The sequence below is a fragment of the Hippocampus guttulatus genome, chromosome 6, assembly GCF_054856545.1.
Source record: "Hippocampus guttulatus isolate MCC_2025c chromosome 6, RoL_Hgut_1.0, whole genome shotgun sequence".
In the NCBI taxonomy this organism is placed as follows: domain Eukaryota; kingdom Metazoa; phylum Chordata; class Actinopteri; order Syngnathiformes; family Syngnathidae; genus Hippocampus; species Hippocampus guttulatus.
In genome coordinates this window covers 3237160-3309248 of record NC_141266.1, presented here as the reverse complement: position 1 = coordinate 3309248, position 72089 = coordinate 3237160, and the positions used below count along the sequence as shown (strand labels likewise).

At 44.3% G+C, this 72089-nt stretch overlaps 1 protein-coding gene and 1 non-coding gene across 3 annotated transcripts; one reads left to right on the top strand and one right to left on the bottom strand.

Annotated features, from left to right (window-relative positions):
• Nucleotides 1–36803: 36803 nt before the first annotated feature.
• Nucleotides 36804–70558, top strand: LOC147203320 (uncharacterized). 2 transcript variants are annotated; one of them, XM_086114341.1, is made up of 7 exons: nt 36804–37024; nt 50945–51387; nt 51458–51936; nt 55930–56033; nt 62251–62529; nt 62610–66113; nt 69649–70558. In XM_086114341.1, exon 6 carries the CDS (start codon nt 64812–64814, stop codon nt 66072–66074), a length of 1263 nt encoding a protein of 420 aa, XP_085970467.1. In that variant the 5' UTR covers nt 36804–37024; nt 50945–51387; nt 51458–51936; nt 55930–56033; nt 62251–62529; nt 62610–64811; the 3' UTR covers nt 66075–66113; nt 69649–70558. The 2 variants fall into 2 exon arrangements, with proteins under 2 accessions (XP_085970467.1, XP_085970468.1); XM_086114342.1 differs by lacking the exon at nt 55930–56033.
• A 780-nt stretch (nt 70559–71338) lies between these two features.
• LOC147203319 (Nuclear RNase P) lies at nt 71339–71660 on the bottom strand. Its single transcript, XR_015101297.1, has one exon.
• Between the last annotated feature and the right edge of the window lie 429 nt (nt 71661–72089).

Genomic DNA, 72089 nt, shown 5'->3' with positions numbered 1-72089 from the left:
ACTCCTTCTTCAGCTTGACGGCATCCCTTACTGCTGGTGTCCACCAGCGAGTACAGGGGTTACCGCCACGACAGGCACCAACCACCTTACGGACACAATTCAGATTGGCCGCCTCAACAACAGAGGCACGGAACATGGTCCATTCGGACGCAATGTCCCACGGATCCACCGGGACACGGGAAAATCTCTGCCGGAGGTGGGAGTTGAAACTCTTTCTGACAGGGGATTCCGCCAGAAGCTCCCAACAAACCCTCACAATACGTTTGGGTCTGCCAGGACAGACCGGCATCTTCCCCCACCATCGGAGCCTACGCACCACCAGGTGGTGATCAGTTGACAGCTCTGCCCCTCTCTTCACCGGAGTGTCCAAAACATGCGGCCGCAAATCCGATGATACAACCACAAAGTCAATCATCGAACTGCGGCCTCGGGTGTCCTGGTGCCAAGTGCACATATGGGTGTCCCCTTATGTTTGAACAAGGTGTTCGTTATGGACAATCCGTGACGAGCGCAGAAGTCCAATAACAAAACACCACTCGAGTTCTGAGCGGGGGGGGGGGGGGGGGGGGGGGGTCTTTCCTCCCAATCACGCCCTTCCAGGTCTCACTGTCATTGCCCACGTGAGCATTGAAGTCCCTCAGCAGAACAAGGGAGTCCCCAGCAGGAATACTCTCCAGCACACCCTCCAAAGACTCCAAAAAGGGTGGGTATGCTGAGCTGCTGTTTGGTGCATATGCACAAACAACCATCAGGACCCTTCCTCCCACTCGGAGGCGGAGGGAGGCAACCCTTTCGTCTACCGGTGTGAACCCCGATGTACAGGCACTGAGCCGGGGGGCAATGAATATGCTCACACATGCTCTGCGCCTCTCACCGTGAGCAACTCCAAAGTGGAAGAGAGTCCAACCCCTCTCGAAAGAACTGGTACCAGAACCCCGGCAAATCCGACTATGTCCAGTTGGAACTTCTCTGCCTCGCACACCAGCTCGTGCTCCTTCCCTGCAGAGAGGTGACATTCCACGCCTCGAGAGCTAGCTTCTGCAGCCGAGGATCGGACCGCCAGGGTCCCGGCCTTTGGCTGCCGCCCAGCTCACATTGCACCCGACCCCTTTGGCCCCTCCCATGGGTGGTGAGCACATGAGAAGAGGGACCCATGTTGCCTCTTCAGGCTGAGCCCGGCCGGGCCCCATGGGTGTAGGCCCGGCCACCAGGCGCTCGCCAACGAGCCCCGCATCCAGGCCTGGCTCCAGAGGGGGGCCCCGGTGACCCGCGTCCGGGCAAGGGAAACTGAGGGCAAGTGGAAGCATGTTGATGCTAAACAATCAAGAGACCTTTGCACTGAAAAAAATAAATAAATACAATATGTGTTTTTTTTGTTGTTGTTGTTGTTTGCTTCAAATCCTTTGTTGAGTTTGACGCAGTTCGGGAACAGACTGAAATGCGATCGGATCCCGCAAACATAGACTCAAACAAAAGTCCATCGAAAAGTATTTTATACAAACACAAAACGACAAAGTGTGAACAGAAATCGCTGGTCAAAAGAACCAGGAAAATTATCCATGAACAAAAAGTGCTTACAAAAGCAAGGAAAAAGAAACTCTGAGATATAAACGAAATGACAAAAGTCCAATTTCATGAAAACAAAGACATGAGCAAATTCAAAGACAAAAAACATCAACACTTACAAAGCAAGACTTGAGCGCAAAAATGACTATGATGAGATCGAGACTTCTAGAAAAACAACACTTAAGTAAGAGCAGCAACAAGATCAATAATCCGACAGAGACATGGGATCTTGGCGGTCCTTTAATACATGGTTTGTCATGATCATCAAATTGGAAGCTGGTGTGCACGCTGTCGGGGAGGGCCTCCACTGCCACTTGCTGGAGACACACAAGAAAAGCATCATGACAGGGTTAGGATTGTGGAGTGGATCTTTTATACATGCTCAAAAATGAAATATATTAAGAGCAAGTACTTTGGACATATGTATATATTTTGTCCATATTTACAATTGCATTTTTGTCATACATCTGTTTTTGAAGTGTGTGGTCCTTTGTGGGCCCCCAGTCGCACTGATGAAAAATTGTTGCCCATTCCAGCATTGACTGTAAGATGCTCATCCCTGAACTTTAGAAGTCATGTGTCTTTGCTGGGCACAGTAACCAAATACTTCCCCTTCAGAAGCTTAATTCAACTATGGATGGATGTGAAACATTTGTGCATCTGCATATCCTATGTTTGAGAAATGCATCTTTCATTGGTAGCCTGAAATGTGCACAGCAGCATTGTTTTAAATCACTTCAAGAGACATTTTAATTGGAAAAACAACCCAGCAGTGTTCCACAAATTACATGAGATTCAGCACAACATTCATGATTGTAATTAATTGTGTTGCTCTAAAATGCATAAATTATTTACATTTTTCATCTAACCAACAATCTAATTTTTGATACCAATGGAGTGTTTCTCAGTTGACTTTGGGGGAAACGCATGGAACACTTTGGACTGGTCGCCAATCAGTTGCAAAGGACATATCACCAATCTTCCATTCACACAATTGATCCATACATTTTGTTACGCTTATTTGCGGTCACGTCGCAAGGTCAGAAACCTAAGCAGAGAAACCCCGAAACGCAGATCCAGGCTACCCGAGAGACATAGGCTCTGGAACGTGCCCTGGCACTGAACACCTCACAGGCAGGAGAGGAGGCGTCCTAAACAGATCCCCAAGCCGCCTCATCTGGCCCTTCGAGGAGCAGTGACTCTATTCAGGGCCCCTCCCGCATGACCAAGCTTTTCACCCTATCTCTAAGGGAGAGCACAGATACCATGCAGAGGAAAACCATTTTGGACACTTGTATCTGCAATCTTGTTCTTTCACTCATGACAATGTAGAGTTGTCAATTAACCTGAGAAGACTATTTTGGAGACATGAGAGAAAACAGCAGCACCTATAGAAATCCCGGTTTAACATAATGACAACATGCACACAGATATGTTCCAATCCGCGTTGTCTCAATCACACATATCCTTTATACTTTGTACATTAAATTATACAAATTATTCAAACAAATAAGTAGCCCTGCTCATATATGTGCTTCTTGTCCACTAGTTTATACTCTCAAAAATAACTTTTGCTTGATGCATTCAAATAATAAGAATACAAATTAAGTGGCATGCTTGATGTCTGTGCTCCCTTCTTGGATGTCAAGTTAGTGGGTGGAAGTTTGCGCACTACACTACACTACTATTTACATGTGAATTTAAAAAACAGCTCAACATGGAGCTGCAAAATGTTTTGTAGGTGGGAACAATAAGCTTGCCAAATGCCATGTTTTCTTCTTTTTATTTATTTTTATATTAACTGAGTGCAGATAATGAAACCTTCCCATGACAATAAATTGACAGTGTAGTGAAGGCAGCAATGCCGGCCAACAAATCCTTCACACAAAAGTCAATATTCCACTGCGTGCAAAATAAATAAATAAATAAATAAAATAGTTTGAACACAATGTTAACCTGGAGCTCTGAGATTAAGTGTGACAGCTCCTTTAAAGCAAAATATGCAAATATATTCTCGTGGCATGGGGTGAGTAGATGGTGGGAACATGCCCAGTGCTGCTGGTGTCTTATGGTGATCAAAGTGTTACACAGAGAGAGATCATCATTCCCCTGCAGGCCAAGAAAATCCACCATTACTGATCATGTCCATGCAATTATTCCAAGGCAGTTCCACTTAGAGCTTTTTATCAAGTATTTTAAGGAACAAACATCTGGATGGATGGAACGAGCATTAAGAGGCAAACTGATCTTACACACGGCAGAGAAACGTACCTACAGGTTTTTATAGATGAGGGTGTTTTTGGTAATTGATTATTCTTTTTGACAACAGCGAGATGTGGGTGACACTTTGGATTGAAGCACTTAGATACTCTATCAATCCATCCACCCATTTTCTATCACGCTTGTCTTCATTATGGTCATAGGTGTGATGGAGCCTATCGCACTTGACTTACGGCAAGAGGCGGTGTTGAGTCTGGTCGCTAATAATTGCGGAGCATAAAAATATACAAGGATAAACGAACATTCATATTCACACCAAGGACAATTTCCATCTTCAACCTAAAATGCATTTATTTGGAATTTGGGAAGAAACTGGAATACCCAGAGAATCCCCATGTAAACATGGGGAGGACATGCAAGCTCAGGTCGACATCTAAATTGTTAACAAACCAGCAACTGTGCTGGTTTTTGAAATGACCAATTTCCAGGAAAAAAATCGAATAAAATAAACGTACCCCTGTATCTTCCTGTTTGGTGTCTTCATGGCTTCCCTTCTTGCTCCCCTCTTTACTGGCTGTTAGCTACGTTAGTTTTTCCTTGCCCTTGCCTTTTGTCTTCTCCTCTCAGTACCATCATTTACTGTGATCTTTTGTGAAGCGTCATCGCTGGATTATTATCTCCAATCATGCACAGATAACAGCTATGTGCTCATGAAAACTTCATTCATCATAGCACAACAAACACCATGACACTTTAAGGCACCGTCTTTCCTGTCGTAATACTCGTCGGAAGACAATGGCTCCTTGATGCCTCAGTAATGGTGAGTGACATTTCCTTATTTGATTTGTTCATATGTTGGTCCTGCAGAGGTGCAGGGTTTAATTCCAGCTCTGGCCTTCCTGTGTGGAGTTTGTATGTTCTCCCCATGCCCGCATGGGTTTTCTCCGGGTACTCCGGTTTCCTCCCACATTCCAAAAACATGTGTGGCAGGCTTAATGGAACATTATAAATTGTCCCGAGGTGCGAGTGTGAGCGTGGATGGCTGTTCCTCTATGTATGCTCTGCAAATGGCTGTCAAGCACTTCAGGGTGTCTCCCTCCTACTGCCCGAAGGCGGCTGGGATAGGCTTCAGCGTGCGCCCAATGACCCTTGTGAGGAAAAAGTGGATGGACGGATGGATAAACATTCCTCGGACTATGAACTCAAAACAAATATATATTCCAGTGATAAATACATTTTTTCTTCATTAGCATATTTGATATTAGAGTAATCCAAAGGTAGTTCAAAGTGATGAAGTTACATTACTTTGGTAACACGGTAACTTTGATTATGTTACATACTACTTTTTTAAGAAGTAACTAGTAACAGCATCGGAATACATTTTTGAATTCCCCCCAACGCTGCTTCACATGAAAATAGCGAGTTGGCACTACAAAACGTTTGGAGACTGGTGCCTTTATTTAGAAAGAATAATAATAATAATGTGCATCTCTGTTCATTGTTGGAATGTCAGTGCAAAGTATATATGTTCATAATTATCTGATTAATGTATTCTTTGAAGCATTAATATTAATTGCAATCACAATGTCTTGATTTTTGTGAGGTTAGTATACAGCATCGGTCCCCATACTACGGCCCGCGGGCCGGATCCGGCCCACCTCTGCATTTGGTCCGGCCTCCCCGAAAATACCAGAGAGTATTTTGATTTATTTTTCATCTATGTGGATTTGTATTTGATAATAAAGTTGGGCTTTTGCAATAAAATGTTCCTTAATAATGAACCATTTTCATTATTAACTATTAATTAGTAACTATTTCATAAACATATATACTATAACGTGACATTTGTTTGTGACATCTTCCTGCGGTCTGTGCCGTTATCTGGCAACCCCAGAAAAAAATCCTTAAAAATCCTTAAGCCGCCCCTCTCGAAGAGAACGGGATCATGGCGAAAAGGCCAGGTAAGAGAAAAATAGATGCAGAATGCAGGGTATTTAACCCAAAGTGGACAAACGATTATTTTTTTGTTCAACGCAAAGAAAAGGCTGTCTGTCTCATCTGTCAAGAGGCGGTGGCGGTATTCAAATAATACAATCTGCAGAGACACGATGAATCCCCCCACAACTACAAATACGAGAGACTGCAAGGACAAATGCGAGCAAACTGTCAAAACTAAAACCCTGCCACCCCTTCGCCTCCGCAGATAAAACTGTAATATGCCAGCAGCAGGCCGAACAGTGTAGTCACCTGTGTCAATTCAGCACGATACAGTTTACAGGAGTACGTACGTATATAATGAGTTAAAAAAATAAACTGTTTCTCAAAGGCGCTTCAAACTCTTGTTTCCTGTGCTCCCTTTTAACATTGTGCACCTGTCCCTCCAAAGGCTTCTGCACAAGCCTGTGATAGAGCAATACAAGGAAAACAGAAGTATAAATTAACAAAATTCCCAACTAATTTCACGCTTGTGATTTCTCTCACTGAAAGGCTTGATGTTCCATAATGTGTCAACAGTGAACGTTTGTTGCTACTGTGCAGAACTTAATAAGGTGCGCTTGTTTAAGCAAGTGAAGTTTATGGAATACTTTCAGATGGTTCTCAGGTTATCTAAGTGAGAGAGTGAGCCGTCATTTCAAAGTAATAGTATAGTGCGTGTAAGATGGCACTATGGTGAATGTTTGAGAGTGAAGGTCTGATACTGAATTAATGCAAGATTATACCACCTCTTTTCGATGATTTGCCCTTTCAAAGTCATTGCTCAACTTCTCGAGCACAAAGCCAGAATACATTATTTTAGTGACAATATTGACATTGGTTGGTGGTGCATTAGAGCTTTAAGGCATCCCATTAGCATTGATGACACAGAGTGAAAAGAGTGGTCAGCAGAAGAGACGCCTGTCCACAGCCAACATTTGGAAAACTACTCACTTAAAACACGAACAAGGTCAATGTCCAATAATACAATCATAAAATACCAGACTTTAATTCCTTGCTATACCAAAACCTATAAACTGCAAAATAATAACAATAATAATAATAATAATAAAATTCTAATCAGGTTCAAATTACCACTAATTTAATTATTGTCAAAACCTCCACCCACCCACCGACAGTATGGCAATGAACATACAGAGTGCAGACCTGTTTGAGATGCCGGAGAAAAGGGGATCCGTCATGTTACGAGGTGGTGGTGGACCCCAAAAAGCAGGCAGGAGAGAGGAGCAGGGTGTATTTGAAGAAGTGTATTGATAAAACACAGAAAACTAAATCCTAAACAAAGTCATGAAAACAAAATTAATCCAAAGTAACAAACAAACCCCATGGCAGAAACTAAAAACTCTCAATAACAAAAACATGACTGAAACAAACATGACCGGAGCATACCAACAGCCACAAACAAACATGACAGCAGCAAAAAGCAACAGCAAACAAACGAACATGACAGTAGCAAAGAGCAAACAATGACCTGACAATGAGTGGTTGGGCTGGGAGTCCTTTTAAAGCACTAATTACCTAATGACCAACAGGTGTGCAGCTGCAGGGGGAGCCCTACAGTGCCACCTGTTGGTCCCAAACCGAATCATGACAGTACCCCTCCCTCAAGGGACGGATCCCAGACGTCCTAAAGTTGTCCAGAAGGCTTGCCTCAGGAACAAAAGCGACGGTGACCTTCACCTCGCCAGGGAACAGGAACAAAAGCGACGGCAATCCTTCGCCTCGCCAGAGAACAGGAACAAAAGCGATGGTGACCTTCACCTCGCCAGGGAACAGGAACAAAAGCGACGGCAATCCTTTGGCTGGGCGTGGCCTGACGTAGACTGAGCTCGACGTAACGGGGGACATGGGACAGCCGGACGTGAACAGGGGCTCGGCCTGATGTGGGCGTGGACGTGGCACGGCTCGTCGTCGACATGAATGTGACTCAGCTCGAACAGACACGTGACGAGCCTAGGCTCAACGTGGACGCATGAGGCTCGGCCCACCATAGACGCGGCTTGACGAGATGAAAACAGGACAGCCGCATCACCAGCGCTGCCTGAAAGGGAAAAGTGTGTCGGCCGCAGACGCGGTCCGCCAGGCACATGGTGGAATAGGATCCAGTCCTTAGTACCTGCGGGGTCCAGGTGGTCGGGTCATTTTGTCACGTTACGAGGTGGTGGTGGACCCCAAAAAGCAGGCAGGAGAGAGGAGCAGAGTGTATTTGAAGAAGTGTATTGATAAAACACAGAAAACTAAATCCTAAACAAAGTCATGAAAACAAAACAAATCCAAAGTAACAAACAAACCCCATGGCAGACACTAAAAACTCTCAATAACAAAAACATGACCAAAACATGACTGGAGCATACCAACTCGTGATGGGTCCAGCGACACCGATGCGTTGACGCATGCGCCGGGCTCACAGAGCAAACCACGCGTCGTGCATGTGCTGCTTCATTACGTCACGTGATTGACACGTGAACTGCACCGGCGCAGTTTAATATAATAATAATAATAGATTTTATTTATAAGCGCCTTTCAAGACACCCAAGGACACTTTACAATAACAAAAAACACAAAACAATACGGGTTGAGCAGCGGCAGCCAAAACGCGCCAGCGTTCACTCAACCCGAAAGTTTAGACTGCATCGGCTGCGTCGACACAGTCCAGGCTGCTTGGCACAGTCCAGGCTGCACCACTTAGTCCAGGGTGCGTCAACTCGGTGCAGGGGGCGTTGACGCAGCAAAAGCCCGCACAGTGTATCTAAGGAAGTGCGTCTGGCGACACGATGCCGACTGCCGAAACAAGCCAGACCTCACCCTCGCTCAAATAAAAACATATGTTTGGGCAATACGGAAAACACACTGATTATCAGAAAAAATGTGTCCGTCTGACTTCGAGCGTCATGTCGGCTGTCATATAATAGGCTATTATTATATGAGAAGTGCTTTATGAACGTTTGTACTGTACGTCATACTCCAGTTGATTGAGAGGTCCCGCCTATAAGGGGGAGTTCCAGAAAGTGACTGCGAGTGAGCACACCGCATGTTTGATGACTCTGCCACGTTGTTATTAAGTCACATAAAACGTAAACCTTGTCTGCTGACCATCATTACATCGGCTAGGCTAGCTTAGCTATTGTCGTAGTTCAAAGCTTAATATGTGGCATGGGTTGGGTCGGCGCCGCGAGTACGTGCTCGCGCTCACGCGCGCACAGCAGAGAGCAGCAGACTATCGACTGCTGATACGCGCTTCACTCGAGTGACGTTGCTACAGTACGTGCATATTATGGAGCAGCTTCCGGACAAACACAAATTGTCCGCCGTGTAGAGCCATTTTGATCTCCTTTTGGAGAATAAGGTATTTATTAAAATCTCCTTGTCTCACCAAGTGCCTCTTGGATTTTTGACATGTCTTATTCCATTGTGTGTGTGTGTTCTCCACAACAGGGGAAATCGCATGCATTAAATGCAACAGACTGAAATTTAAAACACTGGAGCATCTTATTTTTCTAAATCAAAATTTGTGAAGACAAAGCCCACAAGCATCCTCATTCACATGATTTTCACATTATTGAAACACATTGAATGATACAATATGAATGCATGGATGTGAATGATGTCAAGGGTCAATGTCATCTTTATTGTCAAATATGCTTTATGTATGACATGCAGCATAGATGAAATTTCTTCCTCTCAATCCTCAGTGCATATATGCATGCAAACATGCTGTGCATTAAACACACACAGCTAAGAAAGGATAGCAGATACACTGTATAAAAAAGACATGTAATCTGAACAGTATAGACAATATAAACAGCATAAACAACAACATAAACAATGGCGCTTGTGGGTAGAGTGAGGTAGTGCATTGTATACACTCCATCATCAAATCAGTCTGTTCAGTCTGTCAAGTGGGTTGGCTGCAGGGATTTTGAAGGTCCAGCAGGTGGCAGTGGTCAGCGACACAGTGTGTCATTGTGTCAACACGCCTCATGAGGCCTCATGGACCCATCACTAATACCAACAGCCACAAACAAACATGACAGCAGCAAAAAGCAACAGCAAACAAACGAACATGACAGTAGCAAAGAGCAAACAATGACCCGACAATGAATGGTCGGGCTGGGAGTCCTTTTAAAGCACGAATTACCTAATGACCAACAGGTGTGCAGCTGCAGGGGGAGCCCTACAGTGCCACCTGTTGGTCCCAAACCGAATCATGACAGGATCTACTTCTCGGGTGGCATGGAACAAAGAAAAATGATGGACTCCTTGGACAGACACAGTTGGCGGGGGGTAACCCAATGTTTTTGACATACTATATGGGGTGGGGCATGAGATTTTCCATCCATCCATTCATTTTCAACACAGCTTATCCTGAAGAGTCTCGCTGAGAGTTGCTGGAGCCTATCCCAGTTGATTTCGAGCAAAAGGCAATCCACACCCTGAACTGGTCGCCAGTCACTCACAGGGCACATACAGAGACAAACGACCATTGACACCCACATTCACACCGTCACTGAGTGGGAGCCAATTCCACGCTGCCTGCACACAGTCCGGGATGTGTCACACTCATACCTGTCAACTTTTCGGAGCGCCAACCTGTATAAACTACCAAAAAAATCCTTATAAAGAGCAAAAAATCCTTATAACATACCAAAGCATTTTATATGTCAAAATAACGGCAGAAAAAACCCCACGAAATTTTCAATGATATTTATTGTAGATCTCCATAATACAATGTCTGGTTAATGTCTAATCATCATTCTACTTAGTGGCATTACTGTGTTCAGAGTTGTATTCCTGCATTACTTTTTTCACCAACTCCAAATCATTTGGAGTTGGTGAAAAAAAACCCGGAAATTTTCAGAATCCGTATGATTTGTGCGATACGGCCATATACGTAAGATTCACCACAAAATCCTTATGAACTATGGCTAAACCGTATGAGTTGACAGGTATGCACACTGCTCCACCAGCCACTGGCATCAGATTTTGTGTTTCATAATTCCTTCTTCATGAAACATCCTTGGTTGTACATTTCTCACCGATCTACGAAAACTGGTAAACATACGGAACAGCCCAAGATGTACCAAAAAAAAAAAAAACTTTCAAAGCCATCTGCTAAACCTAACAGAAAGTGTGTAGTGATGGGATTTTCGGCTCTTTTCGGTGATCCGGTTCATTTGGATCGGCTCAGTGAAAATAACCGGCTCGTTTTTGCTCTCAAATGGCTCTTTTAACTTGAGCTTTTCTTTTAAATATTTCTGACAAATTTAGCATACATTTTGATAAATGACTTGGTGAACTAAATATTGTACTCTACTGACAGCAAATAGCAACAATTATCAAGCAAAGAAAATGGTTTTTACTTATTTTATTGAACAGTAAAAAGGCTCCAAACAGTAAACAAGCAACAAAATTAAACTTTAACCAACAACAATCAAACATGCTGCATCATAACAAAAATAGTGAGCAGTAACTGCAACAACAGCAGCGAACAAAACAAACCTAAGCTACTCCTTGCTTTATTTTAACAAACAAAAGCTCCTCCTTGCTTAAATTTAAATATGCATTCAACAAAACTAAATACTTCAACTTGGACGGGCTGATCCGGCTCCTTCTCTCAGTAATTATTTGTACCTACCAAGTCCCTCGCCCCTTCCCTTTCTCTTCCCGTCTCCCTTTCTGAGCAGGGCAGCTGCTGCCAAACCTTGCTTCAGACACATGAAAGAGAGAGAGTGAGCAAGCAAGAGAGAGAGAGAGAGAGAGAAAAAATGACAGAGCCGGCTCTCAACGGACGGTGCCTCATCGTTCACTACAAAGCGGCTCTTTGTACCGGCTCGTTCGCGACCGACACATCACAAGAAGCGTGCCACTTGTACTTTAAATTTGGGAATTGGACACCATTTTTAGCCTTCTAAAGAAGTTATATTTTGAATAAGTCCTCTAAAGGATCATCTTCATAATTTCGAAGCGTTTTATTATGTCATATGATGTTGCTGTGGCAATGCGCCATTTGCAAAGATAAACTCTGCTGTTTTTAAGGGTCTAAACCACAGGTGTCGAACTCCGGTCCCAGAGGCCCGCTGTCCTACATGTTTTTCAAGTCTCCCTGTTGCAACACACCTGATTCAAATGATCAGATAATCAGCAAGCTCTGCGGAAGCCTGACATTGAACCTGTTCATTTGAATCAGGTGTGTTGCAACAGGGAGACTTGGAAAACATGCAGGATAGCGGCCCTCCAGGACCTGAGTTTGACACCCCTGGTTAAACCGGGGGTCGGCAACACGCGGCTCTTTAGCGCCATCTAGTGGCTCCGTGGAGCTTTCTAAAAAATGGCATGCGTCTGTAAGTGTGTTGTGTATGCGCCGATCGATCGCGGTAGGTTGGTTGAACGAAAAGTAGAAGAGAGCAACAAAAAAGAGTAGTAATCAAATAAAGAGAAAAAGAAAGTCACTTCAGCTTTTATAGGCTGCAAGTTCAAACCAGCAGTGTATCAAGTGATATATCGATGATCAGTTGCAAATTACAATGGCCAATATGTTTCGCATTTTGGCAATTATCTGCAATTGAAAACAGAGTTATTTTGACTCTGATAGCCGCAGTACGCATCTGTCTGCTGAATCCGTGGCTGTGACTGTCTTCAGTATTGGCCCGCCCACAGCACCACCTGGTTAATTGCTCATGCAATGGGTAACAGACAATCAGCAGTAAAAGCTGCACATTGCTCCAACAGGTTGATCTGCCTCTCAAGATTCAGAGGAAAAAATATTGTGGACGGTCCAATGAGCGAAGATAAGTGTCACGTGAGGAGTGGAATTTGGAGCCAGAAGCAGACAGGAGACACTAGCGGCGAAGTAAAAGTCTTAATATGCAAAAATTCCAAGTAAAAAAACAGAGAGCAGGGCTGGATGCAGCAGGCCATAGAAGGCTTCACGTTCTGACAATGTGTCACTGAGTAACTCAAGTTTGTTTATAGAAAAACAAGCATTGCCCTATGTGACCAAATAAAGGATCATAGCAAAAAAGGAAAAAAAATAAAAATAAAAAATAAAACCAAATACGGAACAAAGAACAAAACTCTGTCACAGTCACAACAGTACCCACCCCCCTCAAGGGGCACTGCCCAGTGCCTTTCCCGACTTGTGAAGGAACTCACAGTAGAAGTTCCAGAGGAGGGAAGGGCTGAGTGTGAGGGACCTAGAGGCCCATGAACATTCCTCAGGGCCCCTCTCTCAGTCAACTAAATACTGAAAACCCCGACCGCGGCAATGTACATTTAAAATCTTGTAGACAGTGTAGATGGGTTGACCATCAATGACCAGGCGCGGAAGAAACTCGGATGGAGGGCTGAGTGGGCTTGAGGAGACCAGCTTCAGGAGGAGACACATGAAAAGTGGGGTGGACTTGAAGGGAGGCTGGGAGCTTCAATCGGATGGTGGAAGGGTTCATGACCTTCTCAATTTTAAAAAAAACAATCAACCTGGAGGCGAGCTTACAGGAATCAGTCTGGAGGGGAAGGTCACGGGCAGACAGCCAAACCATTTGCCCCAGGCGATACATAGGAGACCGATGTCCATCCGCCAGGTGACACTTGCGCTGGGCTGTGCGGGGCATGGCAGCCCTGGCATGTCTCCAGACTGCAACAGCGGTGATGGTCACAGACAGAGGGAACAGCGACCTCTTGGAAAGGCAAGAGTGTTGGCTGATACCCATAGGCGACCATGACCGGAGACATGCCCGTGGATGATGAGGTGAGGGAATCATGGGAATACTTGACCCATGGAAGGTGTAGGCTCCAGGAGGCTGCATGGCAGGCCGAGACACACCCAAGGGCTGCCTCCAGATCCTGATTGGCTCTTTCTACCTGTCCATTGGTCTGCGGGTGATTACCTGAAAACAGGCTAGATGCCCCCAAAGCGTTACAGAAAGCTTGCCATACCTGGGATGTGAACTAGGGACCCTGGACAGAAACAATGTTCATTGGGATGCCATGAAGCTTGAAAATGCAGTTCACAAGGATGTTCACAGTCTCAAGGGCGGAGGGAAGTCGGATGGAAATGGAATGAAATAAACCGTCTTGGAGAATCGGTCAACCACGGTCAATATCACCGTGTTTCCTTTGGAGGGAGGCAGACCAGAAGCCAAATCAATCGACATGTGGGACCAGGGAAGGCTGGGGATGGGCAGAGGTTGCAGGAGGCCCAGGGGGCGGTGGTGAGAGGATTTCCCTCGCGAGCAGGTGAGGCAGGCGGCGACGAACTCTCTGACATCTTGGACCATCCGGAGGCCATCATAAGCATTGTCACAAGAACTGGAGGGTTCAATTGACACCAGGATGACAAGCCAACTTGGAGGAGTGTCCACATTGCCGGACTTGACAGCGGACGGAATCTGGAATGAAGAGCCAATCCTTAGGGCCCAAGCTGGGATCTAGTTGCTGTCCTTTTGCATCCAGAACTGCCCACTCAATCTCCCACATGAAGCATGAAGAGGGAAGGATGGTCTCAGGAGCTTGCCTCTCTGAAGATGGATCATGCATATGAGAGAGAGCATCAGGCCTAACATTACGGGAGCCTGGACGGTAGGAAAAGGATATGTTAGTGCCAGGAAGGGGATCTGAGCTTCTTCCAGCCAATGTCTCCACTTCTGAAGGGCAGCAACCACAGCCAACAATTTACAGTTGATGACATCATGGTTTCTCCCTGGGGGGAACAATTTGCGTGAAAAGGATGTACCTTTTGATCTTTAGAACTTCTCTGGGAGAGCACGGCCCCTATCCCGGAATTAGATTCATCCACCTCGACAATGAACTGGAAAGCAGGACAGGATCGATAAGGACCGGGGCAGAGATGAAAAGTATGTTGAGGTGTTTGAAGGCAGCATCAGCTTTGGGGATCCATATGAATGGAGAGGCTGTAGAGGTGAATTGGATGAGGAGTGTGACGACCTTACTGTCGTCACGGATGAACCTTCCGAGGAAGTTTGCAAAGCCCAGGAATGGCTGGAGCTGTTTGCGCAAAGAAGAGACTTGCAAATTAGCCACAATATTAATAGGATCCGGCCTAATCTGACGCTGAGTGAGGACGTAGCTAAGAAAACTAATAGAGGGAACACCAAACTCGCATTTTTCTGCTTTGACAACCAGTTTGTCATTTTACACATGTCCTGGGCTGCTCCCTGGACACTCTGGAGGAGGTGGGCAACAATGCTAGCTAAGCTAACAGCTATGATGGACAAACACTCCCACCCCCTCCAGACTATCCTGACAGCACTGGGCAGCTCCTTCAGGGCAAGACTGATACACCTGCGCTGCAAGAAGCAGAGGTACCGCCGCTCGTTCCTGCCGACTGCTGTCAGGCTATTGAATAGACGGACCTGAAAACCTGGACTCACCCCCACTCATCAACTGCAATCAATGTGACTATTGTCTCCATTTGAAGGATTTGAATTCATGGAAGTGAAATTAATTTAAGCAAAGAAAAAGGTTTTGATCAACAGATTGTAATTTTTTTAGTACATTTCACTGATTCATTTTTCTTTCCAAAGGATAGCACTTACTATTTCAACATAGTTTTGTAGTTATGTCAAAATTAGTATGTTAAATTATTTTCTTGGATTTTTTGATTGAGCTCGGCTCACAAAGTCTTGACCTTGCTGAAAAATCGTTGGTCTCCAGGAAAGATTCATAAAGAGAAGGCACATAGAGACAACAGATGTTTTGCTGTGATATCAGAGAAAAACGCTTACTCTCAACCCCCCGCCCCCCCAAGTATCATCTGTTTTAGTCTCACAACTTCCTGATCAAAATAATCTCCTCCATCTCTCTCCATCATTCCATGCTGCTGTCTCATCTTGATATTCCACTTTTCCTCTCACTTGAGATTATGCCAGTTTTATGCCAGGAGTTCTCCTGCCACTGCATCATCACTTCATCACCCAGTGCATCTACCTTTCATTTCAAAATCCCCTCCCCCTATTTATAACCCACTCACACACACAACATATGATGCTCAATGTCCATTTGTCAAACTCCTTTTTTGTATTCTATCACTAAGCCCTTGTTCTTCACTTTCTGCCCTTTGATCACGCCCATACAATAGTGATTTTACACCCAGCAGTCAGTGGTGATTGTAAACACTTGTCTCCAATCGCAGTTTCTGACCTGATCTCATTGAAATGGGAATCTTGATTGTTGAGAATTAATAATGAAGGGGAAGGATGTCATTAAAACATTAAGTATTTGATCAAACACACAATAAAGATTCCATTATCCATAGCTTCCGTGAGTAAGTAAAACCTTTAGGGTACAAGAGCAAAATTATAACGTTGATACAACATCATATATCAAGAGAGCAAATTCTGCTCTGCATAATATGGCTAGACTGGTAGCAATGACAGATCTCTCTTATGCAGAGTATCGATTTCCCCAAGGGCCCATTACAGTTGTTAGCCTTATCTTTGAACCAGGGCAGCTAAACAGTGCTCTCGTCATTCTTATTCAACCTGAGAGAAAGAAAACTTCAGCTCTGTGTAAAGGTGATTTTAGTCACCGGAGACAAACCTGGTGTCAGTGTGCCTGAGGCAGCTGGCTCGTCTGGCCCAGTGTGGCTACAGAAATGTGATGACTTTTACTATGGTTGATTGGGGCTGAGACATAATGGGCAGCGTAGCGGAAGGATTACAGGGGAACACAGGGTTTAGACACATCTTTCTTTGGGCATAATGAAATGTATCCACCCTGCGGTCTAATTACCAATGACTCTGAAATCTCTCCTCCTGGATTCCTGTGTTTCTTGAGAGGATTACGTCTCAATTCAAATGAAATGCATGTACACTTTTGCTTGCATTTAACTTCAGGGACAAGTGTAGGACTTTGCTGATTCTGTCTTAAAGTTAAAAGACTCCTCTACTTTATCTTGCTGAGTCGGTGACAGACGTGTCTAACCCAGTTCTGGATTTGAATTTTATATTTCATGAAAAAATTAAATCACGCATATCAGGTTTACGAAAGATTCCAAATTGGGTGTGAATGATTGATTTTGTGTGCCCTCTGATTAACTGGTGCCCAATTAAGGGTGTACCATGTCTTGTTTCAAGAGTCAGCCTGGATAGACGGATCACCCATAATCTTGAAGAGAATTCATGGTAGAAAATCGATCATGGATGGATGGATGAGTTATATGGTTCCTACTGAATTGTGCCGTGTTTTTTTTCCACTATACTACCCAACACACGCACGCACGCATGCAGGCACGCGCACACACACACACACACACACACACATATTAGCACGCATGCACGCATTGGTGGCAGCACTGTGGGATTGAACAATCTCTCATCATCGAATGGTCATGGAGCGACTGAAAGGAGAATTATATGCGGGTACTGTGGTGTAAAACAAGAGGTCAAACTGAAAGAGAGCATCGAACACCATTCCATTCTCTTCTCCACCAAAATATTTTGAAATGCTGCTTGGCAATCCGAGAACAACAATTGGGACTTGTCATGATTAACAAATGGGAATCAAAAATGAATGTGACAACACCAATCAAATGAGATCATTCGTGCATTCAATTGGAACACTGAATGATAATATTTGTCAAAACCACAATAAATAATTAAATAGTGAATTTTAATTCATTAGTATTAATTACAACACATTTCTTTCAGGATGCTAGTTGGAACTACATGAAATAATAGCTTATTAATAGACTACAGTGTACACTGTGTTAACTAAAATTGCAAATAATTGAACTCTGGCAACCCATGCTACTTCAATGAATTGAGTCTTTCAAGCCATTTTTATTATTTTAGAAGCAACTGTATTTTCTCAGCAATATTTGAGAGCATGCACTATATTATTTATTTTGATCTGTGGCATCCAATTTAAACAGCAAGGGGGGTGGGGGGGGGGGGATTAAAAAAATCCTCCAAACAGGAAATTCAATGTCAAGATGAACGCAGCAAGGGTAAGGCAGCTGCAGTAAGCTGCTCTCCTCTTGCTGGCCCTCAGGCTGTAGCCTCCTTAGTGGCACTTATGACTACATAATACAAAGTAATGACATGTCAGGGGCCTTAAATATGATGGAAAATCAAGGTATTTTGAAAGAATTGCGGAGCACACTTCACAGTTACCAGCAGCGGCAGCAGAAGTGGGAGTGCACGGTGTCAGATACCACTATTTTTTGCCTGCCTCCAAATGTGCCTGTTTGCTCCTTGTATCCCCCATTGTTTTTCATACACGTTATTAAATGCAATGAGTGATGCCTGCCTGAGCATATTGTGGCATTAATGAGTTGTATAACAAAACCAGAAGGGTTTGAAGCTTGCAGAAGAAGGTGTCGTGAATTGAACAGGAAAATTGCACTCGTCTCACACAGCTGGTCAATCACTGGATAATTTCTCGCCTAAACAGTGAAACTCACCGTAATGTCTCTGGTGTCGCAAACAAACCAGTTAGGGTTCCATGCAAACAGTGTGTAGCATAAATGTGAACGGCCAGTTCAATAAGACACATTCAATGAACTACAGTTGACATTAAGAACGGCAAAGATGAACGTCCATATTGCAGCAAATGCTTAGCATGGCATGGCACAATGTCCACTGGGAACCACGCGGCTTCACCTTGCTGCTACCCAACATGTTTGCGGTGCTCTTTGGAAACACTGTACACTGCAAACAAGTTCACAGAACTCAATTTTTAATTTTTTTGGTAACAGATCCATCCATCCATTTTCTGATGTGCTTTATCCTCACAAGGGTCGCGGGGTGCTGGATCCTATCCCAGTTGTCTTCGGGCAGGAGTCCGGGGACACCCTGAAACAGTTGCCAGTCAATCGCAGGGCACACAGAGACGAACAACCATCCGCGCTCACACTCACAATTTGGAGTGTTCAATCAGCAGGCCATGCATTTCTTTGGAATGTGGAAGGAAACTCTCTCTCTTCTCTTCTCGAGTCACTACGTATCATCAGATGGTTAAAGTCCATTGTTGGATGCATTGTCTGGCATTCGGGGTGAGATCAGCTAGGTCCTCTTGGGTGCAAGATGTCGGGAGGAGTGGGCAGACAAGGAGATGTTGCATGGTCTGATCCTCTCCACACAGACAAGAGATGTCGCCAGTCTCATTAAACCCCCACTTTATCAGATTTGTTTTGCATCGGCCGACAGCAGTTCTCAGGTGGTTACGGCAAGACCAGAGTGGCCATGCTTCACTGGCACCAGATGGAAGAGATTCGCATGGCCTGGTAAAAGACAGGCAATTTTTTGCTCTTTATAAGGATTTTTTTGGTAGTTTATACAGGTTGGCGCTCCGAAAAGTTGACAGGTATGCATCACTAGGTGAGACAAATGCAATGGGGCGAGCTAATTGTCAGCTAAAACACCGTCAGAACATGGAGCTCATGAGGCTTCAAATAGATGGGTAAGGTTTCACTGAGCACTGGGCGCACTAATCTAAACTGGCATTGTGTGAACTACAGTAACTAAACTACACGTTAATATGAAGGCCATTGATTCATGTCTCAAAATGTTCTTCAAAAATGGCCAGTGTCATCTATGAATGCTGAGGTGGCACATACTGTATGTATACACTATCACAGCATAACCATATATTTGGATATATATATATATATATATATATATATATATGTGTGTGTGTGTGTGTGCGTGTGTATACCAGTGTTGTGTCCAAGAACCGGCAACCCAAGGCCAAGGACTTGGAAAATTTTCCGAGGCAAGGCCAAGGCCAAGGACCAAGGACTTGCCTCCGAGGCCAAGGACCAAGGACTGATTTTGAAATTGAGGCCTAGCCAAGGACATGTATAAAACAATGCTATCATACCACTTGGCAGGTCCTCATGATTTGCAACACCCCTCCATCATAACCCTTTGCACTCCCTAACGCTTGAATGTAGTGTTTTTATTCAAAGAGTAGAACAGTAAGGGTACGTGTTATTTATACTGAGAAAAAAAAAAAATCATATGATATACATTTATGAATTAATGTTTTAGTGCAGTAGTTTCTTAATATGATGTAAATCAACACTCAACAGGCATGATGACATGGCACGGAAGACAAGTTGAGAAATTACTCTGCATAGAAGTCAATCACTGACTGCAGAAAAAGCGGTAATCTCTCAGTGATAATTTTACAGTTTACCGGCAGCGAGTCCCAGGGACTCGCTGATCAGAAAAGTATGAGTGCCATTATGCATTGAGAGAGTCCCAAATTTTGAATTCTGAAAGGGTCTACTTATTCAATTGCATATGATAATAACACAAACAACAATATATACATACAATGATAAACAAATGCTGCAAAAATTTAAATAATTCAGGAGCAGGCCTGAGGATTTTGGAAATTCATGGTAACCGTTTTTCGGTTCCGTCGGATTACCCGATGGGAAACCAAGATAACAAATGTTGGGTTCCGTAAACGTTCATCATGGGAACCCATTTTTCTATTTTGACTGATATTGATAATCAAGAATTCCGAAACTCAAAAGTATAATGTTTCAAGGGTCAATGTTTGAAAACTATGCATTAACAATGAACATTACATCAACAGCTGTGTACTCCAGGTTTATTCCAAAAAATAAATGGATCAAAAACTGGTGTACTCATGTGGCATCATCAGAGTATTTTTTCCAATCTCACACTGCAAAGATTAATTGACTGGTAATCATTAATACAGGTAAGTATTGATGTGGCTTGACATCCTCTTCCCAAGACGATGCATGTGTAATCTATGATCAATTTGACCAAAGATTTTAACACACGTCATCATTAGTTCTACCAACAGTTAACATTAGCATTACTACACCTTGTGACGAATGTTTTATTCATAAAGTTACCATGCTACAACCAGTAAATTATAGAATAACCAATACTGTTTCATAATATTTTTCACAGCGATTAGCCTACAAATCTAATGACCAACTTGCCTCGCGTCGTATCTCGCTCTCGCGTTCTGTGCATACATCACAGGTGAGTTTAGTGATACGCCCTTTGGACGATTCATACGAAAAATCAGACTGGCATTCCCATTTCTTAAATGTCGTAATTAGTAGACCTTTGTGAGGTTTTTTTCGCCGCCATCTCAAACTTTCATCCGCGCGATTCCTCAGTTTACGGACAAAAATAACAACCCGCATGCGCACATAACGTTATCTGTTGCACCCCCCACCCCCCAACACTGAAAACAAAACAAAACGAAAGTAAATTAGAAGAAAGACACTCACACACCACACCACAAACACACGTACAGGCACAGTGAAATCGCGTTGATCACACAGTCAACTCATGTGCGGTGACTTTTATGGTTAAACTATTTTTCAGTACCGTTAAAATGACGCCACGGAAACGACACGCTACCGGTAACGATTGTTAACGTGAAATCCTCAGGCTTGCCGTCATTTTTTTTTTGGTTTGTTTATTTGTTTTGACTGAGAAATTTCCTTGCGTCCCAAAAACGCACATTATTTGGAACTGTGCGTCCCGTGGGAAAATTATGCGTCTCGGACGCGGGACGCAGAGGTAACGAGATGGCTGATCTCTAAACATTCTCTGAGTACAACTATGATTACCACTACCACTAATACTACATTAATTAATACCTTCAACTTCACAATAATAATAATAAATAATTAAATCAACCATGATTTTAAACTATGTATTATCAATATTCATTATTCCAAACATGAGAAAGCATTCAGCAAACATAACTGGAATCGAGCAAAAGGACTCCACATCCCAACAGCCAAACCCGAAAATGAAGTGCTGACATTATTGACTCCAGCTGTAACACAAATTACTTCGTTCAAACAAACATTCTAGTGCGACTGCACAAACGTGATGACTGTGCAAAAATGACTAAATAAAAGACACCCCTGTTACAGAAAGGCTTTACACGCTATTTAAACTGCCGATCGCAAACGGAACAAACCGTGATTGAAACTAAGTGTGTTGCCGCTCTTTACACGTTGTACTGACTGTCAGTGGCAGCCCCGCCCCTCTTAAAGCGCTAGAGAAAGTCATCAACGAGGGTTTCCCTGGATGGATTTTGTTTGATTTCTTTTTAATTTTTGCGGTCCTCTGGCCCACTTTATACCTGTGGACGAAGGATTAGAGGCTTTAATCCCTCGTTGTGTCCGAGGACCGGCAACCTGAGGCCAAGGCCAAGGACTTGATTTCTGAGGCCAAGGCCGAGGACCAAGGACCGCAGGACCGGCTCGAGGAACACATCACTGGTGTATACACAGTGGTAACTCTATTTACGACAAAATTCAGATAAAAATGTTTTCTAAAGCATAAAAATGCATCAAAATATCTAACAAATACATGTTACAATGAGATAGTTGCACATTACATGAGAATTGTGCACAATGTAAAAAACAAAGAATAGCGTGAAGAATAAAACTGATGGTCATTTAACTTTAACTGCATCCTCATCGGGGGTTTTTTGCCCTCTTCAGTTCATGTTCTCAGAAGTGGATTTTGCCTGGCGTTTTGTCAAGAACTGAGCAAAGGACGTCTGCTTTTGTGATATCCTTTATTTGTCCCACACTGGGGAAATTTACAGCCTTTTAACAATCCTACGAAAATGTCCAAGGCAACACTTTTTCTGGGTCCATCCATCCATCCATTTTCTGAACCGCTTCATCCTCACAAGGGTCGCGGGGCGTGCTGGCGCCTATCCCAGCCGTCTTCGGGCAGTAGGCGAGGGACACCCTGAACCGGTTGCCAGCCAATCGCAGGGCACACAGAGACGAACAGCCATCCGCGCTCACACTCACACCTAGGGGCAATTTGGAGTGTCCAGTCAGCCTGCCATGCATGTTTTTGGAATGTGGGAGGAAACCGGAGTACCCGGAGAAAACCCACACAGGCCGGGGAGAACATGCAAACTCCACACAGGGAGGCCGGGGCCATTTTAAGCTTTTTAGCAAGAGCTAAAAGCTTGTTGGTCCTCTCCATCTTTTTCACTCTCTTTTTAGCCAACTCCTCTTGTTTTTTCACATTTTCCAGCCTTGCTTTCTTCTGCTCCCTGTCCAATTCATCCGCGCTTGAGATCGAGTAGTTACTTTTCAGTAAAAATGTCTGTTTTCGGTGTGACTGTCATGACTCTGTAAAGCTTTCCATCCTCTTGATCCTTATAGAATGACATCGTCACACGCTGTACACAGAGCTTTACCAGCGACATCAAGCACGACACAAGCACAGACAATGGTTCCTCTTTTCTGGTTCCTACTATTGGGGACACCGTCAGCTTTCTATCCAACCAGTCCCATCGAAAGTTGTTTTTCAGATCCGCATCTATCTGACGCACTTTAGCTTCGTCACGAGTCTCAATAACATTCGGCATTTTGTTTAATTCAGACTACATACACAAGTAATTTCAATACACTACATCCCTCGTGCAAAACCATTCGGAATTCACGGGAAAGGGGTTTAGGAAGGTGAACACGGATTGGTTGTGATTCTGCATTTGCCAATATAGTGACCAATCACAACAAGTAAGACATTGGTTTTAGCCCACATACGAAGTAACAGCAAACTAACGCTTCGCGAGAAAAAACAGTATTCAAAATGGATGCTTGCACACTTTATTTGTAAACATTACGAGTCCCGAGTCTGCCGAAGACAAGTCCGGCAGTCCAGAAATAACACCAGGTCCCCCGCCCCCCTAAAATTTTTTCAACGGATTTCGAACAATATAAAAAAGGTCCATTTTGACTGGAAAAAAGCGGAATTCCGCCAAAAAGCGGAAAAATCTCATCCCTGGCCACATGGCCTGAGGGGCGTATGACAAGGACGCTGCATCAACACATATCTATCCATCTATCTCCACACATAGACACAGATAGTAGAAGTCACTCTTAGCCAATGGGATGCCAGGAAGATCCTAGGTAATAGCCAATGGCAAAGCAGCTATTAGTATGTTGCGTTCAGGAAACTCGGAGGTGCGACTAGCTGCTCATACTGAATTTTTACCTTTCGTATCTTGAAATTTCTTTCGTAACAAGAGGCAATGTTTTCTTGTTGAGGCGTTTCGTAACTTGAAAATTTCGTATTAAGAGATGATCGTAAGTAGAGGTACCACTGTAGGTGTGTGTGTGTGTGTGTGTGTGTATATGTGTGTGCGTGTATATATATCGACACACACACACATATATGTTATTTCTTTTTGGCTGTTATTACTGGCAATATCTGTTGGATTGTTTTTACAATTGTCAGTTTGATTGATCAGACCTTTTTTTTTCAATCTCATCTTCCTCTTTCTGAGTAAATTTTATGCTGTGTTTTTGCTTGGACTTCCATGTCAATGCTGTCAAGTTGTGAGTGGACTGAATCCATTGTCATTTAAACCAGGGGTGCCCATGCTTTTTTGACCGAAGAGCTACCTTTCAAGCAAGCAACCTCCCGCGATTGACCCATTACCGCCCGTGTACGCAAACATGCATGCACATGCACACACATACACACGCGCATACAGTAAAACTCCTCTACAACGGAATCATGTTTGCAGCAAGAAATCTTTCACAACAGGGGGTTTTCACTGTAGCAAATTTTATCTCAGATGTAAACACACACACACACAAACGTATGTGTACTCTTTATTTATATTCCAATAGTGCATAAGTATGAGCATACACGTATTTGACACTTCATATAGTCAGTGTAGAAAGAAAAAAAGGGAAAGAAATTGCGAAATTTACGATCAGCATTCACTTTCATCAATTTCCTGCATAATGTATTTTATTTTGCTTTCTCCATCTTTCATTTTGATCACTTTTACCCTCTCTTCCAGCGTCAGAGCTCTTGTCTTTGCTGGTTGACATCCAAAGGTCCTTTTTGTAGCCATTTTAGCAATGCAACGTTCTTGCTGCGTCTGAAACTCTCAATAACAAATACTTCCTGGACTACTGTGCATGTGTAAACCAGTGTGGTGGTTGCTGTTGCCGTTTCCGCACGAAGCAGTAGAGGTCGCTGTTGGATTAGACTTCATTGTAGTGAATCTCGTCGCGAGGCAAGAGCATAGAAAAAGATTTCGTATAACGCAACAAGGTTTTTTTTTTTGTTGTTGTATGGGGGGCAGGAAAGTGGGAATGGTGTTAATGTATGAAGATATTTTCACACTAGGGGGGTATTTTCGCCCATGTAGGTTTCGTTGTTGAGGAGTTTCACTGTATGCACGCACACACACATGCTATGCTGAGCAACAGTCATAACGGCCTCAAACATGAACGAAACTGAAAAATAGTAGATTCAATAGTTTGTGAGCTTGTGAAAAGGAAATCACTGCCGACCTTAGTCGAGACCTTTCTGAAAGTCAAACTGATAGAATGCTTGGGGTGCAGTGTAAACTAACACAAACATATTTAATAATACTATCATGCACACAGACACACAAATCTTTTTTTTCCTCGAACACCCTTGAGACCAGTCTACCGACTAGCAGTCGACCGCAATCAAGTGGCTGGGCACCCCTGCTCTAAATTGTCCATTGGTATGACTAATTGTGATAATGGATGGATGGAGATAAGTTATTAATCGCTGAATTCAGCTGGGTTTTAGGAACAGTATCCTTAATCTCGTCCCGAATGAGCTGAAACTTCAGAATAAAAAAATAAAATCTTAAAATGAATTTGGGGAGCTATTGGAGGTCGCCTGCTGTTGATCTGCTGATCTAATATTATTTGGACTTGGCTGATCTGAGCTATTCGCTATTACGGAAACCGTTGTCATCATACTAAAAAAGACTTACCTGGGTCCCATATTGTACTTGAATGACTAAAGGTGCGGCGGGACGTTACAGAAACTTAGGAATCGGATAGTTAATCATTGGCTCACTCATCACTAAGACCGGCCAACAAAGTGTGAAGCAGAATTAGCACATCCAAACCTGAGGCCATGGTCTTGAGTTGGAACTGCAGTGGAATGCCCACTCCAGGTTGGCAATGAAATTCTTCCACAAGCAGAAGAGTACAAATAACTACGGGGTATCTTTCACAAGTGGGGGAAGAATGGCATGTGAAGTCGACTGGCAAGTGTGCAGATTTTGCATTAGTCTATTGTGGTGAAGGATGGATGGACAGAGTATTTGTCTTTTTGGTGTGTATCTTTGTGCTTCCCAAAAATTCAGTTTTTGTGTGGTTTGAGGTGGCAAATACAGACTTAAAAAAAGTCAAATTGATAGCTTTATTTATCCGCATTAAATTAACACCCGAAGAACTACTCTGTGTTGATTTTATATACAGTATTAGTTTTAAAACGTGGAAGAAATAACTTTTTTTCCTGCTTTAATCAAAATTGCCGCTTGCCAGATTAATTGTTTTAAGGGGGAACACCCTGTAGCCTAAATTGAACACAACAGTTCCAATCCGGTCGACAGCTCTAACCTGACTTGTGGAAACACCAAAGGACCCCAACTGTTCACACGGGATCCACAGTGGCACAATCCCATTACAATGCCTGTTACTGGCCTTTTCATAGCACCAGAACTGACAGCCAGAGCAAGCAATGCTGCCCCTCAGGGGAATCGAGTTGCTGCTTGATTGTCTGAGGTCCCCATCACACATGCGCTCCCAACTTTCCTCACCCCTCAGTGCCCACACCACTGTCCCAGGAGCCTCTCCCCCTACTCCTCTCCTTTCCTCACTTGCCCTTGCCCCCCCTCTGTCTTGTCTTGTCCCATCCTGCCTCACCTCACCACAGTCCTGACTCTTCGTTTTAGGCAACAAAATACCTCATTTAGCAGTCTGCTATGTGGCGTTATTGTAAAGCTGCCAATTCTTTTGCTAAGACTGCTGTATTCTCGATATGATCTCCAAAACCTTTGTGATTACTCTCCCGGCCTGTCTCATCAGCACCAAGGAAGATACATCCACATCTTCTTGAAATGCTCTTTAGTTTTTTTGGTTTTTTTTACCCATGTGTTGCATATTTGAAAGTGCACCTTTTTTTCTCAAATGTCCACACATATTCAAATCTGATTTTGGACATATTTTACACATGCTTGACGTGACATTATTAGGGAGCCTGTTAGACTTTAGCAGTCATCAATACAAGATTACTAACAAGTGGTGAATTACTGTCTCATGTCAACAGATGTCTGTGATAAAACAAGGCTTTCATTTGTTTTTTTGGTTGTTGTTGTTGCTATTGTTGTCCTGCTGATTGTAAATGGGTTCGGACAAGTGTTAGTTTGTTTGTGGTTATAAAAGAGAGGCGAGTAAGCTGTGGGTGACTTGGCAGTTGAAACTCATTGCATAGAAGTAAGTAGAGCAAACACTGGAAAATATGTTTCACAAGGCTGAAGCAAAGGCTTCAATCGGAAAAGCTGTGTAGTTTAAAAAAATAACAGTTATTTAAAGAATATATGAAATACAAACAGTTCGACAGGGTCCCACTTGAGAGGAACTGTGTCAGAATCAAAGAACTTTGACATGAATTAGGTATAGGTAAGTGTTACAGTTCTTGACACTTACAATTCAGAATGGGTATAGTCCATCCATCCATCCATCCATTTTCCGAACCGCTTTATCCTCACTAGGGTCGCGGGGGGTGCTGGAGCCTATCCCAGCCGTCTCCGGGCAGTAGGCGGGGGATAATACCCTGAATCAGTTGCCAGCCAATCGCAGGGCACACAGAGACGAACAACCATCCACGCCCACACTCACACCTAGGGACAATTTTAGAGCGTCCAATCAGCCTGCCATGCATGTTTTTGGAATGTGGGAGGAAACCGGAGCACCCGGAGAAAACCCACGCAGGCCCGGGGAGAACATGCAAACTCCACACAGGGAGGCCGGAGCTGGAATCGAACCCGGTACCTCTGCACTGTGAAGCCGACGTGCTAACCACTGGACTACCGGGCCGCCGGGTATAGTCCAGTCACTGCTAAATATATACCAATGAATCAGTACCATATAGATACATTTAGAAAGCTACAGGGGTACCTTTGTGGTGGGATGATGCAGTTCTCGAGTCGTAGTCAATATTTGTTTTTGTTACAGAGTATCTTGGACATGGATGAAGCTGTCCAGCCATATGAATGAATGCAGAGAACAGTGATGTTCAAATTTTTACCATGCTGCAAGAAGTTCGGCCTGTTCTGACAATGACCATTTCTCCTGTCTAACGATACATACTCCAAAAAGTTTTTGAGTGTAAGTGAATTGCTAATTGTACAGTACAGTATTTTTACATAGATAAAAGGGCGGTCTGGTGGTCCAGTGGTTAGCACGTCAACCTCACCATGCAGAGGTACCAGGTTCAATGTGTTTGCATGTTCTGTCCGGGCCTGCGTGGGTTTTCTCCGGGTACTCCGGTTTCCTCCCACATTCCAAAAACATGCATGGCAGGCTGATTGAACACTCTAAATTGTCCCTAGGTGTGAGTGTGAGCATGCATGGTTGTTCGTCTCTGTGTGCCCTGCGATTGGCTGGAAACCGGGTGTCCCCCACCTACTGCCCAAAGATGGCTGGGATAGGCTCCAGCACCCCCCGCGACCCTTTTGAGCATAAGTGGATCAGAAAATGGATGCATGTGTGTGTTTGTGCATATATATATATCCAGTATATGTTTGTGTGTGTGTTAAAATATTTCAAAATATGAAAAGCAAGTCTTTCAATCCATTTTCTACCGTTTATCCTGGGCAGGCTCACGAGGTGAGTTGAGGTCTCTCTCAGCTGCCTTTCACCAAGCGGTAAAGTACACCCTGGACTGTTTGCCTGTTATTTAACAAGTAAACAGCTTCCATTTTTTACTTTGGCCTTTGTGATCTCATTTTGTTTCATTCAGTTTTTGTCAAAATTTAACTGCATGGTAATTAAAAACAATCTGAAATATGAGATTAAGTTTGACCTTCGCACTTGTACAACAAATTCCACGATGCCATGCTTGGTTAGGGTGCCTCTGGTCAGGACATCTAATGGGGGAAAGTGTACCACAATTGCTCTTTCAAAAGGTCAGGGACGGAATTGGGAATGTCGAACAACCAAAAACAAATATTTGCAACCTTGGTCTGAACGGAGTATTCATTTTGTGTTCATATTTCAGCAACTCTATCAGTGTGACAAAGAGTGATTGATCTAACAATAATCTTACTGACCGTCTATCGTCGGGGATGACAGCCAATTTCGAGCATTTCCGTAAATATGACAGCACTTGTATTAAAAGGCTTGCTGATATAGACTGGTTTGGATTTCACTGAGAGGACTATTGCCTCTGATGTCTTTGCTGTTGTTCAGTGCCTGATGTGCCACAATGCATGTTTGTCCTCTCTAAATATGGACAGTATGTCACTTTTTTTAAGCTTGAGGTACCTGTGCTCATGGACAATGACAGTTGCAAAAATGACATCGAGCAGAGACAAAGTGGTGCGGTACGTAAATACTATGATGGTTGTGCAGATGATGCAAATAATCGTTGCACCATTTAAAATGACTGGTACCAGTAATTGTAATGCAATTTTGGATGTGCAATAATGAAGAAAGTCCTTGGGCAGTTTCAAGTGTCTCGTACTGGGGAATATTGATCAACGACAGTTGTTTCAGTATGTAGAAAACCGAAGCCTCAATGATCCGTTTGGTAGTACTGTCCCATAAACATTTGCAAAGTACCTGAGGGGAGGAGCTGGAGTAGGTGGTCGTCAGGGTGTGGGTGGTCCATGAGAAATTTACAGGCCATTTTGGATTGGGTTTGGATTGGATATTTTCTTGGTTTTTGCAGTGTGTAGGTCCTCAAGAGCGCGTAAGGGGGTACCGATGATGTTTTTCGCATTCCTAACTGCCCGTTGCAGTCGGATTTTGTCCTTTTAGTGGGAGCACCAAACCAGACTGTGATGGAGCAACACAGGAGTCATTCTCAGAGTGCTGTGGAGAACTGTCATGTGGCAGGCCATTCTTCCTCAACAACTTCCGGAAGCACAGCCTCTGCTGGGCATTTTTCAGGAAGAGTTGTAGAGGAGAAACGCTCATCAACATGCTGTGTCCCAAATTTGTTGAAAGTGTTGCAGGCATCAAATTCTAAACGTATGAATATTTGCAGAAAAAAATATAAAGTTCATCAATTTGAACAGTAAATATATCGTCTTTGAAGTGTATTCAATTGGGTATCGGTTGAAAAGATTTGCGAATATTATATTCTGTTCTTTTTTTACATTTTACACAATGACATAACCGCGCATCGACCTCACATTGCACAGGTGCAGGGTTCGATTCCGGCTCCGGACTCTCTGTCTGGAGTTTGCACCACTTCTCTTGAGAGGGGTTGGACTCTCTTCCACTCTTGAGTTGCCCACAGTGAGAGGCGTAGAGCAGGTGTGGGCATACTCATTGCCCCCTCGGCTCAGTGCCTGTACATTGGGGTTCACACCGGTAGACGAAAGGGTTGCCTCCCTCTGCCTTCGAGTGGGAGGACGGGTCCTGACCGTTGTATGTGCATGTGCACCAAACAGCAGCTCAGCGTACCCACCCTTTTTGGAGTCTTTTGAGGGTGTGCTGGAGAGTACTCCTGCTGGGGACTCCCTTGTTCTGCTGGGGGACTTCAATGCTCACGTGGGCAATGACAGTGAGACCTGGAAGGGCGTGATTGGGAGGAACGGCCCCCCCTGATCAGAACTCGATTGGTGTTTTGTTGTTGGACTTCCGTGCTCGGCACGGATTGTCCAAAACAAACACCTTGTTCAAACATAAGGGTGTCCATATGTGCACTTGGCACCAGGACACCCTAGGCCGCAGTTCGATGATCGACTTTGTGGTTGTATCATCGGATTTGCGGCCACATGTTCTGGACACTCGGGTGAAGAGAGGGGCGGAGCTGTCAACTGATCACCACCTGGTGGTGAGTAGGCTCAGATGGTGGGGGAAGATGCCGGTGCAACATGGTAGACCCAAACGTATTGTGAGGGTTTGTTGGGAGCGTGTGGTGGAATCCAATGTCAGAAGGAATTTCAACTCCCACCTCCAGCAGAGCTTTTCCCATGTCCCGGGGGAGGCGGCCTCTATTGTTGAGGCGGTCAATCTGAGTTGTGGCCGTAAGGTGGTTGGTGCCTGTCGTAGCAGCAACCCCCATACTTGCTGGTTGACACCGGCGGTAAAAGATGCAGTCAAGCTGAAAAGGAGTCCTATCAGGCCTTTATGGCCTGTGGGACCCCAGAGGCAGCTGATGGGTATTGATTGCGGAACGCAGCTTCAGTGGTTGCCGAGGCAAAAACTCGGGCGAGGGAAGAGTTCGGTGAGGTCATGGAAGCCGACTTCCGGACGGCTTCGAGGAAATTCTGGTCCACCATCCGACGTCTCAGGAGTGGGAAGCAGTGTACCATTAACACTGTGAACAGTGGGGATGGGGCACTGCTGACCTCGACTCGGGACGTTGTGAGTCGGTGAGTAGAATACTCCGAAGACCTCCTCAACTCCACCAACATGGGGAGAGTGCCTCTGGCAGACCGGGATGGTGGTCTCTCTTTTTAAAAAGGTGGACCGTAGGGTGTGTTCCGACTCCAATGAGTTTTCTCCGCAAGGTGTCCGGGCTTTCCCTTAGAGATAAGGTGAGAAGCTTAGTCATCCGAGAGGGGCTAGGAGTTGAGCTGCTTCTCCTCCACGTCGAGAGGAGCCAGATGGGGTGGCTCGGGCATCTGATTAGGATGCCTCCCTGGTGAGATGTTCTGGGCATGTCCCACCGGCAGGATGCCCCGGGGAGGACGCAGGACACGCTGGAGAGACTAGGTCTCCCAGTTGGCATGGGCACGCCTGGGATTCCCCGGGAAGAGCTGGAAGAAGTGGCTGGGTTGAAGGAAGTCTGTGCTTTCCTGCTAAAGCTGCTGCCCCCACAACCCAACCCTGGATAAGCGGTAGAAAATGGATGGATGGATGGCTGGTACAGAGTGTCTCCCGCCTACTGCCCGAAGACAGCTGGGATAGACTCTAGCACCCCCCTTCCTCCCCCGCGACCCTTGTGAGGTTAAATCGGATCGGAAAATGGATGGGTGGATGGATGGACAATGACCTAACCTATTGGAAGGTTTTCTATTTCCACAAGGTTAAGGAGTGGCTTGGTGGGAATGGCCAAATAATGGTCACTTCTTCCTATTCTCTTCTCAACGTGCATTTGTGAGGTCACACATTGTTGAATGTTGGAAGAGATGTCGTTGCTCTCAGTCTACGCTTTAATTCATCCCAAAGGTGCTCCATCAGGTTGAGGTCAGGATTATGTGCAGGCAAGTCAAGTTAACCCTCACCATTGGTGCAGTCTCATGTTTGAGGAGGAAGGAGCCTGAGATTTCCTGAAGTACTGTATCGGCCCCTTAGTCCGATTGAAAAGAACTCTGAATGCTTCAGCACACCAAGAGATTTTGGACATTCCATGCGCGCAACGGGAACAGTTTGGAGAGCCTCTCCCTATTCCGCATATGTGCTTTGTCTTTCCAACCTTGGAATATTTTTTTTTTCCTTGAAGAATGCTCATGCAAAATTTTCTTTTGACTGATGGATCATCGATGATGCCCTTCACTGGCGATTCAAAGCCGCTGGCATACCGTGAGACGCTCCGAAAAATGAGTTGCTGAATGCCTGAATGAAATGACAATCCAACTGATTTAATTGAAAGTTACCAGGTGTGCAGTCATTAGAAGATACATTTGACATGCATATCTACTTTCACAGACTTGTCATACAGAGTAAGAAGATGTATGTATTATTGACATCCAATTTTTCATCACCTCCATAACTTTGATTCCTAGTTACCGTATTTTCACGACCATTCGGCGCACCGTATTGTTGGGCGCAGTCTCAGTAAGGGGTGCTATTTCTGTATTTGACACATACACTGTATTATTGGGCGCAGCCAGGCATGGTAAAACATCCGCCAGCTTAAACATACGGCATGCATGCACGCACGCTAAAAACACGTTTTTAAAAAGGCAACGGAAGCAAATCTGAGTTCGGTTGTACTTTATTTCGCCATTTTACAATGTACTCACGCGACTGGTACCTGCTCGGGGCGTGCCTTTAGCGTCCTCTTACACGCCCACCCTTCACTCATTGGCGACTGGTACCTGCTAGGGACGTGCCTTGAGCGTCCTCTTACACACCCACCCTTCACTCAATGGCGGACTTCCGCATGCCTGTCGTCACTCACGCCCGCCTTTTCTCTGTATAAACAGCGTGTCGGCCAGAGGTGCTCTCAGTCAGGCTTTGGAACTCGGCGCATACACTAGACGCTCCGCATTATAAGGCGTCCTGTTCATTTTGGAGAAAATTTAAGACTTTTAATGGCGCCTTATAGTCTTGAAAATACGGTACTCGATGGTGTCACTCTCTGTGCCGGATGGTGCACTATTTATAAAGAGAGGGGCCAGGTGGGCACTCGGGCTTGATAAAGTGACAGACTGACAGGCGTGAACAGACACACCCGAGAGTTCAAAGAACGATGGGGAGGGGAAGAAAAAGAGCGGCGGGGGAGCAGGCCTTGTGTGGATTATGGTGGGAAAAAAGGAAACAGGAGAACAAAAGGCAAATGACTCAACACAAATGAAATGACAGTGATAACTGAGCTGTCTAATGAGGCTGGACACTGCATGCGAGATTAAAACAGCCAGATATAAAATAAGACAGAAAAAGCAGTCCAATGCACATTTGAACGTCTTTGCCCATCCGTTTTCGAGACCACTCAGCCTTTTACTCAACACATCTATACATGAAAAATCCTTAGATATCATGTGAAGAGAGTAACATACTTTGCCTCCAAGCGGACACGTTTCAAATTCAATTGATACAATACAAAACACTTGATTGTAATGCAGTCGTTGCAGTGGTTCCTCATTTCCAAGCAGTGAGGTGAAAATATGACGCTTGAACAGACGAAAACATATGGCACACATACTTTTGTTTGACATCTTCAACAGTGGTGAAGAGTCGTATTTGATGCAAAAGAGCGAGCGAGCGGGTTTCTGTTACCATGGCAACTAGTTCAGTCTGTTGTGTTGTGGAGTTGTCTACCCATTAGTTCAGTACACCAAATGAGAGGGGGAAGATGAGCGAGGAGGAACACATTCAACAAAACAGTTTCTCTTTATATAACGCATCCACGTGTTAATATTTCATACTTCAGATAATGTTGAAGAAACAAAGATCATCTTCCATTACGATCATATTCTGCAAGAGATCCATAGCTTTGAAGTGCACCTAAAGCAGGCTGAGTGGTTGGGTCACTATCAGTGTTATTTCTCCTTCTCCCTTTCCATTTCCTGTGATTGTTGAGCTTGAAATAATGTGTTCTTCCTTGTGTTGTGACACTGATCTCACTCACACAATAAAAGAGAAGTTGATGATTGTATCGTGTGCTATCTCTGCTTCCCTGCAGAAGATTACTGCTCTCTATGGGTGTGCTTCAGTTCACCAAAATACTAAATTGAAACCTAAGACCCGCTGCGACTGGCTGGCACTCGGTTCAGGGTGTCCCCTGCCTACTGCCCGAAGACAACTGGGATAGGCTCCAGCAACCCCCGTGACCCTTGTGAGGAGAAAGCGGATCGGAAAATGGATGGATGGATAGAACGTCAGACCCTTTCTTAGTGTAAGAAAAAAAAACACATTGGACAAACTTGAAGTTTCAACCATGCATATTAAAAAAACTTCTTTCGACCTGTGCCACAAACAAAATCAATCTTTGTTCGATTTGATATCTGTGACAAGTGATTTCTCAGGAAAACCTCCACCACAAAACCCAGAATATACAAACAATGGTTGACTGTACTTGCCTCGTTTCTTTAATTTCTTTATTGAGCCTGTTACACCTACAGATACAATTGTATGGACTAAATATAATGATGCCAACAAAATGAGCTCATTAGACTACAAACTATAATGTAACATTTGATCTAGCCATTTTCCATTATTTTAGTTGATAATAACCAAACTAATTTACCATAAATTCTCGAAATTAACATGCATTTTGGCACCCACTCCTTCCCCTCTACAAAAAAAAAAATCAAAAATCAAGGGGTGGTATTGTACATCCAGTAGGTTTGAGGGAAAAAAAGAGCATTTATATTGTTACACATTAATATGTAATAATGTAGTGGTTTTGACATCATTTTGACCAAAACGAGATGTGACGACATGTCAAGAATCTCACAAAATATCACACTTTAATTCCGTTTCCTGGGTGCCGACGTCTTTTTGAATACTTTATCTAGGTACTGATTGATAGATCACAGTTATGTCTGTAAAACGAAAATGTATGAAACAAAAAAATCAGTTACAAGTATAGATCAACCCCTTTTTATGTTTCTCAAATATAAATCAGATAAAGCTAGAATATCTTCATTTGTTATAAACTCATACAAATAACTAAAAAGCTTAAAAATAGACACTGTGATAAAAGTAATGGCAAATTGATCAGTTGTTTCTTTTCTGGATGGTTCCTTCCATACAACAAATGCAATGGCAATGATGCACTTTGCGGAATAAACTGAGTGTGCTGCAATTACAATTTTAACATGCTCCGACATAGCATGAAACTAATATTTGCAAACAATGCTATTCTGCTTTACACAACTTTTCCTCAACCCTGACTAGTGATGCTATTTGGATGAGAAGAAGAATGTGCTGGGATACAACTTGGTGAACACAATCTAACACAGAGAAAGGTACCAATGGCCGGCCAGCAGGGATTGTCTTTCGCGAAGAAAAAACATTTCCAACACTTCCATTCCATAGATAGGGAGAAGAAATTGGAATGTGATGTGGAAAAACTAAATATGGGGAAAACTGGCAGGTGAATGAACTTGTTTACCTGCTGGTTGAGTAGAAGCACCTGTGGCTCAAGCCAAACTGTGGCAGCGATTTTTCTTACTGGAACTGGATTTGCCATCAGTTATATTTCACCAAAAACTAGACGAAAATAGTCACAGACAATTCTGACTAAAATTAGACGAAAATGCTCAGACTTTTAGTCCACTAAAGCTTGACAAAACTAAAAAGAATTAACATGACTAAAACTCAGAAAAAAACTAAAATTACAGCTCTTGACACAAAGACGAGACAAACACTGGCCACCTAAAACAACACTCTACCAAGAGAAGACAGGACCGTAAATACTTGCACACTACATGGTCCTTCTGCAAGCCAGTATTTTTATTTTTGTCCTTCATTGGCCTATTTCGAATGAGCGGCATCCTGTCAAACAGATGTCCTGAAGCTTCTCTCATTTTTTTTGCTGGAATTTTCAGAAGAACCCCCCGACCCCCGCTACTCAATCAAACAATATGTGAATTGGTATCAACTCTGCTTGGCGACTTTGTGCGGCGCAATGTCAAACTCTGTGCACATAAATTACAACTGACAGCTCAATAATCGAGTAATGCAAATCTACTTGCCAGATAAACTCCTTCACTCGCCCTCACAGTCTCGTGCAGGACTGACTGAAAAGCGGGTGCCCGCAGACGTTCAGTTTCCATTTGCTTAATATATGCTGGACTCTGATTGGCTTAGGCTACATAGGTGTCGCACGATTTTATTGCTTTGGTCCTTTTTTTGCCAGCTTGCATGACAAGGGGCTGATGCAGACAAGTGTGTCCTTGCCCAGATCCGACGCATACTTGCACCTATTCCTGTTTGCAATGATTTTACAATTATACTTTATACTTTAGGATGACTGTTCGCCATGTGAGGCACATTGGTCGACTGGTTCGCGCGTGCACCTTACAGTGGGTTCGGTTCCAGGCTCCGGCGTCCCCATGCCTGTGTGAGTTTTCTCTGGATACTCTGATTTTCTCCTACATTCCAAAAAAACATACATGGGTAGGTTGATTGTGTGTATAGTTTTTTGTCTATGTGTCCCCTGCGATCGGCTGGCAACCAGTTCAGGATGTTCCCCGCTTCCTGCACAAAGACAGACGGGCTCCAGCACGCCAGCAACCCTTGTGGCGATATGCAGATCAGATAAGGGATGTAAGCTCACCATGCAGGAACTCTTGAGGGGGCAGGCCACGCTGACAAACACCGAGTGGTTGTTCGAACTTAGAGGTGTGTTGTAGTTGCCGCCATTAGCAACAAGTATTTACTAACTCCTAGTGTGCCGTAGCTGTGCTCGGTCTTCACAATATTTTAGGAACGTAGGAAAAGCGAATGGAAGAAGTACAGGCTCTTCTGAGCATTTTCGGAGGACAAAGGCATCCAGCGCAACTTGGAGTCAGTGACAAGGAACAACAACGTACCAGCTGATTGCTGCCGATCGAGGTAAGCTCAACACGGTAAATCAAGTCAGTGGAAGATGCAAAGTTAAAAAACAAAAAAGACTGTCAAAAGGGTTACAGAGCCCAACAGCCATACTGGAAATGTGTGTGGAGCGAACAAATGGTACGACCAACTTGTCAGAGTGGGTGATTTTTGGACACCGGAGCAATGGATTCTGCTATGGCACTGCGAATGATGTCATTTACTTTGTTACCTGTTGTAGCAATTGCCAGCAATAACACAAATAATAATAATAATAATGCATTTTATTTAAAAGCGCCTTTCATGCCACCCAAGGACACTGTACAGACAATAAGAAAATACAATGTAAAAATTAGTAAACGAGATATTATATAAAAACAGGACATAAAATCATAAAATCATAAAAACATAGGAAATGGAAGAGCTATGTGTTGTAGGCAATCCTGAACAGGTGTGTTTTTAGACGGGACTTGAAAGTGGAAAGAGGTGTGCAGTTTTGGAGGTCCGGAGGTAGGTTGTTCCAGAGCTTTGGAGCAGCGTGACTGAAGGCTCTGACTCCCATGGTGCTCAGTCGGGCAGGGGGCACTGACAGGCGGAGGGAGGACGAGGATCTGAGGGAGCGAGAGGGGATATGCACCTGGAGAAGGTCGGATAGGTAAGGAGGGGCCAGGTTGTGGATGGCCATATATGTATATAGATGCAGTTTGTAATTGATGCGATGTTGAACAGGGAGCCAGTGGAGCTGTTGGAGAACGGGGGTGATGTGCTGCTGGGAAGATGTTTTTGTGATGATGCGAGCAGAGGCGTTTTGAACCAGCTGGATTTTATGAAGGGACTTTTGAGGTAGGCCGAAGAGGAGAGTGTTGCAGTAATCAAGGCGGGATGTGACAAGACTGTGGACAAGAATAGCAGTGGTGCGGGGGGTGAGGGAAGGGCGAAGTCTGGTAATATTGCGGAGGTGGAAATAAGCAGTGCGGGTGATGGTGTTGATATGTGAGTGGAAGGTGAGCATGCTATCCAGGATGACACCCAGACTCTTAACCTGGGGGGAGCGGGACACTAGGGAGCTGTCAATGTTGAAGGAAAAACTGTTTACTTGGGATAAAGTAGATTTGGTGCCAAGAAGGAGGACTTCAGTTTTATTAGCATTTAATTTAAGAAAGTTTGTTGTGAACCATGTTTTGAGTTCGGAGAGGCAAGAGGTGAGGGAGGGGGGTGGGAGTATGGAGTTTGGCTTGCAGGAGAGGTAGAGCTGGGTGTCATCAGCAAAGCAGTGAAAGTGGATATTAAATTTGCGGAGGATATGGCCAAGAGGCAGGAGGTAGATGATGAAGAGAAGGGGACCTAGGACAGATCCCTGTGGTACACCTGTGGTGACTGGGGAGGGCTTTGAGGTGAAGGATTTGAGCTGGACAAACTGAGTGCGGCCAGTGAGGTAGGAGTGGAACCAACTGAGGGGAGTGTAGGAGAGACCAATGGAGGAGAGTCTATTGAGGAGGATAGGGTGAGAGATTGTGTCAAAGGCAGCGCTCAAGTCTAAGAGGATGAGGATGGAGACTAAACCGGAATCAGATGCTATGAGGAGATCATTTACAATACGGATTAGGGCAGTCTCTGTGCTGTGGCGGGGGCGGAAACCGGACTGAAAGGGTTCATAGAGAGAGTGAAGGGACAGGTGGGAGTGGAGTTGAGCAGCAACAGTTTTTTCAAGGATTTTCGAGATAGATCGAAGGTTGGAGATGGGGCGGAGGTTATCAAAGTTGTTGGGGTCAGAGCCATGTTTTTTCAGTGTGGGGGTGATAGCAGCGGTTTTGAGGAGTGATGGGACAATACCAGAAGAGAGTGAGGAGTGGATAATAGCAGATATGAGAGGAAACACAGAAGGAAGGCAGGATTTAACAAGGGATGAAGGGAGGGGATCAAGCTGGCAAGTGGTGGGCTTGGATTTGAGTATGAGGTTGGATAATTCAGCAGTCGTTGGTGGAACAAAACTGGAGAAGAAATGACAAGGAGAAGAAGGTTCAGATGGGGGGGGGGGGGGGGGGGAAGCAGGTAGGTTTTGATGGAGTTGGTGATGGATCTTAAGGATTTTGTGATTGAAGTGTTCCATTATGGAGTTGCAGGTTGCTGTGGAGTACAGGTGGAGGGGGAGAGAGTTTGGTGGCCGGAGGATTTTGTTCATGACGGAGAAGAGAGTTCTTGAATTTCCTTCGTTGGAGAGGATGAGGGCGGAGTAGTAGCTGGATTTGGTTTGTGCAATTTGGTCCTTGTATTTAGTGATATGGGTAGTGTACATGTCCTTATGGATGGTGAGACCGGTTTTCTTATAGAGTCGCTCAAGTTGGCGGTTTTTTTGATTTCAATGATCTAAGAGCGGGTGTAAACCAGGGGGCAGATGTAGAGAATGAAGCAGTCCTGGTCTTCAGGGGGGCGAGAGAATTTAGAATATTTGTGAGGCAGGCATTGTAGTGAGCGGTGAGGTCATCCGGGTTTGAAAGGGCGTCTGGGGGCGGGGAACGGTCGATAATGGAGCAGAAGGTGTCAATGTTGATATTTTTGGTATTACGAAAAGAAATGAGGCGGGAGGTTTTGATTGTAGAGACACGGAGTACGGTGTTAAAAGTGAGGAGGAAATGATCGGTTTCAGGAAAAACATCAGCAGTGGGCTTGGAGGGGGAGAAGCCAGAGCAGCAAACCAAGTCCAATGTGTGGCCTTTGATGTGGGTGGGGAAGTCAGTAAGACAGTGTATCGCGAGGCTCTCCAGGTAGGATGTGAAGTCTCTTGTGAGTGGCAGGTCGGGGTTGTCCATGTGAATATTGAAATCTCCCAGCAAAATTAAATTTGGCGAGAGAGTGGATAAGTGTGTGATTAAGCTGGAAAATTCATTGATGAAATCGCTATGTGGCTTCGGGGGGCGATAAACTGTGGCAATGATGGTTGGCGTGGGTCCAGGGAGTTTAAACACCATGCATTCAAAAGAGCTTGATGCAGGAACGGAGACTGGTAAGACTTTCCACTTCTCGCGGTGGATCACCGCGAGGCCTCCTCCACGGCCGTTGCCACGGGGACGGCAGATGTAAACAAAGCCGGGAGGAGTAGAGTCATTCAGAGTAGCGAAGTCGTTTGTTTGTTGCCAGATTTCTGTTAAAACGAGGAAGTCAAGTTTGCGTTCGGCGAGGATGTCTTGAATGAGGTGTCCCTTGTTCGTAAGTGAGCGGATGTTCAGCAGTCCAAAGTTGACAGCGGAGGTGTCATGTTTGACGGCGGCAGTGCTGTTAGCCGACCTAGCCAGGCGGGCTACTGCATAGTAGTTGGTGTTGCGGCCGCAGTTTCTGGGAGGACGTCGAGAAGTGGACCAGGTCGAGTTGATTGAGCCAGGATTTTTGTAGTCAACATGTCTACGCGACCCGCGGTGAATGTAGCGACGTCGAGGCAGGCGAGCGATGTCAGGATGATGGTGCAGTTCCGGCGGTGGAGGCTCCGGTGCAATCCTCCGGATCCGGAGAAGATCCGTGACAGAATAGTGGAGTAGTCCTGTCACTGGATGATGACAGAACGTCAGGAGTATCAGAAATAACCCAAAGGCGGCGAAATTGTGCCGCCCCATGACGAGGGAGAAAGGCCGGTGCGGTGACAGCCGGTAAATTTAAGCCACCGGCGTCAGCCCGTGGACTAAGTTACGATTTGGGGTTTGATTGATCGGGTGAAGCTATGATTTGTTACATCAATCACAGTCCAAACAGTCCAAAAACAGAAGGGCAAAAGAAAAATCTGAAGAAATATCTGAGCTTTTGAAAAGATTTGGAAAATTTTGGAGTGAGAAGCGGCGACATACACGCCAGCGTCCTCTCACCTCGGAAAGGTGCAGCACACCGCTGTCACCGCCCACCTCTTCATTGCCATTCACAAATGGTGTGAGTGCGTGTGTTTCAATGACCACACCGCACTGAAAATGGTTACCTATTTGAAGTCTCACCACCAGAGTATTCATTAAACAGGGTCAAGGATTTATTTAAAGAAAGTCTATTCATTTGTGTCAGGCACTGCGATAGTCAGTTTGAACGTAAACTTTGCGTTTTCATAAGGGGGGTAAAAATGTACGTAAATAATGAAGCACTGCATTTTGAATAATTTGCACCTAAATAAATGCTAAACAGATAACAGTCAAATATAAAACGCAAATGGAAGGGTTACACCCAACCAACCAAACCAACCACTCAAACAACTTTACTTCATTTTATCTGCTTGGAACTTCAATTGTAGACAGAGAGGCCCAGCAACACAAGACATGACCATTCACACATAATTCATCATAACACAATAAAAAATGAATAGATAAAAAAATCTAAGGAATCAAATGCAACCACAGCAAAAACAACAACAACATATTTAAGATCAGTAGCAGTAGCAGCCATCAGCCGTTTAGGAAGCAGGTTAAGTTGTGGAGAAAGGTAGATATGGCCCTCTTAGTTCTCTCCCCTGATGGTAAACAGGCCATAGTGAGAATGCAGGATGTGTGAGGTGTCAGTTGATATCAAGGTGCCTTTTTTATGACTCTGCTATTGCAATGCTTGTAAATGACTGCTGCTCTTGACCTATAATTTTACTGCAAATTTGAATGATTTTATTGTGCATGTTTCAATTACTGAGCGTAAGTGATCCAAACCAGGTGATCATCATAAATGTGCGGACAGATTCAATGAAACTTTTATAGAAGGCAGTGGGGATGGATTGGTGAACCTGAAGTTTGCAGAGTTTCCGAAGGAAAAAGAGACGCATTTTGAGAACATTTATTCAGTGTTCACTTGAAATGTGAGTTCATGGTCAATTGTAAGGCCAAGATATTTGTATGAATACACTTTTTCAATTGCTTCATAATGAACTCTGAGTGAGGGTTTGGTGAAGTGGTCATGATGGAAAATAAATGACCATTTCTTTGGTGTAGGACACATTTAGATCCAGGCAGTTGTTCCTGCACCACAGTGAAAAAGAGTCCAGTTTGGTTTGCAACAGTCCATCAGTGATTGAACTGTCAATAATCTCAGCGTCACCTGAGTATTTGATAAATGTTACCCCGAGGGTGGTGTTCCTGCAGTTATTTGTGAAGAGTAAGAAGAGAGGTGGAGAGATGACTGAAACTTTACGGGAACCGATAGATATCATCCTGGCTGTGCTAAGGTGACCATTCACCCTGACTATGTGATCTCTGCTCGCGAGAAAGGAGAGGACCAGAGGATTAGCTGGAGGTTGGCATTCATCCTAAGCAGTGTACATCCCATAAGGTGTGGTTGCACGGTGTTAAATGCAATTGAAAAGTCCACAAACACTAAAGTGACATGGGATTTGGACTTCTGCAAACTGAAGCTGTCAGAGAGCAAACCCACATCAGCCTGTAGCTGGCCCATGATGAGCCTCTCCAAGCTCTTCATGACCAAGGATGTTCATGCCACAGACCAATAGTCGTGGGAGCTGCGATTGCACTTTATTGCCACGGGGCAGATAACGGAGGACTTCCAGATGGAGGGAAATAGCGTGCTCGGCCAGAGAGTGGTTGAACAGTGAGCAGAAGACATCTGCCAGCTTGCTGCAGCAGACCCTCAACACGCGCCAACGTAATTGATCCGGCACAGGAGCGCTGTTGGGTTTGAGCTGCTTCAGTGTGCGTTCCACATCCATAGGTGACAGTTGCAAGTTCTCAGCAGATTGAAGCTGACGGATAAGTTCAGCAGATAGTTCCTGCCTCTCCTGTGTGTAATCACAATGATCGAACCTGGAATAAAAGTTGTTCAGATCTTCAGCCACGCTGACACACACCTCTGAGGGGTTTCTAGGAAATGAGGAGTTGGAGTGGAGACCGGCCATGGTTTTGACGCCCTGCCAAGCATCCGGAGTGAAAGAGCCATTTTACCCTTTGAGCCATTTAATTTCTTTCTTTAATCTATTTTGAAAGAATTTAGCTTCTAGCTGATTTCCTGAATTAAATGCTGTTTTCTTTTTGTTCAGAGTTGTTTTCAGTGATTTTGTTATTTGAAAATCCTTTAATGGTTTTTGTGGGGACCAACATATCGACACAAAGGCAAAATGTATGATGTGAAAACGTGTGGCCTTCTGTGAACACCTCCCACATTATACAATCAAAACAGCCCTGAGGGGACTCCGGGACATTATTATTCTACTGTCGGAGAGTCTTCTTAACTACGCCCGCTCTCTGTAGTTTGGATTGGTATGTTGGAAGAAGGTGGACAACATTGTGGTCTGCAGTGCTGAGAGGAGGTTTCTAATAAGCTTTATTTAGGTCTTGCACATTGCCATAGCAGAGGTTGATTGTTTTATCACGCCTGGTGGTATATGTAACAAACTGGTGATAGATGGGAAGAGTCTTATTTAGTCTGCAGCCATTAACATCCCATCTATCCATCCATCCATTGTCACAAGGATTGCCAGCATGCTGGAGCCTATCTGTCACGTTACGCACGAAGCAGGAAAAGGGAACTGCTTCGTACGTAACAGAGAATAAGTGGATCCCCGAAGGAGCAGACACCGACAAGGACTTCGTCAAAACAAAAATATTTATTACAAACAAAACCCCGTCAAATAAACAACAGAAAGCGCTGGTGAAAACGAGAACCAGGAAATAAGGAAACGCGACAACAGAAAACGCTTGCAAAAAATGGCAAGGGAAATATGTTTAAGACAAGTACTAGTTCACGTACGCTAATATAATGAGTCCTTTGGGACGACGAAGATTTAACCAACAGCGAATGGTATCGAATAAGAATGGCAATCATAGGCAACAGCAGTGGCACGGCATGCAATACTCCGGCAGTGATTTGACTGTCGGAGCGCCTAGATATAGCAGGTGCAATCTCTGGCAAATAGGCAGCAGGTGTGCAGGCGACAGAAGTGAACGCGTGCCACCTGCTGCCGAATACGGATCATGACAGTACCCCCCCCTCAACGGACGCCTCCCGGCGGCCCACCCGGTTTGGACGGGTGAGAAGCGTGGAAGTCACGAATCAGGGACGGATCTAAGATCCAGGAGCGGGGGCTTAACAGAAGTCAACCTGGTTAACGGAAGAGCCTGTTGGCTATAGTTACGGATGAATCTTCTGTAAAAGTTGGCAAACCCCAAGAAGCGTTGTAGTTCCTTGCGGCTGGTGGGCGTAGGCCACTCCACCACCGCCCTGGTCTTTACGGGGTCGGCTCTCAGCTTACCCTGCTCAATGACAAATCCCAGGAACGAGATGGCTTGTACATGGAACTCACACTTCTCTGCCTTGACGAAGAGCCTGTTCTCTAATAACCGTTGTAAAACGAGCCTGACGTGCTGTTTGTGCTCCTGTACTGACCGGGAGAAAATCAAAATATCATCGAGGTAAACGAAACAAAATACATTCAGCATGTCCCTCAACACGTCGTTGACCAGACTCTGGAAGATAGCGGGAGCATTAGTCAAACCGAAAGGCATGACCAAATATTCAAAATGGCCTAATGGGGTCTTAAAAGCCGTCTTCCACTCATCCCCTTCTCGCACGCGAACCAGATGGTACGCACTACGCAAGTCTAATTTTGAGAAAATGGTGGCAGATTGTAAGGGAGCGAAGGCGGAATCTAACAACGGAAGTGGGTATTTATTCTTAATTGTAATGTCATTTAGCCCACGATAATCCACACACGGCCGTAACGACTTGTCCTTCTTCTCTACGAAGAAGAACCCGGCACCTAACGGTGATCGTGATGGTCTGATGAGACCTGCAGCGAGCGAGCTATTAATATAGTCCCTCAATGCCTCTTGTTCTGGACGAGACACCTGATATAATCGGGAGCTCGGCAGCGGGACGCCCACCTGCAGGTCTATGGCACAGTCGTACGGACGGTGCGGAGGCAAAGATCGGGCGCGATCCTTGCTAAAAACCTGTTTCAGATCGTGATAGTAACTAGGCACCCGGTCAAGGCAGATGACTTCAGGGGCATCGTTACAGACACGCGTATGCCCCCCTACGGCCGACCGCAAACAATGCTCGTGACAAAACGGACTCCATATTTCTATGGCCGGGCGGTTCCATGATATAATTGGGTCGTGTGTCTTGAGCCAGGGCAAGCCGAGAATAACCGGAACGGCTCGGGAATGCATTAAATAAAACCATCTGTGCTCTACATGATTCCCTGACAACCTGAGCTTAAGCGGTTCTGTGATCCGGGTTACCACTGCCAGAAGGCGCCCATCGAGATCGTGAACCCGTTTCTTTTCGGCTAATTCCTCGGTCAAACAGCCTATCTCTGAGGCAATGTCGGTGTCCAGAAAGCAGTCGTCGGCACCCGAGTCTATCAGAGCCCTGATCTGTCGCGCCCGAGACGCCCCGTAGATCTCCCCCTCGAGTTCAAGTCTTCTGGGGTGTCCCGGCCGAGAGTCGACTCTCTGAGGCTCTCGAGATTCGGCGCGGGGTTGTGACTCACAGTACTCGACGGGCGTAGTCGGTTGGGGTTCCGATGGGCAGGATGCGGCTCGATGTCCTTGTAGACCACGGTTGGAACACGCCTGGTCCACGAACCGACGCCGTCTCTCCTCCGGACTGGAACTTCCGCCCCCCAGCTGCGTCGGCTCCTCCCTGGCGGCAGCCCTCCGGGCGCTGGGGTGGTCCCCGGACCCAGCTGTCCGAGTGATCTCGCTGGATGCACCTTGGTCCGCTGTATGCTGGAACGGGAACCAACTGCTTCCGTGCTCCCGGCTCCTCTCTCTCAGGCGGTTGTCCAGGAGCAGAGAGAGATCGATCAACTCCTCTAGGTTGGAACTGTTGTCGCGGGTGGCCAGTTCGTCTTTAAGTGTATTGTTAAGTCCGCGACGAAACAAGCCACACAGCGCCCGGTCGCCATAGCCACTTTGGGCGGCCAAAATGCGAAAGTCAATCGAGTAGTCCGCCACGGATTGTCTCCCTTGGCGGAGCTCTAATAGCCTGCCCTCAGCCTCTCTTCCCCGCACGGGATGATGGAACACACGGCGAAATGCCGCCACGAAGCCGGGGAAGGAAGACCGGAGGCTCGGTTGTGCTTCGCTCACTGCAATTGCCCATGACGCCGCCCGACCAGCCAATAGGCTCATGATATATGCGACCTTCGCGTCATCACTGACATAGACGGAAGGCTGCAGGTCAAAAACGAGCGAGCACTGGTGGAGGAAGTGCCCGCACTGACCATGTTCGCCTCCATAACGTGGAGGGTGGGGAAGCATTGGTTCCCTACTAAATGGAGGAGACTGGACGGGTACCTCCAGGGTAACATGTCGAAGCTCCGGGGTAGGTGCTCTCCGCCCTTCTAATTTGACTACGCGAGGTTCGTAATCATCGAACTTGTGAGCCAGCATGGAAACCGCGCCGCGGAGATCTGAAATGGCTCGGTCCTGCTGACTCCTAAGCTGCTCTTGACGGGACAGAGCCGACAAAACCTTCCCAATGTCTGCGGGATCCATGGTGGCCGGAGTATTCTGTCACGTTACGCACGAAGCAGGAAAAGGGAACTGCTTCGTACGTAACAGAGAATAAGTGGATCCCCGAAGGAGCAGACACCGACAAGGACTTCGTCAAAACAAAAATATTTATTACAAACAAAACCCCGTCAAATAAACAACAGAAAGCGCTGGTGAAAACGAGAACCAGGAAATAAGGAAACGCGACAACAGAAAACGCTTGCAAAAAATGGCAAGGGAAATATGTTTAAGACAAGTACTAGTTCACGTACGCTAATATAATGAGTCCTTTGGGACGACGAAGATTTAACCAACAGCGAATGGTATCGAATAAGAATGGCAATCATAGGCAACAGCAGTGGCACGGCATGCAATACTCCGGCAGTGATTTGACTGTCGGAGCGCCTAGATATAGCAGGTGCAATCTCTGGCAAATAGGCAGCAGGTGTGCAGGCGACAGAAGTGAACGCGTGCCACCTGCTGCCGAATACGGATCATGACACTATCCCAGGTGTATGTATGTCAAGTTTGGATAAACAGCTGTATGACAAGACAAAGTTGGCCTTTGAAAAATCCAGCACGCTCTCTGATGAGAAGTTTCCAATGAATGGACGTGTGAGCTCTCCGTCAGGTAACCAAGCAGCAACATTCATCCAGCATTCGCCCGTCCGTGTCAGTAAGACTTTTGACATTGATAAACATGAAGAACAATTATATTGTCAACTATAATTAATTTTGTGTTATGTCATTAGGAAAGCGCACAAGGGATGGATCATACATTCAATCACAGTAAAGGAAAACACTAGCCTGGAGTTCACCAGGGCAAGAAAATGACGTGTGGCCAGGCAGACACAAATTGCGGACAATGCTGAGTTGGCCTGAGTAATTTAGCCTGGCTTGTGGATGTGTTTGCTGAGTATTTTCACATGCACAAATAAAAAGAACAATGTATAATTTGTTTTTCTCAAAACTTGCCTTGCAATCACATTTACAGATACTAAATATTTCACACTGCTGTAAATAATAATTGCATGAGAGCTGTCTATGAAGGCATGTTTTTTATTTATGTAACCTTTACCTAATCATTTAAGGTAGTGTATTTGGAATATCATTCAAGCTGCAGACAAAACATGGCAAAAGAAAGCAAATCAATTCATGAACAAGGTGAAATACCTACAGGCTACATAGTTATAGAAAGTCTTAAGGAGTGACCCCTGAACCCCAAAAGACCTCAGTTTCCTGAGTAGGAAGAGTCGGCTCTGTCCATCCTAATCAGGGCGTCTGTGTTGGTTGACCAGTTCAGTTTATTGTTTAGAAAAACACGGGTTGAGTGAACGCTGGCGCGTTTTGGCTGCCGCTGCTCAACCCGTATTGTTTTTTTTTGTTTGTTTTTTTTGTTATTGTAAAGTGTCCTTGGGTGTCTTGAAAGGCGCTTATAAATAAAATGTATTATTATTATTATTATATTATGTACATATTAAGTTCCATGACAGGCTACAAATAGGTTCAGCTATTGTGTATTAAATAAATAAATCCACTTTACACTCACAAGGGTCGCGGGGGGTGCTGGAAGCTATCCCAGCTGTCTTCTGGCAGTCGGCGGGGGACACCCTGAACTGGTTGCCAGCCAATCGCAAGGACGGACAACCATTCACGCTCACAATCATACCAAGGGAATATTTTGAGTGGTCCATTAACCTGCCATGCATGTTTTTGGAATGTGGTAGGAAAATGGAGTACTCGGAGAATACCCACGCAGGCCCGGGGAGAACATGCAAACTCCACACAGGAAGGGCAGAGCCAGAATCAAACCCTGCTCCTCTGCATTGTGAAGCGGACGTGCTAACCAGCCAGTCAACAGACGTGCCATATGTACAGTGTGTGTGTGTATATATATATATATATATATATATATATACAGTACATATCAGCTCTTTATTCGGCATGAAAAAAAAAGTCAAACACTCAACCCACAAAACTTGAATCGCAAAGTGGTGGCAAGGGATCACTGGATAGATAGATAGATAGGTAGATAGATGGATGGATAGAAAGACATATTTGGTTTTGACCACTTTAAGCACAGTTTGTTTATGCCATTCCATAAAAAGCATGTCTTGAAATATCGAAAAGGGCCTAAATGCATCCCAAATTAATTGTTAATTCAAAACGATGAATAATTTCATCAAGTGGTGCTGACAGCCTCCTTTGTGGAGGCAGTTTTAAGTGCCCAGCCACTCCATCTGTCATAAACTTGTTAAAACACAAGAGTCAAACCTTCAAACCTGTGATTGTGGTCAGTCAAATGGAAGTGCATCATGTAAAATTTCTCAGACTGGTGCAGAATTTTTGGCCTTGGGCCACAGAAAAGCAGCCCAAAAAATTGTGCCTCAACAGATGGAAAACACACTTAATAACCTCGGCTAAATAGGAAGATGCACATAATTTTGACGAGCTTAGCTTTGAGTTGGGTTTCATTTCTCTGTTTCTAATGGCTTTGGGCATTTGGGTAACGACCAAATCTGCACCATGGCAGCTCCACTGGAGAGACTATTGGCATAACCTCGCAAAAGGTTTGAATTTAGGAGGGGAAAGTGCCTTTAATCTTGGCCGGACTTGGTATCTCGAGGGCTGGCGGTGAGAGCACTGGATGACTGAGAGGCAATAAAGCCAGTGTCATCAGTGCAGAGCCAGCCTCACTGATTCCTGGTCTTAGGGTGCGCTGTGCTATGAGGGCTCATCTGTGCCTCTGCTGGCCTCTCATCTTTTCCATCTGTGTCTGGGAATGCCAAGCCACTCAGGTCCTCTCGAGCTTTGCATCCTCACCGCATCAAGAGAGTCCAGCCAGAAATATACTGTAGATTCACTGTATTACTTCTGAAGGCTGCTGTTACTTCAAATTCATGTTGTTGCCATTCAAGAGTAAAAGGTGACCTAAAATGTTGAACTATGCACAGGATGTTGCCTGACAGGAAATAAGTCTTTCCAAATATCGATATATCATCAACAGGGCTCAAAGGCCAAGCCAGCTCAGCGGGATTTTTGGTGAGACTATGACAGGTTATCATTGGGGATTTTCAGCTTTGGCTGACTCTACAAGAGAGGACAAGCTAAAAGTGAGAGGATTAGAGCACAGACACACTTCAGCCTCAAATGCCGACTGCTTCATGATAAAAGAAAAAGAGACATTTAAAACAGATTTGCTCACTTGTCAAAGGCTCAATACTGTCTCTTTTGCTTGTTTGAATGGGAAAGTCTTGTTTCCTCCAACATACCACTCGTTAATTATTTTAGCATATCGAATAAGATGTATTGAAATAATTTCCCACCCAGCGGCAAAGAGTGGGATGCCAGCACCCGAGCCGTGTCAAGTAAATTGCGTCCTCACCCCAATCATACCCAGTTCACCAGTATTTAAGCACATTACGCTCAATTAACAAATAGCAAATGTTGTAATTGTATGTTAAATTATAGTATATATCACCTGAGGGCCCTGGGTTTAGGGTGGAATTCTGTTACTATGTCACCTGATTTTGGACATAAATCCGACCACGCATGGTTTGTATCACACACTATAATATGCTTCCATGCTGGAAAAAAAAAAAAATCACAAAACATTCTCTACTGACATGAAATGATACAATTCGTGTTGTAGCCATTTTTGACGTGTGCTAGGCTTTCATTATTTCTTTGCTTATTTTTTTTCACTTCATGTTTTAATGGTTAAAAACTCATTTGCTGTCACGTAGCAAGGTGGTGGTGGACCCCAAAAAGCAGGCAGGAGGGAGGGAGGAGCAGGGTGTATTTGAAGAATTGTATTTAAAACAAAGAAAACTACATCCAAAACAAACAAAGTATCAAACAAAAACCATGATTAAAGCTAAAACATAACTATGAACTAAACATGACAGAAACTAAGAGCAAACAGCAACACACATGACAGTAGCAAGAAGCAACACACATGACAGTAGCAAGAGCAAGAATGACCCGACACTGAGTGTTCGGGCTGGGAGTCCTTTTAAAGCCTTAATTAGTTATGACCAACAGGTGTGCACTGCCGGGGGAGCCCTACAGTGCCACCTGTTGGTCCCTAAACCCAATCATGACATTTGCAAGTCATGGGTCCCATGGCTTTTTATTTTTAAAGTATTATTGGACATGAATTAAAGTTCTAAACAGATTCACGGGCCAACATAACTTTTAATTCTACTATGAGTTGAAAAACCTTACCAAACGCCCACAACTGACCTTTATTTGGTTACTCGATTTGACCTTAAAAGCACAGTAAACAAATATCGCAGAGCAGGTACTGGTTGCACTTTCCTAATACTGTTCTGAACCTTCGACATTACTCACTGCTGACTCTACTGACCATGTCTATGTAACGGCTTAAATGCAGGTCTTGTTTTGACAACTCACAGACATGTCACAGCTTTTATCATGAAACGTTTAACAAATGCAATGTCATTTATCCCTTTAGGATCTATACCCCTTTAAATCGATACTAGTGGTCAGTCTACACATGCGGAAAACTGAAAGCATGCATGACACCAGAGAAAACATGCTGAAGTTCTGCAGCAGGGAGGAGTGTGGTCTGGCCGGTGTCCAGGGCTTCGTGATGTCCGGGAGAAACGTGCCAGGCACACGAAGGACCTACCTGTATACAGATCCAGTGGAAGAGGCTTGCAGTTCCCCCTAAGCGGATCTGAGGCCGAGCTTGACCGTAGGAGGCATGTCCACCCCGTTGCTGTTTGTCAGGGCCGCACACACGGGTGCAAAGTCATGGGCAAAAGCAGGGGAAACATTCCTTGTCAGAAGGCAGCCGCCAAGGCCCAGTACCTCTGGACGCTCCAGAATGGACATTGCTGCCACTCAGGTCAAGGGATCCATCAAGAGAAAGCTGACAACTCCTGTTGTAGTAAGGTATTATCCAAACTACGAATTACAATTGATTTGACCTTGTTTTTTTTTAAAATGTGTGTTATCTCTGTAGATGGAACTCCAACTCCAACAGTGTGAATGGTGAATGTGCTGCTGGAGGTGATGTCTCTGCCTGAGCAGGTGGAGGCTATCACCAACATCATTATTCACGAGCCCAGGGGCAAGGCAGGAGTGGCAATTCTGATTCAAGACAACAAGGGATGAATAAATAATCTTCATGAACAATTAGCAATGGGCAAAACTTGACTTTACGAGTTTCGCTCAAAACAGCCAATTTTGGCCACTGTTAAGATGAGTTGGTCATGCATCTAGTTTCCTTTTGAACTTTTCAGGTCCTGACAGAGGAAAGGGATGTCATGAAGCATATGACAGAAAGTCTGGACAGCCTGCATGGGGAGGACAACGCCTCATGGGCATCCTCCTCCCGATGCTCCTGGTCTTGAAGAGGTGACTGCTGCAGGAGGAGTAGAGGGGTGAGCTGCAGTATGAAGAGCCCCTGATCCAGGACCTTCTCAGAGGATATGACAAAAGGTTTCAATTTAATTGAACTTTGTTGACATTGAACAGAAAACACCGTGGACCAACACCTGCATACAACAAGGTACCCCAACCAATACTGACTGTGGAAACTTCAAACAGCTTGAACTGTGTACCTCTCCTGACTATTGGTCCCTAATCCCCCAACGTTACGTAATATTTACTTTAATCGGAAAATAGATCTTTCAAAGAAATTCTCCTTAACCCCAAGTAAGACACTTATGACGTGGTCTCTGGTCATGGAATAGCTTGACACCAAGAATGCGGCGCGAAACTCATTTCTGTCGATCCACTATCACTACAGCCTCAAGTCACTCATTATGAAGTTCCCCCAAAATCTGTAATGGGTTTTGCTTCACAATCCTCTCAATGCTGCGGTTATCCGTTTTGCTTGAACATACTTTTTCTTCTGCTTGGCTACAGAACTCTGATAATAGCCAGTTTGAGCAATAACCTTTTGTGACTTGCCTTCTGTGGGAAGGATATCAATGATGACCTCCAGGATATTATTTTGATTTTTAATTTTTACAGTCCACATTTAATCAGTCGTTCACACCTTTATCAGCTATATTCACAAAGATCTTTAAACCAATTTAACTGGGGTTATTATGGCGGCCTGCAAAACATGGTGGGCGACTGGTTAGCACGTTCGCCTCACAGTGGGGAAGGTGCAGGGTTCGATTCCGGCTCCGGCCTTCCTGTGTGGAGTTTGCATTTTCTACCCGTGCCTGTGTGGGTTTTCTCCGGGTACTCTGGTTTCCTCCCACATTCCAAAAACATGCATGGGTGGAACATTCTAAATTGTCCCGAGGTGTGATTGTGAGCACGAATGGTTGTTTTTGTAGTTTGCGATTGGCTGGCAACTGGTTCAGGGTGTCCCCCGCCTACTGCCTGAAGACAGCTGGGATGGGCTCCAGGACACCCGTGATCGTTGTGAGGGTAAGCAGATTTTAAAATGGATGGGATGGGTTTATTAATTAGCTGTAAACTATTACCATCAACATTCTCAAGGAGAAAAAAAATTGAAATTTGTATTTATCTAATCTGAATAATGCTCAAGTTTCACATTTTTTAATTGCACTGCTGAAATTAAATGACACATTCAAATTTATTGGATTCTTCCTGTTTTTATAGGTATACACTCTGAAACCTTTTTTTGTGACGACTACAACTTCTAATACTATAATTTGTTTTTTACGATATTTAATTTTTGTAGCTCTTAAATTTGGTGCCCGTGGCAAGCGCTGACTTGCCCCACCCTCACTGAACACCTCTAAACGCTGCCCACTAAACACAATTTAAAGTCTATCACCCGCATGTGGAGCGTGATTCATTAGCAAGCCTTTCTTTTGTAGTGAAATGACACATAACTTTACATAGTAAAGTCACGGTGCAAATGACGGGTTCACTTTTTCTTGTTGAGCTCACTCGATCATTAATTATTTGCTCCTGGGCTTTGTGCTGACTGTGACCAACCATAAGAAGAGAAGATATTACAGAGTGGTGATTTCTTTGTTGTCTCGACATGGATAGCGTTTGTGTTCCGGGGTAACAGAGTATGTAGGATTCTCTGTTACACTTTTTCGGATGGGAAAGAGAAATTAATTATCAAAACATTTTCTCATGTCTCTTTTTGGTTCATGCTGCACTTTGTAAGAGCTCTTAAATGAACGTACACATTTAAGGCTAAAATATGATTGTTATCCATGGATACCATGATACTAAATTAGGGTGGAGGAGAGACCTTTTGCCCCAGTGCTTTGTTCTAGCTCTCTCATTCATGTTACGACAAAGATGGCCGCCTGTGCGCCTGTGTGTTGGGCGACGCTCCTGCCATTTGTTTGTTTTTTTACTGTTTATTGGATATGTTAAATTGCTCCATGTACAGCATTTTGTATGCCGCGATGGCTGTTTGAAAGTGCTCTATAAATACAGTTTACTTGACTTGACTTGACTTGACGAGTCGTTTGCCTCTTTGTAGTAAATTTGGGTTTGACAGTATTTGTATTATTTTTGTATTGGTCCTTGGTTTCGTTTGTTTGAGCGAATCTCTTTTAGTTTTATGTTTACCTTGGTGTTCATTAAGTCCTTGTAATTGGCAAGCGCTTTCTGTTCTCATTCGTTTTTCTGGCTTTTGTTCGCCAGCGCCTTTTGTTGACCACTTTGTCGGTCCCTCACTTTAAATAAATCTCTTTTGTTATTGCAATTTATCTGAGTCTGCGTTTGTGGGATCCACACTCCATACGGTTTGCGGTCAGACCCACCCTGTCACAGGGGACATGATTTTTTATTTTTTTGACTGTCCTAGAATAAAGTGCAATTGCACCTCCACTACATTAGAGGGCAGTGGCGCTCTCATTGGCAGAGTGTGCGCAGGGACCATTCACTCATTGGTGTGGGGGTTTTGTTTGCACTGAGCATTAGTATGTGTAGACACCAAGTGTGGCAGACCCTCAATTGACACCATGAAAAAATATTTAACATGGATGAGAAGACAGGTGGTGAGAGACATCACATCTGACTCCACGTTGAGACTAAGTTTCAGATCCCAGACACTGAATGTGGAGAAGCAATATCCACTCTTAGGACAAAGACCTGTGCACATTCTTCTTCCATTTGCAACTTCTTACTTGTCAGAAACTGGCTTCTCTGCTGTTGCTGCTCTGAAAAGCAAATACTGGTCCCCGTGACACATTGAGCAGGAGCTGAGAGTTGCTGTGTCCTGCTTCAAACCTCGCTTTGAAAAGCTGTGCATTGCAAAACGTGCTCATTGTGGCCATTAATCCAGACATCATCTTTGATTTAAAAAAAAAAAAGCACACATTCTTTTCTATAGTTTTGTTTTACTGGTTAGTCTTTTTTTAAAATATTGTGCTCTAAGATAATGTTGGTGATTAGGTTGAATGCATTATTAGTTATTGATTTTATGTAATTTTATTTTTCAGTATCCTATGGTTTGACATGGTCAGTCAAAAAATGTTTATAGTTTAATTAAGGATTGAATTTTATTTTTGAATTTCAGATGCACTTTAAATCTTTTCTTTTACTGTAAAAGCTATTCTTTGTTGTAAGTTGGTCCATATTTTTCATTTTTTATATTCTTATACATTAATAAGGATACAGTGTTATGCAGAGGTGTACTTATAATAATTTTATAGACAAATGATACTATTTATAGTCGCGTGGTGGGGGGCAGGGGGGGCACAAGATGTTTTCTTCTTCCGGGGGGGGGGGGCATGACAGAAAATAATTGAGAAGCACTGAGTTAACCTAACATGCATATTTTGGAAACCTGGAGAAAACCCACACAGGCACGGGGACGACATGCAAACGACATGCAGGAGGGCCGGTGTCATGCTTAGAACGAAGCGAGGGCGTCACGCTTTATTCGAAGCGAATCGTGTTTTTTGGATCCCCAAAATAGCAGACTCCAACAAGAGCTCGGTACAAAAACGTTTATTATAAAAATCGCACCGTAAAAAATGGAAACAGAAATTGCTGGTCAAAATTAAGGATCAGGAAAATACACAAAACCCAGAATAACAAAGCGCTTGCACAAAAGGCAAGGATGAAAATAAACTCAAGACGATCAAAACGAAAACCGCATTCACAAAAAATATCCGACGTGTAGAACAAGAGCAACTATGACGAGAACAAGAACGTGAATAATTGACACACGGGCAAGAGCAGTGGCACGGCATACAATTGCCAGAAAGTAGGTCCGAATATACAAAGTGCAATCATGACACATTGGCAGCAGGTGTGCAACCAGCAAGAATGCTCAGCCCGCCACCTGCTGCCGACACCGGAACATGACAGCCTGGGCCGGATTTGAAACCACAACTTCTGCACCGCGAAGCGGATGTTGCTCAACTGTCATCCACTGTCCTGCCATTTCTAAATCATATCTAAAATTAAATAAAAGATGACCATTTTGGTGGACGGCTACCATGTACTTCCATTCATCTTTGTAAAAACTGTGTGCAGGACCTGTCAGGAAGTCGAGCCTCCGATTGAGGAGGAGCAGTGTGGTTTTCGTCCCGGCTGTGGAGCAGTGGACCAGCTCTACACCCTTAGCAGGGTCCTCGAGGGTATGTGGGAATTCGCCCAACCAGTCTACATGTGTTTTGTGGACTTGGAGAAGGCGTTTGACAGTGTCCCTCGGGGAGTTCTGTGGGGCGTGCTTCGTGGGTATGGGGTACCGAACCCCCTGATACGGACTGTTCGATCACTATACCACCGATGTCAGAGTTTGGTTCGCATTGCCGGCAGTAAGTCGGAATAGTTTCCAGTGAGGGTAGGACTCCGCCAAGGCTGTCCTTTGTCGCCGATTCTGTTCATAACCTTTATGGACAGAATTTCTAGGCGCAGCCGAAGCGTTGAGGGGGTCCGTTTTGATGGCCTCAGTATTGCATCTCTGCTTTTTGCAGATGATGTGGTACTGTTGGCTCCTTCAAGCAGGGCTCTCCAACTCTCACTGGAGCGTTTCGCAGCCGAGTGTGAAGCGGTTGGGGTGAAAATCAGCACCTCCAAATCTGAAACAATGGTCCTCAGTCGGAAAAGGGTGGAGTGCCCCCTCTGGGTCGGGAAGGAGATCTTGCCCCAAGTGGAGGAGTTTAAGTATCTTGGGGTCTTGTTCACGAGTGAGGGCAGGAGGGAGCGACAGATCGACAGGCGGATCAGTGCAGCGTCTGCTGTGATGCGGACATGGTATCGGTCTGTGGTGGTAAAGAAGGAGCTGAGCCAAAGGGCGAAGCTCTCAATTTGCCGGTCGATCTACGTTCCAACCCTCATCTATGGTCACGAGCTATGGTTCGTGACCGAAAGAACGAGATCCCGGATACAGGCGGCCGAAATGAGTTTTCTCCGCAGGGTGTCCGGGCTCTCCCTTAGAGATAAGGTGAGAAGCTCGGTCATCCGGGAGGGGCTCAGAGTCGAGCCGCTTCTCCTCCACATCGAGAGGAGCCAGATGAGGTGGCTTGGGCATCTGATTCGGATGCCTCCTGAACGCCTCCCTGGTGAGGTGTTCCGGTCCGGGCATGTCCCACCGGGAGGAGACCCCGAGGATGACCCAGGACATGCTGGAGAGACTATGTCACCCAGCTGGCCCGGGAACGCCTCGGGATCCCCCGGGGAGAGCTGGAAGAAGTAGCTAGGGAGAGGGAAGTCTGGGCTTCCCTGCTAAAGTTGCTGCCCCCGTGACCCGGCCCCGGATAAGCGGTAGAAGATGGATGGATGGATGGATATTGAAGCAGATGGTAGTTGCAGAAACAGTAGAATGATATCAGAAGGAGTAGCTGATAGCATAAGCAGATGCAGTAGCAGATTCAGAATAAGGAGCAGTAGCATGTAGCAGGTAATAGCCTAAAGTAAACAAATGCAATTTAATGAATATATCTACCTTAGGCATCACAATGTAAATGTGTATAGTTGACATTAATTAATTTAATACCTTCAACTTCACAATAATAATAAATAATTCAATCAACCATGATTTTAAACTTTGTATTATCAATAATAATAATATAATAATAATAATAATAGATTTTATTTATAAGCGCCTTTCAAGACTGTATTCATTATTCTAAACATGAGAAAGCATTCAGCAAATATAACTGGAGTCGAGCAAAAGGACTCCAAATGCCAACGGCCAAACCCGGAAGTGAAGTGCCGGCATTATTGACTCCAGCTGTAACGCTAATTACTTGGTTCAAACAAACATTCTAGTGCCACCGCACAAACATGACAACTGTGCAAAAATAACTAAATAAAAGACACCACTGTTACAGAAAGACTTTACACGCTATTTAAACTGCCGATCGCGAACGGGAACTGACTGTGATTGAAACTAACTGTGATGCCGCTCTTGATACGTTGCGCTAACTGTCACCCGTCAGTGGCAGTCGCGCCCCTCTTAAAGCGCCAGATAAATCCAACAATATGGGTTTCCCTGGATGGAGTTTGTTTGAGTTCTTCATGATTTTTGCCGTCCTCGGACCCTCGAACCCGAAGACTTGACTCCGAGGCCAAGGAACAAAGGTCTTGACGCCAAGGCCAAGGACCAAGGACCGACTTTCGGTCCTCGAGCCGGTCCTTGGCCTCGAGGACCACAACACTGGTAAAGGTACTTGTGAAATAACTCAGAGTCTAATATTGGCCCACAGTTGATGGCGACACTGTACCCAATAAAGTGACTTTAATAAATCTATCTTAAAAAAGGCACAGTTTGGCAGCTGTCATATAATCCTCATATTAACAGTCTCTTCTGAATATTAGGAAAATAGATAAATTACCAACCAAGTAGCTCACCGCTGTTTGTCACACAATGTGCCGTTGCAACAGTGATATATTTGTATGTGTAGGAAAGCATTCAAGCACTGTCACTGTGGTTTTTCTCCCGGGTGTATGAGGATAGTGTTGGGGAGGATGGAGGAGGGCCATTATACTGAAAGTAATGAAGGAATATGTGTTAATGTCCTTTGGCTGAAGCTTTACATTTACCACTTGTTCCTCGGGGACTTTATTCAGGCTGCTCAACAAGGCTGCTAATTTATTTTCCACGTCGTAATTGTTTTTCTTTTTGTCTGCCGTTTATCAGCGGCATACAGTCTGCGTTGCCGAAGCGAAAGTCTGCCAATGGCATCAGGTCTGTTACGTGTTGATCGAGGCATTTTAATGCATCATTTGTGCCAGTTATGCACACAATAATGTGCAGAAATGAGGTCGTTTCAATCTGTCTGCCAATGTAAGGTAATTCTGGATGCCCCCTTGATAGTTCATATATGTGTGAAGTAAATTACAAACAGCAGGACTTAATATAATTTGTTTTGGAGAAATTTCCCTCCTGTGTAATGGAGCCCGTCTCACAAGTTTGCTCCTTTTTTTGTGGGCAATGCTGATGTTTATCACGACTGCCATCATAATTCTGAGTAATCACTTGGCACTCTATTTTTATGATGTCGAGTAAAAGCTCAAATGGGATTATATCTGTTTATTGAGCCGGTGCAATATAGTAGCATCATGATGGAGCAATCCTAACCATGCATGAACACTGGCACCGACTACGATTTAATAGCAATTCGACTGTACAGTATATAGTGTGACGCTATTGAGCTGCTCTTCTATTATTCAGAAACTCAGTGCAGGCAGGTGAGCTGAGACATAGTCATTTGATATTCACTTGATATTTAAATGCTACAACACAAAAGAATCGAAAACTACTTGAGACAAAAAAAAATCTGCATCTTCCATGAAAAAAAACAACAAAAAAACCGAATCAACCCAACAAATGTAAAACATTTACAGTATGATGAATTGTGACGCTCATCTGTGTGTAACTAAAGGCATGATGTGACTATGAATTAGCCACCTGACCCACCAGTGCAGCATGAATTAGTCAAAACCACAAGGCAGTTTTCACATTAAATGCTGAGTCATACATTCAGGAAGTCACCCTAATGCAGTGTTTCTCAAATAGTGGGGTGCGTCCCCCTGGGGGGGCATGAGGCTCCGTCAAGGGGGGCGCGTTTGACCTCGGGGAACATGCTTTTTAATTTTTTTTAGACCTAAAATAAAGTGCAGTTGCACCTCCACTACGTTAGGGGGCAGCGGCGCTCTCATTGGCAGAGTTTGCGCAGGGAGCATTCTCAGGGAGGAAATATGACGAGGTGTATGTAGCGCTTGGCTTCAATGTGACTGCGGTGGCAGACAAGTAAAGATCGATGTACTTACTGTGTCTAAAAATTTTGTTAGCGGACAGCATGAAGCCAAATACCGTATTTTCACGACCATTCGACGCACCGTATGGTTGGGCGCAGTCTCATTAATGGGTGCTATTTCTGTATTTTACACATAGACAAAACGCACTGTATTATTGGGCGCAATTTTAAAGTGGTAAAACATACGCCAGCTTAAACATACGGCATGCATGCGCGCACGCTAAAAACACGTTAGCTTGTAGCATACGGTAGCATGCCAAGACATACAGATACAAGCTAAAAACACGTTGCGCTAAAAGGCAACGGAAGCAAAACTGAGTTCCGTTGTATTTTATTTAGCCATCGTACAATGTACTCACGTTTTTCGATCAATCATCACCCAGAAATCCATCAAAGTCCTCATCCTCTGTATCAGAATTGAACAATTGTGCAAGTACCGGTAATCCATCAAAAACGCCGTGTTCCCTCTCGTCAGTCACTCTCATTGCCATGTGGCTCCACAGAAATGATGCCGGCTTTGCCAAAAACTCGAACAACAGTGCAAGCAGACACGTTCGTCCAAGCAGCCACAATCCATTCGCAAATTGTGGCGTAACTCGCCCGGCGCTGCCTCTCACTCTTTGTAAAGTTGTGTTTGCCATCGATCATTCATTGTTCCCATGCCGTTCGCAACTTTACTTTGAACGCCTGGTTGATGCCGATGTCCAGCGGTTGGAGTTCTTTAGTCAAGCCTCCGGGAATAACGGCAAGCTCAGAGTTCATTTGCTTGACTTGGTTTTTCACCGCTGCTGTGAGATGGGCACGCATGCCAAAAGCCTAACCGATGGCTTGAAGTTTGAACTGAGCTTCGTAGGCGTGTCTCTTTGTAGAATTTATTTTCGGGGGTTCTTAGAAACCAAAACCGAAGTTGTTTTGCAACAATGCACATAGCCACACTCTATACAGGTGTTGGTACCTGCTTGGGGCGTACCTTTAGCGTCCACTTACATGGCCACCCTTCACTCATTGGCGGACTTCTTCCCCGCATGCCTGTCCTCACTCACATCTGCCTTTTCTCTCTCTCTCTCTCCATATGTGTATATATACACGCCCACCCTTCACTGATTGGCCGACTTCTTTGCCGCATGCCTGTCCACAGTCACTTCCGCCTTTTCTCTATATAAACAGCGTGTCGGCTCTCAGTCAGGTTTTGGAACTCGGTGCATAGACAAGACGCTCCGCATCATAAGGCGTCCTGTCCATTTTGGAGAAAATTTTAGACTTTTAATGGCGCCTTATAGTCGTGAAAATACGGTAAATTAAGGCGTCACTTAAAGACATTACACCCCAATCACGCTGATAAGATGTTTGAGGTTTTTTTCAGCGAAAACGTGCCGAATATTGCCAACAATCATGCCGCTTTGTGACGACTACTTCAGTAAACTAAAATACAGTACAGGTCCCGGCTACACATTGAGCAGGGGCCGAGAGTTGCTGTGTCCTGCTTCAAACCTCGCTTCGAAAAGCTGTGCATTGCAAAACGTGCTCATTGTAGCCATTAATCCAGACATCATGTTTGATTTTTTAAAAAAGCACACATTCTTTTATATATTTTTGTTTTGCTGGTTAGTCTTTTTTTTTTATATTTTGCTCCTGAGATAATGTTGGTGATTAGGTTGAATGCATTATTAGTTATTAATTTTATGTAATTTTATTTTTCAGTATCCTATGGTTTGACATGGTCAGTCAAAAAAGGTTTATAGTTTAATTAAGGGTTGAATTTTATTTTCAGATGCACTTTAAATCTTTTCTTTTACTGTTAAAGCTATTCTTTGTTGTAAGTTGGTCCATATTTTTCATTTTTTATTTTCTTATACGTTAATAAGGACACAGTGTTATGCAGAGGTGTACTTATCACAATTTTATAGACAAATGATACTATTTATAGTTGTGCGGGGAGGGAGGGGGGTGCGAGATGTTTTCCTCTTCCTTGGGGGGGCATGACAGAAAATAATTGAGAACCACTGACCTAATGATTGCAATTAGATTCTGCATGTAGGATTGATCTCAAAACCATATCATCATATTCTGAACTATGCCTGTCATTTTGTAGACTTCTCATGCCTCAAGGAATCTAAAGGCAATACTGACAGTCATCAAGTCAAAGCAAAAACCATGCGATTTAATTCAAGGACTCTACAAGTTCACATGGACAACGACAAGGACTGCTGCTCTCCTTTCAGATGCTGTCAATGTGTACGGCATGTTTTCTGCAGATGGCAACCACGTCACATAAATGCCATCAAATGTTAACCTCCTGGGACATAAGTTCTCATTTGGGATGCATTTTCATTTCTTCTCCCCTTTTCTTGACATTGAATCAGCTGTCTGTCAAACATGCAAAAATACAATAATCCAGTGGAACCTTTCATTTTAAACAGGACTGCCAACAATGGGTTCATTCTTTTCGAGAAAATGTTTTTCTCACAGAAAATACATTGAGTGAAGCGACTGCAAAATTAAACTATCCAAATCATAAGAGCTATAGCAACTGTAACATTTTAAGATTTTTAACTGCCGTCTATCCATCTGTTTTTGACAACCTATTTAGTGTGACAGGTGAGCTGGAGCCCCATTCCCAACTGCCTTTTGGTGAAAGGCGGGTTCCACACTGGACTGTTCGCAAGCCAATCGCAGAGCATGTTCTTCCATCCATTACCTGAACTGCTTATCCTGACCTGGGTGGCGGGGAGTTGCTGACTGCGGGCGGAAGGCAAACTACACCCTGAAGTTCTCGCCAGTCAGTTGCAGGGCACATATGGAGACAAACGACCACATCTACACCTTCCCGAAGTAGGAAACGATCCCACGCTGCACGCACACAAGTCAGGTGAGTGTACCACTAAACCATCAGCGACTGGACACATCCATCCATCCATCCATTTCCTGATGCGCTTTATCTTCACAAAGGTTGCAGGGGGTCCTGGAGCCTATCCCAGATGTCTTCGGGCAGTAGGCGGGGGACAACCTGAACTGGTTGCCAGCCAATCGCGGGGCTCACAGACGAACAACCACCCGTGCTCATACTCACACCTAGGGACAATTTTAGAGTGTTCAATCAGCCTGCCATGCATGTTTTTGGAATGTGGGAGGAAACCGGAGTACCCAGGGAAAACGCACGCATGCACGGGGAGAACATGCAAGCTCCACACAAGGAGGCCGGAGCTAGAATTGAACCCACGACCTCTGCACTGTGAGGTCGACACGTGAACCACTGGACCACCGGGCCGCCCTGGGCACATAGTTCAGACAAATAACTCTTCACACGTAAGGACAGTTTAGTTGTCAGTGAACATTCCATGCATGTTTTTGAATATGGGAGGAAAACAGAGCACCTGGACAAAATCCACACAAGCACGGTGAAAACATGCAAACTCGACACACAGAGGCCAGATTCAAACCCACAACCGCAGACATGCAAGGCTGATGTGCCACCCCTCTCTGTGCTATGCAAGTGTAAAAATAAGGCAAATGTGGTCCAATAACTAGTGTCACCACTCTCGCGGCGCCATTTTGAAGTCAAAATAACAAAAATAATACAACACAACACATAGGGCACAGACAGTCGTGCAATCTTCACCACTTTTCTGCATACACTTTGTTGTCTGAAGCAGTTCTAGATGAAAGAGGAGAGGATCAAAGTGTCCTTTCACCAGTGGATCAGAGACGTCATGCTGAAAATGTGCACACGTCTGCTACAAGCTAAGTTTTGAAAGCAAACAGGAAGCTGTAGCGTCCAAACATACAGGCATTCATGCACGCACGCTAAAAACACGTTAGCTTGAAGCATACGGTAGCATGCATGCACGCTAAAACATACCAGGTATGTTAGCTTAAAGCATACGGTAGCAGCTAAGACATACGGGCACACGCTAAAAACACGTTTTTAAAAAGGCAATGGAAGCAAAACTGAGTTCGGTTGTACTTTATTTAGCCATTTTACAATGTACTCACGTGACTGGTAACTGCTAGGGGCGTGCCTTTAGCGTCCTCTTACACGCCCACCCTTCACTCATTGTCGACTGGTACCTGCTAGGGACGTGCCTTTAGCTTCCTCTTACACACCCACCCTTCACTCAGTGGCGGACTTCCGCATGCCTGTCGTCACTCACGTCCGCCTTTTCTCTGTATAAACAGCGTGTCGGCCAGAAGTGCTCTCATTCAGGCTTTTGAACTCGGCGCATACACTAGACGCTCCGCATTATAAGGCGTCCTGTCCATTTTGGAGAAAATTTAAGACTTTTAATGGCGCCCTATAGTCGTGAAAATACGGTCTATCAAAATTGGTGGCACTCTTCTCACTACAAAGGCAGTCAAACCACGTGCTTTCATTCAGCTATTTGACAAAAGGAAGGCAATGGTAATGAAAACGTTATGTTGAACCGGAACGAAAGAAAATGTCATTACTGTAACTGCACAGAGAGGTGAGTGCTGCTTTTGTTGCGCGTTTCATCAAATTTGACCTCCCTCTCTCATAACCGTCTGTGGCGCCACACAGTAACCCTGAATATCAGTTATTTTTATCACCGCCCACATCATGATTACAGTTTCCCTGAGGGGGCCACTATAAATGAAGATCATAATATATAATCAAGTTGTCATTTTACAGTAGTATCAAAATTGGCCCCTCTTTTCATTATTATTACACATGCATATATTGATTTTAACAAAAAATTACATTTCAAACCAGAAGTCATTGAAAATAGTGACAAACAAATATTTACGGAAACAACTATTGATCAATTTATTTTCAGGAATATGAAAGAAAGAAAGTAATGTTGGTAAACAGTAAAGGAAAGATGCAGATTTGTTCCAGATTGGTGGGCAAAATTAAAAGAACAAGCCTGTTTCGCAAGAAACAGAGCACAAACGCTTGATTTGTTGTGATGGTCTACAAAAAAAAAAGTGTGATTTGTGTTGGGCCAGCGCTGCCAGTACAACAAATTTGCCTTTATCAGTTGGAACATTAGATTTTCAAGGTTCTAAATCACCAGAGGAATCAAAATGAGAAACTCTTTCTCTCTCTCTCTCGCTCTCTAGAGAGCGAGAGAGAGAGATACATATATACTGTATATATATATATATATATATATATATATATATACAGTATACATGTATATCGGGCTTGAGAAATGTAGTCGGATGGTGACTAAGAGAGGAAAGATAGTCCGCACTGAAGGGGTCTCACTCCCTGAAGGAACAATAGCAGACATTGAGGACAGCAACAAGTACCTCAGTATACCACAAGCCAATGGTAACCTCGAACTGGCAACAAGGAAAGCGGCTACGGCCAAATACCTCCAGCGAGTGAGGCAAGTCCTAAGAAGCCAGCTCAATGGCAGGAATAAGCAGGCAATAAACAGCTATGCCCTGCGAATGATCAGATACCCTGCAGGAATAATAAGGTGGCAAAAGAAAGAGATTCAGACCACGTATGTTCAGACCCGAAAGCTCCTAACCATGCATGGAGGATTCCATCCCAAATCCAGCACCCTGAGAATGTACGCAAGCCAAAAGGAAGGAGGCCGGGGACTAGTGAGTGTGAGAGCCACTGTCCAGGATGAAACATCCAAGCTCCATGAATACATCAAGGAGAAGGCTCCAACGGATGACGTACTCAGAGAATGTCTAAGACAATGGGGAACAGAGGATGAGGCGCTGGAAGAGGGACCATCATGGGAGGACCAGCCCCTACACGGGATGTACCACCGGACCATAACTGAAGTGGCCGATCTCAAGAAGTCCTATCAGTGGCTAGAGAGGGCTGGCCTGAAGGACAGCACAGAGGCACTCATCCTGGCTGCTCAGGAGCAGGCCCTGAGCACCAGAGCCATTGAGGCCCAGATATACCACACCAGACAAGACCCAAGGTGTAGGTTGTGCAAAGAGACACCTGAGACGATCCAACACATAACTGCAGGGTGTAAGATGCTGGCAGGGAAAGCCTACATGGAACGCCATAACCAGGTGGCTGGCATCGTCTTCCGAAACATCTGTGCGGAGTATGGACTGGAAACCCCAAGGTCAAAATGGGAAACACCTCCGAAGGTGGTGGAGAATGACAGAGCGAAGATCCTGTGGGACTTCCAGATCCAGGTGGATGGAGCGGTCCCAAGTGATGGAAACATCAGAAAGAAGGAACACGAGAAACTCGAGAAATACCAAGGGCTCAGAGAGGAGCTGGAGAGAGCCTGGAAGGTAAAGGTAACAGTCGTGCCTGTGGTGGTTGGAGCACTCGGGGCAGTGACCCCCAAACTAGATGAGTGGTTACAACAGATCCCGGGAACAACATCGGACATCTCAGTCCAGAAAAGCGCAGTGCTGGGAACAGCAAGGATATTGCGCAGAACCCTCAAGCTTCCTTGCCTCTGGTAGAGGACCAGAGCTGAATGAGAGACGGACACCACCGGAGGGGTGAGACGAGGATTTTTTAAAAATATATACAGTATATACAGTATATGTATATATATATATATATATATATATATATATATATATATATATATATATATATATATATATATATATACTCACACACACACACACACATAAATATATATATATATTAAGAGCTGTCAGTTTAGCGCGTTATTATCGGCATTAATTTAAATCAATTTTAACACGATTACTTTTTTTTTTCTTATCGCAAGATTAATGCGGCAACACGTCACAGCGGATGAAACGTTGCTCTATAAATAAACCGGAAACAAAACAACAAGCGCGCTGCTCAAGTCCACGCCCATGTCTGTGTCCGAAAACGGACACTTAAAGAGTTTATGAATGGAAAGTTTACTTTTAAAAAGTTGCCGGAAGGTTCCACTGACAAAACCAAAGTTACCTGCATGTTTTGCAGTCGTAAACTGAGCTAGCATCGTATCGCACGTCGAGTTTGAAATACCACTTATTGGCCAAGCACACAGCTGATGTGAGTACTCCGCCCCCTCGTCTAAGACCGACAGCTCTGGATTATTTCAAAGTGAAGAAAATGGATAACACGACGAAGAACAAATTTGCTGAAGCCATAGCTAAATGTATGGCTACTGCATGCAAGCCTGTCAACATTGTCCACAGCTCGACTCAAGCTGAAATCATTCGCATTGCATCTAACGACTCCATTACGGATTGCCAGTGAGAGCCCCCATGACAAGCTGTGTACAGAGATTGTACGTAGCGGAGAAGGCTAAAGTACACCATGCGGGAGAAGACATTGTTTTGGGAGAGAAATAAGAGATTAAGTTGATGAGCCTCTGGTGAAAAAAGAGCAGGTAGCCTGTTGAGTAAGATGTATGCCACTGACGCGATTGTTACTTGTTTGGAACTATTTTGTGTGGAAGGTTACCATGTTCCGTGTCCATATAAACAAAGGGGGTGGAGCTTCTCTGTGTTTGTCTGACAGTGACGGTCGGCTGAGGCACGTCGAGAGTTCAGCGGTGCTGTCGTAGCGAACACTGAAAATAAAATGTCTCCAGTGTTGTGTTGTGCCTCGAAACAAGTGTAGTCATCCGAAATGATGTCTACACAAAACCATAGAGAGACTTCCGCGCAAGAAACACCAACAGAATCAACATAGCCTGACTGCTGTGTTCAAAGCAAACTTGAGAAAAACGAAATATGCAACCATGGCTTAAATCCACTCTAGGCTGAGTACTACTTTACCTTAGATGTGCACTTTATAATGTTATATTGCTCTGTTTTGATTCCATAAAAAGAGCTGTTAAAGCAGCTGTTGTGTGACAAAATATTTTTTTCACTGTTGTTGATGGACAGTCATATTGTGTGAGAGATTATGTGTGAATAACTGCTCCAAGTGAAAAATGTTCATGTAAAATTGAAAATCGAAATTGTTTTTCAGTAAATATTTGCATTTTGCACATAGAAAACTGAGCCATGATTCCATGTTGATGACAGCATTAAAATGGGGATGAAATAGGACAAAAAATATATAAAAGGAAATTCAGAAACGATAAAAAATGTGTGAGTAATCACGATTAATTTTTAGGTCATTACAGTTAATTTTGACATTTGCGTTTTAATTCGATTAAATATTTTGATCGTTTGACAGCTCTAATATATATATATATATATATATGTAAGGATAAAGCGGATCAGAAATTGGATGGACAGATAGATAGGTTGGGGGGGTGTCTTTCTCTCAGACTCCCATTTCATGCAGAAAAGCTCTGAATGAGAGAATCAAATGTTTTTTCTCGTCATGGTGCTGCAAGAATGCCATTAAAATAAAAGCGACTTTCTCTTTTCAGTTTAAGATAATATCCATTTAAGCAACTCTCAGCCCCCTGATGCGCGCGCTGAGAATCTGGCCACAGACGAGCAGCATTCTTGGCTTTCAGCCTCTGCACTTTGCTAAGATGGATGTGCAGTTTACCTTGCATCAGCAGCAGAAAGACGCCTTACAATATAGAGCCAGTGACAAAAGGTGATGCGCCCATTGGATAGAAGCGGCACTGGGACACAGAGGTGATGACAGTGCAAGTATGTGTGGTCGGAGGTGGCCGCGCGCCTGAGAAAAGCCACAGCACCAACTGCCCAATTTGCATGAACAAAAACAGAAGCCTGGCGGAAAGTTAATCAGCATTGCTCACACAACTCGATAAACATTTAAGCATTAAACATTTAAGCTGCTTGGGAACTCGATGAGCTTTTTGTTGAATGTTGCCCAGCAGGTGGCCTCAAGAAGAATCACTCACTAGCAGCCAGATGACCACAATCATGATTTATTCATTTACCCAACCTCATTTTCCATTTACCACATGTTCCAATACCAAAGTAATATTAATACAAAATGATGAGCATTACACCAATGGCTTGTCTTGTTCATGCAAAGCATGATGTGCCAATGTGACTACCTCAAATATTGGAAGACTGAGGTCAATTCCATTATTTATGCTGTCGATCCACAACATTTAGGTTGGCTGGAATTTGCCAACAAGTGGATGAGTCTCAAAACCTCTGGGACAACATTTTATAGAATGATGAGACAAAGAGAGCTATTACAATGTGATGAAAAGGCTAAGGTTTGAAGAAAGAAAGGATATGTTCATCATCCCAGATATACAAGCTTCTATCTGTGAAACACAGTGGAGGTAATGGAGGTATCGACACTCCTTTCCCACTGCCCAAAAAAGTGTGTTTACCTGTGATTTTGCGGCAGTGAGAAAGGGGTATTGGTTTGCCTTTGCTGCTCCTGCTGGTGTTGTTGTTGAGCAACCTCCAACTGGGTCCCAAAGCGGCTCCTAAAGCCGCCGTGACCCGGGTACCTGCAGACCCAGTTGTCGGCTAATGACTGGGAACCGTTCTTCGCCCGAAGGCACGCCCAACACCGCTTGGAGGCCGTTCCCGAGTTAGGCTGCTGCTCCTGCTGTTTTGCCCTTGGATAGTGACACCAGCAAGACCAAAACACAATGAAAACACAACAAAAACATGCTGTCGATGGTGGTTGGTTTTTTGTTTTTTTTTGGTTGCGTTCCCCCCACAGGGAGTAGATGAATTATATCAATTATACTTGGAAGCCACCTTATACAAAGGATTTATTCCATATGAATAATGGCCCTATTTCTGAAAACTTCCAGTGTCTGCTGAAGATTGCTTGTTTGTCCAACGGTGGGTGAGAATTTCATCCAATTTTGGGTGCAGAGCTTCATTCCCGTACATGAGTTCTGTGTCAACAGTAAACTGGGCTTTAGAAGCCGAAATTCTCTTGACTGAGTTTTCAATCAGTTGCAAGGCCAACTGCTGAGTAAGAGTCCGACAAACGGCACTTCCGATCATTTCTCTGGGAGTGGAAAAATGTGTAAGGAATAACCAGTTTCAGCCATGAAAATTGTTTAAGAATGCATTCAAGCTGAGCCTGGGGAATGCTCTGTGGAAAATGCTGACACTTGAAGAACTTCAACGTGTCAACCCGTTTCTTTAAATTGTGTACCTGCAGGTCATCAGAACCCTCCAAGATTCTGTTCTGACTGCTGTAAGATTGGTCTTCAACTGTAGCAATAATAGACCACCAGCTGCAGCACACGTCGCCAACAGCTCTCTTTGATTTACAGCCCAGTGCAAAAGTGTTGGGCAGCGTAGATTTATTTTTTAGGTACCGTAATTCTCATGACCATCAACACTACAATATACCTTGGTGGCATCAACATGGGAGAATCATGTTTAGGTTCCTTTGTCCTGCTGTTTTTTTTTTGTTTGTTTTTTTTTCCAGTCAGTGGGCTTACTTTGTGGTTCGCAGATCACTGGCAGAATGGTGGTGCAATTATGATTCCGGAGAATGGCATTGATGCCATATGGAAAATAAATAAATAAAATCATGTTTCTGCCTCTTTTGGGTTTTTGATTGAATGATCATTGATTAACATTAAAAAAAACAAAGAAATAAAAAAAAAGAGGAGGAAGAAGTCAAACTTACCAAGATAGTTAACAAATAGTACACTTTCTTCCTTAGAACATGAACACGTTTGTCAAAATCTCGGATGCTGTTTTTGGTGTTGTTTTTTGTAATCTTATGATGTGATTCCGTCTTAATTTTTGATTTATTTATTTTTACTCTTTCAAAATAACTGTTGTGAAAAGGTAATCAAATTATCACAAATAGAAGCAGACTGACTGATGCGCATGACTTTTTGCCTTGTACGTTTTTATGCAGAGTTTTAGAGACGTGATGGAGTTTGTACTGCATGTGTGTTCCGGTGGTCTGATTTATGCCACACTTGTCATGCACTGTGTTGTGTGTGGTTCAGGTCACAGGTGGAGGCAGCAAATCATTGTGCCAAAATAATGTGATTGAATGTCAGTGAGCTTGCTGCTTCCCTCAAAGGAAATAAATGGACACCAAATGTCAAGCTTCAGGGCCCAGACATCAACATTTGTTACATTCAAAATGAGCTTGAGAAAGAACAGAAATCCTGCCGAAAACAAATTTGTAAAAGAAGTGTTTAGTGTGTGTTTAGTTTGGATGTAGGCCTACTCGGCTGTCTTGTCGAGTGAAAAACAAAGCATCCACACTGTTAAAAGGTCAGTGACAGCCGCTGTGTGCCTCTCCATCAGTTTGTACCTGTGCTAACAGTGTGAAACATATTTGGGAACAGTTCAGTTGGCAAAAATTTCATTTCTTCAGCATCACCACACTCAAAATGTAGGAAACCAATGGTGCTGTTATTTTTTCTTCACATAGAGGTGACTTCGACTCTTAATGAGGGAGCATGATGTTGCATGTATAAGCAAGAAGTACAAAGAGGATTCGGGAATAAGTGTTTCGTTTTTATTTGCACTGAGAACTGCAACGAATGGTGCAAATATTTGTTGAGCATTTGCATGCAACAAATAAGATTCATTAAATCTCTCGTGAGGATTGAACGATTGCACACCATTTCATAAAAGACTGTTGCACCCATTGGAACTCTTTCACCGTCATTTTAAATGTCCCTTGATCTGAATGGCTTCCACGTGAACTGGGTCGCTCAATCTCTGACCTTCTGTCTCTTTCATTTAAATTGCAATTCGGGATTAAACACATTGAGCAACCACAACACAAAAGTAACTCATCACTATTCATGAAAAGGCTCATGACAATATCCAGTACACAGGACACAGTCTGCCAAAATCTATTCACGGCTTCTTTTGGAAGAGACAGTCTAAAATGCTTAACGTACCAGCAAGTTAAAAAAAAAAACATGTAATGCTTAATGTCAGAAAACTACGATCGATTTTCACTCAATGGATGTGAATATCAAGCGTGCGTCACATCCCCTAGAAACGCTGTGAAAGAGCGCCCTCTAGCTTCTCCTGCTACGACCGCACAGTGACCAGTATTTTCTGTTGGCTCGCCCACCCGAATCAGGTGACGCCCTGCGAGAGCGACAATTGGCTCTTGTCTCAGACCTTCCCCGAGGTGATTGGTGGAGTGACGAGCACTCTGCACGTGACCTCTACAATGAGGTTTCCTCCCACATTCCAAAAAACATGCATGTCAGGCTGATTGGACACTCTAAATTGTCCCTAGGTGTTAGTGTGGGCGTGGATGGTTGTTCGTCTCTGTGTGCCCTGCGATTGGCTGGCAACTGATTCAGGGTGTCCCCCGCCTACTGCCCGGAGATGGCTGGGATAGGCTCCAGCACCCCCCGCGACCCTAGTGAGGATCAAGCGGTTCGGAAAATGGATGGATGGATGGATGTGAATATCTCTAATTATGCCCACTTCAACCTTTAAAAATATCAGAACGATAGCCCCGACATTTTGGATTGTATGGATGAGTCTTATGCTTTCCATCGACACTCACTATCAAGAAAAGCTTCACCTCAGAAAACTACTCTCAATCATCACCAAAAAAATAGTGGAGATATCTGCAGTTATGCCCTCTCCAACCTCTCAAAT

What these genes read in the sequence shown, in the direction of transcription:
- LOC147203320 (XM_086114342.1), top strand. Translation starts at nt 64,812, where the DNA reads ATGTATATCGGGCTTGAGAAATGTAGTCGGATGGTGACTAAGAGAGGA.